At 36.5% G+C, this 55,891-nt stretch overlaps 3 protein-coding genes and 1 pseudogene across 3 annotated transcripts; 2 read left to right on the top strand and 2 right to left on the bottom strand.

Annotated features, from left to right (window-relative positions):
• The first annotated feature begins 9,220 nt into the window (after positions 1-9,220).
• On the top strand, positions 9,221-10,900 carry LOC115984578. Its single transcript, XM_031107599.1, has 4 exons — positions 9,221-10,155; positions 10,244-10,414; positions 10,487-10,823; positions 10,876-10,900. The coding sequence occupies exons 1-4, from the start codon at positions 9,363-9,365 to the stop codon at positions 10,898-10,900; spliced, it is 1,326 nt and encodes a 441-aa protein (XP_030963459.1). The 5' UTR covers positions 9,221-9,362.
• A 1-nt stretch (position 10,901) lies between these two features.
• LOC115984577 lies at positions 10,902-11,553 on the top strand. The gene is made up of 2 exons (XM_031107598.1): positions 10,902-10,960; positions 11,041-11,553. Exons 1-2 carry the CDS (start codon positions 10,913-10,915, stop codon positions 11,551-11,553), a joined length of 561 nt encoding a protein of 186 aa, XP_030963458.1. The 5' UTR covers positions 10,902-10,912.
• Positions 11,554-21,792: 10,239 nt separating this feature from the next.
• LOC115986881 (protein At-4/1-like) lies at positions 21,793-29,130 on the bottom strand. The gene is made up of 9 exons (XM_031110241.1): positions 29,018-29,130; positions 28,782-28,933; positions 28,602-28,617; positions 28,345-28,422; positions 28,169-28,242; positions 27,959-28,092; positions 27,770-27,865; positions 22,248-27,349; positions 21,793-22,154 (listed from the first exon to the last, which is right to left on the bottom strand). The coding sequence occupies exons 1-8, from the start codon at positions 29,084-29,086 to the stop codon at positions 27,189-27,191; spliced, it is 780 nt and encodes a 259-aa protein (XP_030966101.1). The 5' UTR covers positions 29,087-29,130; the 3' UTR covers positions 21,793-22,154; positions 22,248-27,188.
• Positions 29,131-39,478: 10,348 nt separating this feature from the next.
• On the bottom strand, positions 39,479-47,814 carry LOC115984576 (annotated as a pseudogene).
• Positions 47,815-55,891: the final 8,077 nt, after the last annotated feature.

Below are 55,891 nucleotides of genomic sequence, written 5' to 3'. Positions count from 1 at the left end.
AGATGAGAGGTTTTTGTAAGGAAAGACGTGAAGTTAGCACAGAAAAACCAAGAAAACCTCATTTGTACAACCAACCCATGAACAAACGACACGTGGCCACGATCAGACATGTGACATGAAATACATTCAATTCGATGTGAATGGCATCAAAAAATCCTCGTCATGTGAAGTGCAAACTATCATTATTCCTATCATCGTCCAAAGATACGACGAAGGAATAAAGGGGCAACTAACAAGTACCAAAATTATGGGTTCGTCATATAACTGACAAACCTTCAATCCACAGACTCATCCATATAGATGATGAGCATAAGGTCCACAAGGTCGTCATATGAGAAGACAACCATACAGCATTAATGGCGCAACCATCAATAGTCTTATAATTGACGAGCTCCAATGGTTAGAAAGGCCAATCATGAGCTAATCAAACCTCCATTTAAACTCAGGCAAATGTTACTCAAAACAGCCAAAAGAGCCATTAAGAGGTTAACAACAGTTACACTATACTATATACTGGTAAAATAAGTGTAGGAATTAGTCGTATTCAAGGCAACAACCCTCCAAGAACGTATTAAGAAGAGAGGAATTTTTGGAATTATAATCTCATGCCTCTTATTATTCACTTCCTCCTTAAATACATAATCTATGAAATTCAAACTATAAGGATAACTCCAACTCTAACTGACTAATCCTATCCCAAGATAACAGGGAGAGTCCTATCATCAAGTGGTTTTCTATTGATAACAACAATCCTATAATTCAAATAGCAACAATCCTAACATAATTCAAATAACAGCAATCCTAATTGAGGCATTATCTTCTCAGCAACTATCTTCTTCTAGTCATTATTTGCAACTGCAACACTCAATCCAATGTGTCCCTGGAACATAGCATTCCCTTCCCTTTGAAGACAAATCTTTTCCTTAAGATTCGAGGAAATTGTTGTTGTAGATCAGGTAAGAGTTCCCAAGTGGCATCTTCCTCTGCTGTACCAACCCAATGTACCAATGCTTCTTGTAAGATCTTCTCGCTAGACAAGCCAACAAAAGTCCAAAATTGCTTTAGGCTCCAATAACACCTTGCCATCATCTTTCACTTGGGGCAACTCCAGTGCTATGCAATCAAAATTACCCAGTTTCTTTTTTAACTACGACACATGGAAGACAAGATGAATCTGAGAGCTTGAGGGTAATGCTAATCGGTAGGCCACCTTGCCGAGACGTTCCATGACTTCATAGGGCCCATAAAATTGTGGAGATAACTTCATATTTCCTCTGATGCTGATAGACATTTGTTGAAACGGCTGTAACTTGAGGTAAACAAAATCACCCATTGCAAAGTCCAGCTCTCATCAATGCCAATCTTCGTTCAATTTCATTCGATGTTGGGTTGTCAGCAAATTTTCCTTCAAGAGTTTCAGCAACTTGCCCCTCTTCTTCAAAGAATGCTCATCCTGTGCAATTGTTGTTGTCCCATGCTCATAATTGTGAACTATTGTAGGCGCTCAGCCACAAACCGCCTCAAATGGAGTCATGTGTGTGGCAGTGTGAAAGGACGTATTATACTAGTACTTGGCCCAAGGAAGCCACTGCAGCCATTGTTTTTGCTTAGCACTTCCGAAGCAGTGTAAAATGTCTCCAAGCAGCGGTTGAGAACCTCCGTCTATTTGTCAGTCTACGGGTGGTAGGTGGAACTCATACGCAACATAGAGCCTTGTAGTTGGAAGTACTCTACCCAAAATTGGCTAGTGAATATTGGATCCATGTCGCTCACGATGGATCGTAGCATGTCGTGGAGCCATACCACCTCTTTCACGAATGCTTCAGCTACTGTTTTTGTCAAATAGGGATGCTTTAATGCAATGAAATGGCCATATTTGGACAAGAGATCTACCACCATTAAAAGAATAGAGAAGCCATTGGACGTTGGAAGTAACTCGATGAAATCCATTAACAACCTCGCTGGAGTAAGAGTGTCGCTTTTACTCCGTTGGCAAACATCACACCGCTGTACATAATTTTGAATATCTAGCTCCATGACAACCCAATAAAAATTAGAAGCAATTCTTTTGTAAGTTCGAAACATACTAGAATGTCCCCCCAATTGGTGTATAGTGAAATTCATCGATGACAGCCTCTTTGTGCAGTGAGTGTGGAGATAGTACAAAGTGGCCTTTATACCATAGATGTTCCTCTTTTTCTTCGTACCCTTTAGTGCAGATGGTTCCATTCTTTAGAGCATCTCGCATGGCCGATAATGTTGGATCATTGTGGGCTTTTAGGTGGATGGCTTCCAACCATAAGGGATGCGGGTACGTGATGGTGGAGAGCTTGCCATAAAGCCTAGAGAGAGCATCTGCTGCTGTATTATCCCGCCCCAGTCAGTACTCAATTTCATAATCATACCCCATCATCTTAACTAACCACTTTTGCTAATCCATTGTTGAGATTTGTTGCTTTAGCAAGTATTTCAGACTTTTGTGGTCAATCTGAATGCAAAATCTTCGTCTTAATAAATAGTTGCACCACCGAAGAACAGAATGAACAATGGCCATAAGTTCTTTTTCATATGTGGATCAGCCCAAGGCTTTTCTTGAAATTGCCTTGTTGTAATATGCCACAGGCCTTCCCTTCAGCATAAGAATCGCCCCTAGACCAGTCCCTGATGCATCAGTTTCAACTACAAACAGTTTAGAGAAATCTAGTAGGATGAGTACGGGTGCTTGCATCATAGCTTGTTTGAGGTTGTGGAATACTTTCTCTGTCTCTAGTGTCCAGTGAAATCCATCTTTCTTCAGTAGCTATGTTACTGGTGCAACAATGGCTCCATATCTTTGGATAAATTTTTGATAATAATCGGTTAATCCAAGGAAACCACGAAGGGCAGTGGTGTTTGATGGAATTGGCCAAGTTTCCATGCTATGTATCTTTTTGGGATCTGCAGAAAGTCTTGTTGCACTAATAATATGGCCTAAATTTTCCACTTCTAGTTGTCCAATTAAGCATTTAGATTGATTCATAAATAATTGGTTCTTCATTAAAGTGCCCAAAACAGTGATGAGATAAATGAGCATCCCAATTTTTACTGTAAACTAGCATGTCATCGAAGAAGACCAATACATACCTTTGCAGTAAATGCCGAAAAATATCATTCATCAAGGATTGGAATGTGGCTAGTGCATTGGTGAGCCCAAATGGCATAACCAGAAATTCATAATGGCCATCATGGGTTCTAAATGTTGTCTTTGGAACATCCTCAGGCTGTGCCCAAATCTGATGATATCCAAATTTGAGATCCAACTTCATAAAGTACTTCGCACCATGTAGTTCATCTAGTAGCTTGTCTATGGCAGGAATGGGGTACCGGTCTTTCACTATGACGTGGTTTAAGGCTCGGTAGTCAACACAAAAACGCCATAAGCCATCCTTCTTCTTCACTAACAGTACTGGAGAAGAGAATGGGCTAGAACTTGGATGTATAATTCCAATGGAAAGCTTGTCTTTGACAACCCTTTCTATTTCATTTTTCTAGATATGTGGATATTGAAACGGTCGGACGTTGACAGGCCCACTACCTGATTCCAGGGTAATACGATGGTCATGGGACCGTGAAGGTGGCAAAGTAGTGGGTGTTTGGAGCATGAACTAATACTACCTTAGTAACTCCTCTAACGTCATAGCTTGCTCCTGTGTAGGCTTATGTGGAGTGATATTAGTGGACTCACTATCAACCTGCATAACATAGAATTTCAAGCCATTAGTTGCAAGCCTTGAAATGGATTGAAGGGATTCATGCAACACCTTCCTAGTATGCTCTCCTTGGAGAACAAATTTATGATCTTTGTTCCAAAATTCCATGGTAAGATTTAGCCAATCATCTAAAACTTTTCCCAAGCTTTGCAACCATTGCATCCTTAAAACAACATCTGATCCTTGTAGATCTAAGGGGTGCATATTGGTTTAGGATTGGCAGCCTTAGATCTCCACTAGTATTGCCAAATAAATTTCGTCACACTATAATCTTTCTCTATTTGCCACCATCACTTGAAAGGCTGGTGCTAGGGTCTTGCAACACTCCATTTGCTTGGCAAACTTCAAACAAACAAAGTTATGGGTACTCCCACTATCAATGAGGATGTGTAATTGCCTTCCTTGAATTACGTTAGTAACTTGCATGGTTCTGGGAGTGGCCACATCAAATAAAGCATGGAGAGATATTTTTGGTACAGTTAATTGCTCTTCAAATTCCTCAGGTGCATCTTTAATTTTCTCTTCTGGTTTGTCCATTGTCTTCAACACAAATACCTACTGTGTTTTACATTGGTGTCTTGGACCGAATTTCTCATTGCAGTTATAGCACGACCCCTTGTCTCTTGTGCTTGCATCTCAATCCATGAGAGCTTTTTGAACATTGGATTGCCTTGAGGGCGTGGTCTTGGAATGGGAAATGGACTGGTCTTGATTTGTGGTGGTGTTGGCAAAAAAGGAGGTTTGTGGGATGAAAATAATGGAGGCTTGTTGGGTATAGTTATGTGGTGAAGTTTCTGTAATTTATCTTCTTGTAATCGAGCCAAACTTGCAGCATGTAATAATGTTGTGGGTCTGAAAACTTTGACTTTCGAGCTGATTTCCTCCTTCAACCCTCCAATTTGCTTCCAACTAGTGCTCGTTGTGGTCAATCTTGGACTCGAGCGGCTAAACATTCAAATTGCATTTGGTATTCTCTCACTGTTCTCATCGTTCACACTTTAGCTAAAGCTTCATCAAAATCTTCACAATCTGATCGCCCAAAGCAAATACACAAGGCTTGCGTAAGCTTTTCCCAGTACACATTGGTTTGTGTCTTCCTATACCATTGGTACCACTGCAGGGCATCATCATATAGATGGAAAGAGGCCAACAACACCTTCTGGGCCTCTATCTTTTGGATCCACCCTGTCGAATCTTCTCCAATGAAACTAGGAAAGTTCAAGCGCGAAAATCTAGTTTGTAGGCTACCATTTTGCATGCTACCATTAGGTTCTCCACTGCCTCCAATTGGTCCACGGTTCCGGTTGACAGATTCATCTTCACGATTATTATTCTAGTTGGTCTCACCGGTTCGAGCATCTCTAGCTTCGATCTTTCGTCCCATTTGAGCAATGGCATCAGTAAGAGCATCCTTTCCATTACGGAGACTAGCAAATTCTTCTTTTCGAGCTTCAACATGTCTACTTAAGGAGTGGTTGCTGACTTCCAAGGCTAACATATAGTCGTCATTGGTCGTGGATCGTGTGGGTGATAGGTTGTTTGTCATTTGGCTCTGATACCAAATGTTATATACTGGTAAAATAAGTGTAGGAATTAGTTGTATTCGACGTGACGACCCTCCAAGAACGTATTAAGAACAGAAGAATTTCTAGAATTATAATCTCATGCCTCTTATTATTCACTTCCTCCTTAAATACATAATCCATGAAATTCAAACTACAAGGATAACTCCAACTCTAACTGACTAATCCTATCCCAAGATAACAAGGAGAGCCCTATCATCAAGTAACCATTCAAATAGCAACAATCCTAATTGAGGCATTATCTTCTCAGTAACCATCTTCTTCTAGTCATTATCTGCAACTACAACACTCAATCCAACGTGTCCTTAGAACATAGGATACTCATAATAAGGCTCCCAACGGCTATATCAAGGCTATAAATAAGCCAAGGAACACAATCCTAAACATACAGAATTACATTCTTATTCTCTGAGAGATATTGAGAACTCTACTAACTTAATCATCGAAGAACCATGGGCTAACGCCACTACGATGCCTTTCTCTTTCATCTTTGCAGGGAACAAAACCTCGTCATAAGCTCCAATGAGGCTATCAATTGACGAACATTTTTTGCTTCATCAGATTGTTTTTAATTATTGTTTCTTAAAAGTTGTATATTTGATAAGTTCATGACTACTATCGTGCAATGCACAGGCTTTTAACTAGTTATTAAATGGAGAATAAACTTTGGCTATAAATATGTTTTGAGCTATTTTTTAAACTCATTATATCGAGATTTATAAAACTACCAATGTGTACTTTTAAAACAAGTCACATGACTCATTCACAAAGTCATATATATGACTAAAATTATGGATAAATATTCAATTACCACATAATAGATTGCAAAAACATAGTTCCTAACACATTTGGAGCTAAACATTTTCCTGAAATGAAATAGAGAATTAGTTTGAAGGAACCTCCTCTAACTCATTACATGCAAGTCATTTAATCATCTATATGTACTATTTAAATAAGTCACATGATTGATGACGCAATTAATAGGTCATGTGTCACATGGATGGTTTTAGCAACCTTCACAAGAGCTAGAGGAGTTTTCCTCCAAACGGGTTTAGAGGTTAACTTTTTTTTTTTTAAATAGTTAGCTAATTTTATTTTTAAAGATTCTTATCATCGAATAGATAGTAGAAATTTTTTGGCTAAATCCTTAGGGTACATTTGGTACACTAAATGATGATTACGATTGAAATGGAAATCTTTATTACTGGAAATAAAATGTGTTGTAATAGAATAACTAAACTTATTCATAAGTTTGGTTATGAGTTGTAACATTAGAATAAAATTTAAGATTTATTTTAAGAAATATCTAACTCAAACAATTATATTTCTAAGAAAATAATATATATATATATATATATATATATATTAATTTGAGAGAGATAATTTATTTTTTGATGATTTTTTATTTACATAATGCGTATGAAAAGTTTGTTTATTTGAAAACATATTAATTTTAGAAATTATTTCACCTACTAAAGAATAGCTATTACAAGTTTACAACCTTTTTAAGACATGTTTGCTAGATTGTAATAGGCACTCTAATGTAATAGTTATTCCTATGGTTTAGCTATTCAATAGTTTGGTTATAATTTTATTGCAGGGAATAGTCATTCCTTATGAATAGCTATTTTTTGAAATGAGGAATAACTATTAATCTCTAAAAGGGTTGTAATATCTATTTCTTAGTAGGTATAATAATTTCTAACATTAATATATTTCCAAATAAACAAACTTTCCATATCCACGTATCAATTATAGAAATAAAAAATCATCAAAAAATATATTATTTTCTAGGAAATATAAATGTATGAGTGAGATATTTCTTAAAATAGATATTAAGTTTTATTCTTTTTTCTTTTTTGTTGAGAAAGTCTTATTCTAATATTACAACTTACAACCAAACTAATGAATAAGTTTAATTATTTCATTACAACACATTTTATTCCCAGTAATAAAGATTACCATTCCTATTATAATTTACATTCAGTGCACCAAACATGTCCTTAGAGAGAAATAGTTATTATTCATTTTAAGGATTTTTTTTTTTTTTTTGGAAAAACAAAGAATAGATATTCATAAGGAATGAATATTCTCTATAATAAAAATATAACCAAACTATTGAATAGCTAAATCTTAGGAATAACTATTATATTACAGTGTCTATTATAGTCTATCAAACATGCCTTAAATAAATGCAAATACTCTCAAATGTTTTAATAAATTAATATTGCAAAGTACGTTCCTTTTAAAGCTATTTTCCAACTATCACTGATCATCAATAGACTAATAGACATGAATACTAAGTACGAACATTATTGAGTTAATAAATTTCAGACACTTTTTCATTTCTAGTTTTGTTTTCTCCTAATCTAATATATTCAAGTTTTCCTCTCTATCTCTCAATTCCCCTGTTCTTTGTTTATATAATAGTCTTCATTCATCAAATAAAAAAGTTAGATCCAATATTTATATAATGACACTTTCCCAAACTCTATCTTGTGCTTTCTTCAAAAGTCTTTGCATTGTTGAAGAAGACCTAGACTGAGATTTGGCATCCAAGGCGTCTTCCCACCCACTACCATGGAGATCTTTTTATATTTTACGAATAGTATAAAATAAAAAAGGTAGAAGAAGATCATTCATTTTGTTTAATGAATAAAAGAACTTTGAATTAATTAACTCTTATAATTTTCCTTCTTTCTCAAACTTTTGCAATTAGGTCCTACTTAAGAAGACCGAAAGTTAAGGGTCGATGGTGCTTTTCAAATTGCGTACCATCTGTTACTAATTTCTTGGAACATGCTATGATTAATTTCTAGCCCATACTAATGGTATTATGAGCTTTGCATCATTTAACAAAACCTGTAAACTCAAAAAGACTCGGCCAATATCTTTGGCGTAAATGGCGCTTTTTGTGCTTTCTCAACTTGTAAGTGCTTGATAGTGAACAATGAACACTAATCGATATCATTGCCATTATGAACTTTGCATTATTCAAGAACACCTAGACCATGACAGTCAAAACTTCACATCCATGTGTCTTTCCACTCACCACCATCAAAAATTTTTTAATACTAATTGATGATTCTCCCTTTATCAGTGGGTTGATAGGACTCGAACGTTGATCTTTAGGCTATTTCCTGTAATACAAAGGACACAGAATCAGAGGGGACCGGTGGGGGACCGGCCAAAAATCCTCCGATGATTAAGTTAGTTACTTTGAACTCTCTGTAACGAAGAAATGTTCTCTCAAAAGTAAAAGTGTCTGACCCCCCTTACCTTTCATCGAAGAAGCCTTATATAGTGTGTGTGTGGAACGGTTTATCTGTTTAGGAACCGTTCCCAATGTCGAGGAGTCCGGCGAATTAGGAGTAACTTCCATAACCGCTGTGGAAGTTACTTAGGTCGGACGCTGATGAACTCGTCCATCCATAGTCAGGATGGACGACACCTCAAGGATGATCTCGTCCATCTTCAGTGGAAGATAACGAGATCATCTTGGAAGGCTTGACGTTCATAACTGATAAATAGATCTCACGAGGTATTGCTCGTCCATGTATGGACGAGGTTCGCCAGTACGCTTGTAATTTTCATCGCCTATTGTAGCTTCTTTTGTTGGACGAGACATATGGACGAGTTATGGACTTGGGGATTTATTTATGACACCATCAGTTGCCCCCTCGTCCATGTGAGTCGTCCAAATGGTTGAACGTCTTTGGACTGGTAATTGGTTATTAATTATTCGCACCACGTGTCATTTTTTTATTGGTGGCTAATTTCGTCGATTTATATTTCCGAGGTAGATGCCACGTGTCGCTTTCGCATTGGCTGGGTCGTTTCGATTACCTAGGTCAGCATCCTATAAATAGTGGAATGCCTCCCTTAACCCTTTTCATTCCAGAGATTTTCTTTCTTGACATCCGTCGTCTAGAGCCTCGTCTAGGAGTTTCTCTGCGTCTAGAGTCTTCTTCCGTCTAGAGCCAGGTACTCTTCTTCTCCTCGTCTTTAGGTTTTAAGTTTCTTGTTAGAGATGTCCGCTGCCTCCTCGTCTACTGATAGCCTTAATAAGGCCATAGACGAGTACTGTGAGGATACTAGTGAGAGGTCTAACTCTAGTAGTGCTAGTGATGAGAGTGGAGGAAGCACGGACGAGAACTACTCTTCTGGGGCCCCTGGGCTCCCTATTGAGGTCGTCCAAGAACAGCTTAGGAGAGCTTCTGGCTCTCAAGCTGGTTCTCCGTCCAATCCTACGGACGAGGTAGAAACCGTCTTCAGCTGCGCTGTAGGCGTCCATTCTAAGACGGACGAACAGAAGTTAAATAGCCTTAAATCCTGGTATCAAATCCCAGACGAGTTTAACCCTAGGCTGCCCGTCCGTGGAGAGTGGTGTTGTGAGCCCCGTTTTGGTATAGGCGTCTATGAATCTTACTTTTTAGGTGGCCTTAGGTTTCCTTTAAATGCCTTCGATAGAGAGTTATTAGTTAAGTTAGGTTTAGGTGTTTGTCAATTCAATCCTAACGCATGGAGACTAATTATCTCCATGCAAATTTTGTGGAGGGAAGTTTTTGGTGGGGACCGTCCTCTTACAGTGGACGAGTTCCTTTATTGTTATAAACCTTCTGCCATAAGTCAATCTGAAGGTTTTTATCAGTTTACTGCTAGAGGGAATGATTGTAGGTTGATCAAGTCCCTAGCTTCGTCTGATAGGAAATGGAAGACGGAGTTCATTTTCGTTTCAGGCTTCTGGGCAGGGAACCCTGTGGACGTTGGCAGGGATCCCTTTCCCCCTTACACTGGGGAACTAGGGAACCTTCGTCCAGAAGGTACGTCCCTTCCCCTTGTTTATTTTTATTCTTACTTCTATTTGATATATTTACAATTTCTAACCTTTGTTTGTTCATTGTGTTGTAGCTGCCAAACGTCCGTCCCTGAGTAAATTCCATCGTGACCGCGTCCATAGAGCTCGTCTACATACAGACAGGAGCTTTCGTTCTCTTGTCACGCTAAGACGCTTAGCCAAGTGGGGTTTAGGTCCTGAGCCTTCAGACGAAGCTATCGCCCACGAAGTTACTGTGCGAAAAAGTAAGTTCTTAGCTAAACCTCCTTTTCTTTTTCTTTTTTGTGTACCTTCCTAACTCGTTCATCTCGTCTTAGGAATGTCAACAATGAAAGAGAATAGAGGGAAGGAGATTGCAGGAGAGGGGAAACGTCCTGAGGGTCAAGCCCAAGATCGTCCTGAGGGTCAGACTCGTCCAACGGCTGGGGACAAAAGGAAGTTCTTGCCAAAAAATATTGACTTGGAAGGGCTCCCCAGTCGTAGGGACAAAAGGGTCAAGTCAGGCTCGTCCAAGGTGGTCAAGTCCAAACCTCCCCAGTCCCAGCCTGCCGTCCAGATAGTTGATGTGGACTCGTCCACTCCAGTGGAGTCCACGCCGTCCAAGACTCCACCCAGAACTCCTTTGGCCAAGTCTACCACGCCTGGCTCGTCCCAGCATTCCACGAACATTATTGAGAACGAAGACCTGGCTTGGAAACGTTTCCAGATGGCTGTCAAGGACGAAGATATAAACGTGCTACAACATGGGTTTAAAGGAATTTGAACATTCAGGCGTCCATGACCTCTTCAAGGTATGTCAGTATCTCTCATCCTTATTTGGGTAGCCACTTTTCCTCATTTAATCACTCTATGTTGCTTTGTCTATTCATAGGCCATGTCCAAGTTTATAGCAGCGTCTAGACAGGCAACAGAGCTGGACAAGACGAGAGTCTTGTTGGAGACGAGGATTCAGCAGGTGAATGCTGAGTGTAAAAAATGGGCTGGGGTTGCTGAAAAAGCTAAGGACGAGGTCAAGGAACGTAACAAGCTGATTGAGGAGCTAAGGACGGATGCAGTGGAGAAGGATACGCGCATTGATCATTTGCAGAAGATGAATGATGAATTGAATGCTCGTCTCTCCAAGGCAAAAGAGGACGCTGTGGCTGAGTTCAAGTCGTCCAAAGAATATACAGACACTTTGGATCGCAATTATGCAGCTGGTTTTGAAGATTTCAGAATGGACGCTATTGAGAACTTCCCTGAAGTTGATTTTAATGCAATCAAGCTTAACCTTGCTGCTGCCACAAGCTCTCTTCTCCAGACTGGCTCTGATGACGTCAACGTGGAAGACGATGCTAGTACCCAGCCTCAGGACGCACCAGTTGTGAATGCTCCCCCTTCTTAGGACGAGACTTTTAACCTTAGTGGTTTTTCTCTTTTTTTTTATTTGGTCCTTTGTTTTTGGACCTTCCTTTATGTAACAAGAATACATTATACTCGTCCATGGTTTTAGGACGGGTTTTTAAGTAGTTTCTGCTTTCCAAACTAATCAGGGTTTTTTGGACGTAGGAAGTCTACCCTTTGAATGAATTTTTATTATCTTTGCATGGACGAGTGATTTCATTTTCATGGACGAATGTTGCCAAGCTATTTTAACTCCAACTTTAGCTCGTCCATATCGAGATTACATATTTTTCATGTAGTCTAACTCGTCTTAGTAGGTAGTATTTTTAATTAGCTTGATTCGTCTTAGGACTTGCAAACTAATTTTACTTACCATCTTACTTATTTTGCCAACTTTTTCTCTCGTCCAGATTTTGGATTGTTTCAGTTGGCTCTGTCTCGTCCATGAGTTGGACGAGTGTGGATGTGGTTTTTTCCTTAGAAAATTTAGACGTTACATCTCTGCGTCCAGAGATTTTGTTCGTCTTGGATCTTTCAACCCTCTTGAGGATTGACTTGGACGATAATATCATGGAGAAATTTCACACAACATTTAGCACATAACATAAATATTGTTTACAGACAAGGCATATGCACACTGATGCCTTTTTATTTAATAAATACATACTTCATGACTTCGTCCATAACCATAACACAACTATAATAAGTAATAAGATCATAGTTTCAAACTCCACACATAAGCAACACCAAATATAATAGTATCAAACACAAACAGCATCATACGTAGTAGTAGGGTAATTAGACTTATAAGACCCAGTCTCGTCCATAGGTTCACTCTTACTGGTAGTACCTCCTCAGGTGCTCCACATTCCAAGGATGTTCCAGCTTTCTCCCGTCCAGGGCCTCCAGGTAGTAGGATCCTTGCCTTTTACAGTTGATAACTTTATAGGGTCCTTCCCAGTTTGGGCCCAATTTCCCATGTGCCGGGTTCTTGGTCGACAAAGAGACCTTTCTCAGGACGAGATCTCCAATGTTGAAACGCCTAGGCTTCACCACCGCGTCGTACTGCATAGCCATGAGATTCTTATACTTTGCTGCCCGGTGTTCTGCATTTGTCCTTACCTCGTCTATTAAATCGAGGTTCAGACGAAGCTGATCTTCATTATCCTTGTCTTGATACATCATCACCCTATGATTAGCCATATGTACTTCTGCAGGTATGACTGCATCACTTCCATAGGCTAGTTTGAAAGGAGTCTCTCCTGTAGGTGTCCTCACTGTGGTCCTATACGCCCATAAAACTCCTGGTAATTCATCTGGCCACACTCCCTTTGTCCCCTCAAGCCGAGTCTTGATGATTTTCAACAAGGATCGGTTTGCAACTTCAGCCTGGCCGTTGGCTTGGGGGTGTGCAGGCGAGGAGTAATGGTTCTGAATTCCAAAATGTGAGCAGAAGTCCTTGAAGAGTGCATTGTCGAATTGTCGTCCGTTATCAGACACCAATACCTTCGGCACTCCAAATCTGCATACGATGTTCTTCCACACGAAGTTTTTCACATTCTGTTGCGTGATATTTGCCAACGGTTCTGCCTCCACCCATTTGGTGAAGTAATCGATGCCCACCACTAGAAACTTCATCTGCCTTACTCCCAAAGGGAAGGGACCCAAAATGTCCAGTCCCCATTGTGCGAAGGGCCACGGTGCCACCATTGGGGTGAGGTATTCCGATGGTTGCCTGGGGACGTTGCTGAATCGCTGGCACTGGTCGCAGACCTTAACGTATGCTTTAGCATCAGCTTGCATGTTCGGCCAGTAGTACCCTGCACGGACGACCTTGTGGACAAGTGATCTTGCTCCCGAATGATTGCCACATGCCCCTTCATGAACTTCTCTCAGCACGTAGTTTGCTTCGTCCGGAGCTAAACATCTAAGGTAAGGTTGAGAGAAACCTCTCTTGTATAGAACTCCATTCATAAGGACGTATCTAGCTGACCTCACCCTCACCTTTCTGGCCTCGTCCTTTTCTTCTGGTAGTTGTCCGTCTTTCAAATAGGATATAATGGGAGTCATCCAATTTTCTTTGTTATCAACCTGCTGTACTTCCTGGGCATCTATACTTGGCACATATTGAACTTCGTCTGACTTCTCTAATGATTCGTCTGCTGAGGCCTCCTTAGCTATAGTATCAGCTTCCACGTTCTCCTCCCTTGGGATTTGAACGAAGTCAGCTTTTTCAAACCTTTTCACAAGGCGCATCACCCTACCAAGATACTTCTTCATTCGTTCTTCCTTCGCCTCATACATCCCATTCACTTGCCCCATGATCAGTTGGGAATCCCCCATGACACATATGGACTTTGCTTCCACGGACTTTGCCAATTCTAGCCCTTTGAGGAGGGCTTCATATTCGACTTCATTGTTTGTCGCTTGGTACTGTAGACGGACTTTATGTTTCAGTTTATCTCCCTCTGGGGACTGCAGGACCACACCAATTCCTCCTGCATGCCGTGTGGACGAACCATCCACATGAACGATCCATCTCTTACTGTCCTCTGTTTCGTTATGACTTGGGGTAAACTCCGCAATAAAATCTGCTAGGGCTTGAGCTTTAATGGCATGCCTTGGTAGATACCTGATATCGAACTCACTTAGCTCCACAGCCCACTGGATTAATCGTCCTGCAGCTTCCGGCCTATTCATTGCCTTTTTAAGAGGATGATCTGTCATAACATTAATGACATGTGCTTGGAAATAATGCCTCAGCTTCCGTGATGCTGTGATTAGTGCGAAGGCCAACTTCTCCATTTGCGGATACCGTCCTTCCGCTCCTTTCAATGCCTTGCTTGTATAGTACACAGGTCTTTGCACTTTATCCTCCTCTCTTATCAATGCCGAGCTCACGGCGTGCGGGGTTACTGCTAGGTACAAATATAGTTCCTCTCCTTCCACTGATGGACTCAGCAGCGGTGCCATGGTAAGGTATACTTTCAAATCTTCAAAAGCTCTCTGACACTCGTCGGTCCATTCGAATGCTTTTTTGAGAACCTTAAAAAATGGCAAACATTTATCAGTAGCTTTAGAGACAAACCTGTTAAGCGCAGCGACTCGTCCAGTGAGGGATTGGATTTCCTTGGTATTTTGCGGTGGCTTCATGTCCAATATTGCTTGAATTTTATCTGGATTCGCTTCAATTCCCCTGTGGGATACCATAAAGCCAAGGAATTTCCCTGATGATACTCCAAAGACACATTTGCTAGGATTTAGCTTCATGTGATACTGCCTTAATGTCTCGAATGTCTCCTGCAGGTCGTCTAGATGTCTTCCTTCGTCTTGACTTTTCACCAGCATGTCATCTACGTAGACTTCTACATTCCGCCCAATCTGTGGACGAAACATGTGGTTGACCAACCTCTGATATGTTGCCCCTGCATTCTTCAAGCCAAACGGCATCACCTTATAGCAGAATAAGCCTTGACTGGTTACAAAAGATGTCTTCTCTTGGTCAGCCTCGTCCATTCTTATCTGATTGTATCCTGAAAAGGCATCCATGAAGTTAAGCAATTTGTGTCCTGCAGTTGAGTCTACTAACTGGTCAATGCGCGGTAGCGGGTAGCTATCCTTGGGGCAAGCCTTGTTCAGATCAGTGAAGTCCACGCACATTCTCCACTTGCCATTCGCTTTTTTGACCATTACTACATTGGCCAACCAATCCGGGTAATACACTTCCCGAATGAACTTTGCTACCATCAGCTTCTGGACCTCGTCCTTGATTGCACTATCTCTCTCAGGGGCAAACACCCTCTTCTTTTGCCGCACAGGCTTAGAGGAAGGACATACATTCAAACGGTGGGTAATGACACTAGGGTCTATACCCGGCATATCCTCGTGACTCCACGCGAACACATCAATGTTTTTCTTCAAAAATTGGACGAGGTCCTTTTTAATCTTCTCTTCTAAATCTGCTCCAACCCTGGTACACCTCTCAGGGTTAACTTCATCCAAGGAAATATCTTCCAATGCTTCAGTAGGCTCTGCTACAACCTTCTTTTCTTCAATATTCATTGCTTGAACTTGTTCATCCATGGCCAGCATGGCCAAGTAACATTCTCTTGCTGCCAGTTGGTCACCTTGTACCTGTCCTACCCCATATTCCATTGGAAACTTGACTGATAAATGGTAAGTGGAGGTAACAGCTTTCCAGCTATTCAAAGTTGGTCTTCCAATGATGGCATTGTAGGAGGATGGACAATCTACCACAAGGAAGTTGACGTCCTTGGTAAGTTGTTGTGGATATGCCCCCACTACCACGGATAAGGAAATGGTACCCACTGGTTGCACCTTCATCCCACCAAAACCTACTAGGGGGGAGTTCACTGGACGGAGCTGGTCTCGTCCTAATCTCATTTGCTGAAAAGCTGGATAGTATAAAATGTCTGCTGAGCTTCCATTGTCCACAAGCACTCTTCTGGTTGTGTAGTTTGCAATTAGTAGGGAGATGACGAGGGCATCATCATGAGGGTGATGAATTCTGTCAGCATCCTCGTCCGTGAAAGTGATTGCCTGCTCGTCCATAGACATTGCTCTCGGTGATCGTCCGGTAAGCTGGACGTTCTGTACTACCTTCAAGTATGCTTTCTTGGACTTGGACGACCGGCCAGTTGAACTTCCCCCAATGATGACTCTTATCTCCCCGAGTGGTGGTCGCGATGAATCTTCCATCTTTCCCTTCTGTTTCTCGTCCATCTGGTCTCGTCCAAGGAAACCCCTCAACTTCCCTTGCCTTATGAGATTTTCAATTTGTTGCTTCAAGTCAAAACACTCGTCCGTGTTATGACCATGATCCCTATGAAAGCGACAGTACTTGTTCCTGTTGCGCTTGTTGGGATCACCCTTCAATTTCTCCGGCCACTTCAGTGAGGGATCATCCTTGATTTGCATAAGGACTTGCTCAAGTGGGGCGTTTAAAGGGGTATACTGCTGGTTCCGTACTGGAGGGCCTGGCTTCTTACTTTCTCGATCTCTCCTTTCCTCCGTCCGTCCCTTCTTTGGACGAGTTCCTTGCTCGTGATGACGACTGGGATTTGCATCCATTCTCTCGGACCTCTTCCTCTTCTTAGCGATGATTGCATCTTCTGCATTCATAAAATTCTGAGCCGAATGGACGAGTTCGGCCATGGACTGGGGCTCTTTTTCATAGAGCTTGTGTATAAACAGATCCGAATTCACCCCGTTGTGGAAGGCTGCCAGTAGAAGCTTATCATCTGCTTCGTCCACACTGAGAGCTTCTCTGTTAAAACGGGTGATAAACGACCGAAGGCTCTCGTTCTCTCCCTGCTCTATCGTCAACAAACTGGACGAGGAACGCTTGTGCCTTTGTCCTCCAATGAAATTGTTAACAAATAACTTACTCAACTCTTCAAAAGAACTCACCGAATTTGGAGGTATTTTGCTAAACCAAACTCGTGCTGAACCCTTAAGGGTGGTAGGGAAGGCTCTACACATTATCTCATCAGGCACCCCTTGAAGATGCATGGTGGTCTTGAAAGTGGCTATGTGATCAAACGGGTCACGTGTTCCATCATATGAATCCAGAGAAGGCAACTTGAACTTTGATGGGAGGGGGTGACCGTTGATGGAAGCCGTGAAGGGAGAGTCAGTCCTGTGAACCAAATCTTCTATCGGATTCGCCCTTTTCATATTTTCCTTCATTTCCTCCATAACTCTCTTCATTTGATCCATTTCTTCCTTCAGGTGTGGTACCGTTCGCGAAGTGGTGCCTCTAAACTGACTTCCAACTTCGGTATTCTCTCTTCCGCCATGACTTTGTGTTTGTCCACCTTCACGCTCTTCATGCGTTTGCCTCCTCATATTGATCTCCATTCGTAATTCTTGGTTTTGGCGAGTCAACTCCGCCATAGCGTCTGCCATAGATTGTGCATGTTGGGCAGATGACTGCATGACCGGGGCAGACTGGCGATCACGATGCGGGTTGCTGCTTCCCTGATGGCCTGGGCTAGTAGCCCTTGATCTAGTCCGAACCATCGACCCTTTGTCACGGAGAAGTAAACTGTGAAACAATTTCTTCCCACAGACGGCGCCAACTGATGATTCTCCCTTTATCAGTGGGTTGATAGGACTCGAACGTTGATCTTTAGGCTATTTCCTGTAATACAAAGGACACAGAATCAGAGGGGACCGGTGGGGGACCGGCCAAAAATCCTCCGATGATCAAGTTAGTTACTTTGAACTCTCTGTAACGAAGAAATGTTCTCTCAAAAGTAAAAGTGTCTGACCCCCCTTACCTTTCATCGAAGAAGCCTTATATAGTGTGTGTGTGGAACGGTTTATCTGTTTAGGAACCGTTCCCAATGTCGAGGAGTCCGGCGAATTAGGAGTAACTTCCATAACCGCTGTGGAAGTTACCTAGGTCGGACGCTGATGAACTCGTCCATCCATAGTCAGGATGGACGACACCTCAAGGATGATCTCGTCCATCTTCAGTGGAAGATAACGAGATCATCTTGGAAGGCTTGACGTTCATAACTGATAAATAGATCTCACGAGGTATTGCTCGTCCATGTATGGACGAGGTTCGCCAGTACGCTTGTAATTTTCATCGCCTATTGTAGCTTCTTTTGTTGGACGAGACATATGGACGAGTTATGGACTTGGGGATTTATTTATGACACCATCACTAATATATATATATATATATATATTTTAAAGTTTGAAGAAGATAATTCCTTTTGTTTCAATCAATAAAGAATTTCATTAAGGAATGAAAAAAGATTCAAAGGCCTAGCCTATATGCTTTCACCAAAGTGATAAAAGTGCTATGAATATATGAGATAGGGGTAGACCTCCGAGATGAAATCATATTGGCCTGACAGGATCATAAGAAAATTTCAGGTCTCTTTCCGAAATGGATTGTGTAAAAATGATGTGGGATCTGTATATTTTAAAACCATTGGCCCATAATTTATCCCTCATAATCAAAATGCATCAAACAATATATATAAAAGGTCAGAACAAAATCCAACAATATAAAGGCTAATAAATTGCAATATATTGTCATATTGACCAATAAACATAAATTTCAAAATAATTAATTTCACTCTAATTGTATGTTTGAATCTGATTGAAAATTTTAATATATCACACTTGTAAAACTGTAACTAAATTTTACCAAATCTAATAAAGAAATCAATTGCCAACCATGGGAGCCCACAACAACTTAACCAAGGCCATACAAAAGTCTAGTGCATTAAAAACTATAATAAAAATGACAAAATGAAAAACTATAATAAAAATGAAAAACTATCACTACTATTTGGAGAACATTTCCCTAAATTTGAAGTGGCGTTAATTTAATTTAATCTAATTTTTCCTACCTTGATTATATTGAAGACATCATTGCCGAAGGGTCAACTGGAGCTTAGTGAATTGCCAAAACTAGTAATAAAGACATCAAACTCGTGGTGGCTTCCCTGCATGCTAGTTTTTATCTTTAGGTTGTTTGATTTGTAGAATATTCTCTTCTCCTCTGAGTCTAAACACTCAAAAGAATAGTTCAAGAAAAAAAATAAAATAAAAAACCTCAGAAACATGTATTTCAAGTTCATGCTTTGTCGGTAAGATTTATAAGTTGCCTCTTGTGTGGGATTCTATTGTCATTCAAAGTTACTAGGAACCTTTGGGGAAAAAACATATGATTATGTAATTCATGAACTATGGGTTCGACTAAGTTAGCATTAGAATTCTTCCTCCAGTCCATTTAGGTTTTTTTTTTTTTTTTTTTTTCATAATCTGTGAGACGTTTTACCTTTTAGAAAGTTTGTTATTGGACTCCTCATTTTGTGCATTATTGCAAATAAATACAATGAACATATGGATAAATATTTATGGTGTGGTCTCCACATTTGACACCAATATATATATATATATATATATATTAATAGGTAAAGCTGAGAGAAAATCAATTAGGTTCTAAATTGGATTCCAATTATTGTCTGATTTTGCGCCACGTATCCTATTTAAGTTATTTTTATTTTTATTCTAGGTGAGTTAATGAGGTAAAAAAGATGAAGAGTCTAATATAAATAAATCATCAAGAACTCGATAGATAAAAAATAAAATAAAATAAAAAAGAATAAACTCATGTGTATATCTAAAAGAAATTAAAATAAATAAAAAATAAAAGAGAGAATAATTTGAATCCATATATGTGTGTAATTGTAATTTTTGGCGTAAATGGTGTTTTTGTGGGCTCCCTATCATGCACCTTCTTAGAAGATGTTTCATAATGATGACTAGTGTAATTGTAATTTTTGGTGTAAATGGCGTTTTCGTGGGCTCCCTATCTTGCACCTTCTTAGAAGATGTTCCATAATGATGACTAGCTCACATATTCTAATAATATTATGAGCTTTGCATAATTTAAGAACAATAAACACTAATCTATATCACTGCCATTATGAGCTTTGCATTATTTAAGAACACCTGGACCATGACAGTCAAAACTTCACATCCATGTGTCTTTCCACTCACCACCCTCAGAACTTTTTTAATACTAATATTTTTTTTTTTAAAGTTTGAAGAAGATAATTCCTTTTGTTTCAATCAATAAAGAATTTCATTAAGCAATGTAAAAAGTTTCAAAGGCCTGGCCTATATGCTTTCACCAAAGTGATAAAAGTGCTTTGAATATATGAGATAGGGACAAGCCTACAAGATGAAACCATTTTGGCCCAACAAGATCATGAGAAAATTTCAGGTCTCTTTCTGAAGTGGATTGTGTAAAAATGATGTGAGATCTGTATATTTTAAAACCATTGGCCCATAATTTATCCCTCATACTCAAAATGCATCAAACAATATATATAAAAGGTTTGAACAAAATCCAACAATATAAAAACTAATAAATTGCAATATATTGTCATATTGACCAATAAACATAAATTTCAAAATAATTAATTTCAATCTAATTATATGTTTGAATTTGATTGAAAATTTTAATATATCACACTTGTAAAACTGTAACTAAACTTTACCAAATCTAATAAAGAAATCAATTGCCAACCACGGGAGCCCACAACAACTTAACCAAGGCCATATAGAAGTCTAGTGCATTCAAAACTTTAATAAAAATGACAAAGTTTGGTTACAAACTTGGTTCCAATTACCTCCCCTTAAAATAAAATAATTAAAAATAATTAAAAAAAACTTGGTTACAATTAATGGCTAGAACTCTCACTATAAAAATTAATATGACTATAATTTTGAAAATCTGACCTTAAAATTGCATTTTCTGTTTTTAACATGCATATTAAATTTATTGCTAATTACACATTATTTAATATTTGATCCATAAAATTATTTTTTATGCATAATTTTAGACTACAAAAATTTAAAATTTAAATATGTGACTGATAACACAACTATTAACCTTTAATCTTCTGGAATTTTGCAAAAATGAAGAGTGTAAGGAAAAATATATAATCCAATGGTGAATTTCTCAACATTCACACCTAATTGAAAAATATTAATTGAAATTGTAGTTTCAACAAAAGATATAATTTTTTTATTTTTATGTAATTTACAAATCATTTAAGATGGAAATTTTAAGGTGGTGAGGACGTGTAGACTACGAAGAGTATTTTTCCCTTTGACATCTTGTTGTCGATTTGAGATAAAATTAAAACTAAGAATACAATTGTCACAAACTATACGTTAGAAATAAAGTCTAATGTTTATTTCTTTGATTCTTTCACTATTGTAAGAAAGAAGCATATCGGTTTTGCAGCTTAGTAACAAAGGTAAACATAAAAGAAAGAAAAAAGATTTCTATTAAATCACTTCAATTAAATCTATATTTAATAAAAATATTGTAATCTTTATAAAAATATTCCCACATATATAAATACCCATGTCCTAGGTAGAGGCAAATTAATACACACTGAATATAGAGATTTTCATGTTTAAGAACTTTTTTTATTCCATCTCTATTTCCAATATCAAATTATGTTAGAAAACTACTTCCATAGCTCACAATAGTACAATTTTAGAGACATGACATGCTAGCTCAATATAACAGGAAAGAATGTACCCGGCTGCCACCATTTTGGTCACAGCCAATCTCTGCCTTCAATGTCACAAATCCAACCCATTGAAGTCTACCACATGAAAAATGAAGTGCTTAGCAATTAGACATTAGAGGTAGAGATAATGCAACAAAACAAACGCAAGTTAAAGCCACACAAACTGGAACCATTACCATTAAAATTAGCACTACAAGCCTCCGGCGTAATTCAAACAAAATGGATGGTGAACTACAACATACAACTTAAAAAATCCAATAGTGCAAGATGAAATTTTACCACAGATACTGTTCATTTTGCTACTTCATTGGACAGAAAACAAAACATCCAGTAAACTAAACTAAGCAAGATGAAATGTCCTATTCCACCAATAATATTAGAGATTTTCTCCATTGTTCCAATGCTTAATGCTTACAATGCTCGTAGTAGTCACCAAAAAAAGTAATTATGAAATAATCATCAGGTGGAATGTTGTAAAAGCCTCAATTTTGTGAGAGCTAGAAGCCTGCATGGTCCACAATAAGAACCAAGAAATCATCAGTAAGTTTGTGGAATATACTCAGTCAAGTATACCAAACAATAAGCAATGAGAACATACATGCAGAATTGCACGAAACTCTGCTTTAAGAAATTTGATATCTTTAGCGGACCTAACAAAGCTCTGTGCTGATCTTGGTACTTCAAAAGAACATCTAAGTGAAGCTCTTGCAGACGAGGGAAAGCAATAAATTCATCTTTAACTCTGATGGAGCACCATTCCTCCCATGCAGATATCCAACTACACTTTAATATTTCAAGAGATAGAAACCGCTGAGCTGCAAGAGAATTGTTCCCATAAAACTCAGGACCAACAGCCACTAGTTCATCAAAACCTTCAATGGAAAGGTGTTTCAGGGAAGGTAATTTCCCAAGGGGTAGCAAGATACAGAAATTTTCACAATTTTGAAAGCTTACAGATACAATATTGCAGAATGAATCATCTCCTAACCAACCTCGAAATCTTGTGCCACCATAATTATGCATCTGTAGCTTATTCAAGTTTGTATGAGGCACAAGCTTCTCAAGTACATCCTTTGTGCAGTCTGAGGGCCGTCCATTCAACAGTGCATTCCGCAATATTCCAACTGCACTTCACATAACCAGATCCTGTCTGATGTTAAGTCAAAAGCTGCAGACATTCAATAAACACAATTATTGCTAGTTGGTTTTATCCTAAAAAGAAAAATAAATGAAGTTTGTTCATTAGGCCCAACATTAACCCAGGACTTTTTGTATACAGAGCTTTCAATATCACTGCAATAAGAATCATCATTGGGGCTTCAAACTTGTACAGAAGATATGAGTCAGTTTCCTGCGAAGGGTTGACAAGAAATGTAAGCATAAAATGAGACAGGGCAAAGCTCAAGCATTTCCAGTATACAATGATCACTCATTGGCCTCTATGAACAGACAAAGCTCTAGCATTGCTGCTACCAGTTATGCAATGATCACCAAAAGACATAAGTTGAAGTTGATAATTTAGAAATTTCTTTGTACTAATTAGATGAGTAAGGTCAAGAAGAAGAATTCACCAATCCATCTACCTGACAGCAAGTATGATATGATGAGTAAAATGAGTATCTAAGCAGAACTTCAATTAGATGAAGAGATGAGGCTCCTGTGGACTATAACATCATGAGATCACTTCTTTGTCAATTTTTATGAGTGGAATATGCTCTATCTTGGGCCAATCTTCTCCTTTCTCCCTCAAACACCGCTCTTTCTGCATGGGACAATTCTTCATTGTTAGAGAAGAGAGAGAAGTTGGCAGGCCCTCTTCTGGCATGGACTGCAGAGTTGGGCAGCTGCAGTAGCCAATAGTCAATTTTCTAAGTGCAGCAAGATGTTGAAGCTCATTGCCATCAAGAGATTTCAAATGTTTCAGACCCCAAATTTCAAGGGATGTAAGAGAGGACTGAAGGAACCCTCTCTCTGGAAAGGCCTCCCAAGTTTCCTATTCATCACTGATTTAGAAGCTCCTAAGAGAGTGTAGTCCCTTCAAACCCCACCCCATGCTGCCGACAATGAGTTTGTCACAAGAACGGATATCAAGTGAGTTTAAACTGAATGGCAAACCTCCTTCTGGAAATGACTCAAGTTCTGGACAACACCATATACTCAAAGTCTGAAGAGATGGGAACAGTGTGTGCATCTGGTCAGGCAGCACCTTCAAATAATTACAGTTATAAACACAGAACCGGGTCAGGTTGGGGGCATGCAGTTCCTCTTTGGACAAGGACACAAAATTGGAACATTTTGTGATTTTTAAGCTTCTGAGAGATAATAGATGCTGAAGTGGTCCTCGATTTGAAAATGAAAAGGAATGAAGATTTTGACATCCATGGATATCAAGATGATTAAGCTTTGGAAATAATTCTAATGGAAAGGACACACGAGAATAAAACCTCTCAAGGGATGCATAACATTGGTACATCGGAAACAGTAATTTTCCACAGTTCTTGACACCAAGTGATTTTATTGTATCAGCTTTGCCATACTAGGAAGCAGCCTGAGAGATGGACAATCAGAAACATCTAACTCTTCAAGACAGTGGTTGTTACCCATAGGTAAGGACACCAAGGCATCATATCCACTAATTGTGAACTTTAGCACTTGAGGTGGTAATTCATTCAACAACACCTTATTGCAATACTGTAACTTCAATTCATTTATGGCTGGTAAATGTGGAAGTGAAGTGACAAGCAGCTGACACTTTTCAATCACAAGTGTCTTTAAAGAAAAAAGGTTGTCAGGAAGACCCTTGGTCAGGTTACAACAATTTTGTATATAAAGCTGTTGGAGACAAGAGAAAGCTACTAAACCTTCATCGTCATCTCTGAAAGGAAGCCGTCCCTACAATAGCAACATGTTCTTGAAGCGAAAAGTTTGTAGCGATGCAAAAGGCTTGCTTTTAGAATCAACAGTCCCATAAAACTCTGTACTCCATCTATCCCACAATAGAGAGGAACTTCAGAGAGGGAAGTTTACCAAATGGTGGCAAGGAGAGGCAATACTTACAATTACGAATTTGGACCAATGTGATATTGCAAATTGGAACATTTTGTGATTTTTAAGCTTCTGAGAGATAATAGATGCTGAAGTGGTCCTCGATTTGAAAATGAAAAGGAATGAAGATTTTGGCATCCATGGATATCAAGATGATTAAGCTTTGGAAATAATTCTAATGGAAAGGACACGAGAATTGAAACATCTTATGCAAAACCTCTCAAGGGATGCATAACATTGGTGCATCAGAAACAGTAATTTTCCACAGTTCTTGACACCAAGTGATTTTATTGTATCAGCTTTGCCAATACTAGGAAGCAACCTGAGAGATGGACAATCAGAGACATCTAACTCTTCAAGACAGTGGTTGTTACACACCAAGGCATCATATCCACTAATTGTGAACTTTAGCACTTGAGGTGGTAATTCATTCAACAACACCTTATTGCAATACTGTAACTTCAATTCATTTATGGCTGGTAAATGTGGAAGTGAAGTGACAAGCAGCTGACACTTTTCAATCGCAAGTGTCTTTAAAGAAAAAAGGTTGTCAAGAAGACCCTTGGTCAGGTTACAACAATTTTGTATATAAAGCTGTTGGAGACGAGAGACAGCTACTACACCTTCATTGTCATCTCTGAAAGGAAGCCATCCCTGCAATAGCAACATGTTCTTGAAGCGAAAAGTTTGTAGCGATGCAAAAGGCTTGCTTTTAGAATCAACAGTCCCATAAAACTCTGTACCAATAGTCATTACTCCATCTATCCCACAATAGAGAGGAACTTCAGAGAGGGAAGTTTACCAAATGGTGGCAAGGAGAGGCAATTCTTACAATTACGAATTTGGACCGATCCGATATTGCGGGATGCATGTCCTAACCAGTCTGAAAATATTGTGCCACCATAATTTTCAATGGTAAGCTTTCTCAGGTTTGCATGAGGTTGCAATTGGTCTAGTACATCTCTATCTTTTTTGGAGTCATTTGTATCCCCACCCCACTTTAATACCGATTCATTAAGTTGCAACTTATCCCTCAAATTGGCCTCTAAAGCATTTCTAGCATCAACTACATTTTCCAACTTCAAAACAGAAAGGTTCCCCTTAAGTTGCCGAAACTCCCTCAACTCTTTGATGTCAGAACCACCCTTTTTTCCCAAAATAAAAGAAGTTAATGTTCAGAGACTTTTCAATCTACCCATTAGCAATGGCATTTCTATCAAGTTTGTTCTAATAATATCAAAATGATGCAAGTTAATTAGCCATCCCATGTTGGCGGGCAACTCAGTGAGAGAATGACAACTTGCCAACAGTAATGTTTGCAAATTGTATGAAGTACATACTGAATCAGGTAATACTTTGATTGCAGTGTGAGAAATGTTCAAATATCTTAACTATTTTAAATTGCCAACTTTTATTGGCAAAACTGTCAATTCCAGTAGTGAGATATAGTTTGTACCCTTAAGCTTCTCATTTCTGGTAATAAGTGGAGTACAACTTTAGTACTTAATCATCCAGACCACAATGACACATTTGACGGTAGAGAGCTTTGCAAACCCTTGGCTCCATGAAAGGCTTCAAAATTGTGAACGAAAATGACTTCAAACCCGACCAAAATGATAGCACAATCTAAGTAAATCAAAGCTACGAAAGGATTTTGTTGACTTTAATGGAATGTAATGGATCATTTGTTTCTGCAACAGGGAAGCTTCTAACAAGGGGACATAAAGACTAAACACACTTTTGGAACAGTGATTCAAAGGACTAAACTTTAGGTATTTCATTCGAAATTGAATAGTTACCCATAAAGTATGTGAATTGTATAATTTCCTGTCATAAGAAAATGAAATGGACCACTCCACCTATTTTTGGACCAAACATATGTAGCACCATAGAATGGAACCATCCCTCTCTTAATTTTGGCTGCCAAACAAGGGAGTAGTGGGTAATATCTTGTCCTATAAAATTATTCATTACACCCGGTGTAAAAGTGGGATCCCACCTATAGATCCTATATATGAACCTACATTTATGCAAGAAAGATGCAGTACACCGAGTATACCAAATAACTTGTCGCGCTCATTTCTTTCCTCTCTATACCAAATAATTTGTCGCTCTCATTCCTTAATTTCCTCTCTGCACAGTACTCACAAACAGGTTTTCCCTCTTGCCACGCCTTCCACCTATAGAAAGTTTGTGACGATGATAAAATTTTACGGAAAGTGCTTGTTCCACACAAAAGAAAAGCTAAACATGTACTATGATTTCTTTTCAAGAAAAGTTTGGAAAGGAATATATACATTTGATATGAAAACAACTGCAATTTTACAAGAATGAGGTTCTTCATTTTATTAGCTCATGATTTTGAAGAAATAGTATAAGGTCTACATCATCTGATTGGAAATATAGATTTTACCTTACAGTCATATACTAGTCTAGATTGTAAAATTTCCACATCAACTTACTTGTCAAAGCTTCCTGACAGAGTAATACAAATTCAGATACCATCTCTCAAGCCATCTTCTGAGCAAGGAAGCTGCCTTCTGAGGATCTCGTTCTCCTTCCGTAGTTTCATAATCTTCAGTTTAAGTGTTTCAACAAGCCGACTTGAAACCGTATCTCTTTGCTGTTCAACCAACTTTGTTCTGCTAATCAGCACTGCATTGTTACCGAGATTATATGCATTAGTAGATAAAAGTGTTATTGTAGCGTTATTTACTGCACTATGTGGTAGAGCATATCTGTTTTATGCATTTGCTTAGGACTCCTCAATCCTTAAACCAGATTTAAGCTTAGGCAAAACCTAACATGTAATAAGAAAATATAAAGCATTTAACCAGAGAGGACATGAGATTTCTAGAATAATATGGAACGAGCAGGTTAGGATTTCATGTATTAAGTAAAATATCAGCTGTAGTTTCTGGTCACATCCGGTCTTAGACTGTTTCAAACATATTTTTGGGGTGAGCACTATTTAGCCAATCTAAAGCAGGAAAAAAATTGGAATGCACAAGAAGCACAGTTCAAAGACGGGTGAAACTATTTGAACGTAGAGAATGAAAGCAATCACACACTCACATTCCTTCTCCAGTTCTTGAATTTTCCTACTCAACTCATTTTTCTCTTCCTGTTCAATCATAAGACAGTCCTTCAGATCCTGAATCTCAAGATCATCTGTCAACAACAAAAATCAGTGACATTATTCATAAATACCTTATAATTCAACAAAATCTGGAAATGGAACTCCTAAAATTCACATAACCTCACATTTAGATTCCACATCAAAATGAACACGGTCCAACCTCTTTGCAAGAGTCTGAACATGAGTTTTATGAGCTGTCAAATCCTGACGGAGGAGATTAATGGTTGCTTCATTTGTTGCCTTTTCAAGCAGAAGGCCCCTACTTGGCGTATGACAACATCATCAGTCAACTGAAGAAGAAACAAAACACATTTGAGCAAAAATATTCAACTCACTGGATTTGAGCCTCTAAGTCGCCAACCTTTGTCATGTAATCTCGGTTAAGCAAATCCATAGCCTTCCTGTGTTCCTGCTCACACATATATTTACAAGGATGCAACTGTAATGACTGATTATCTAATCAGATAGATTTTCGAGTGCACACCCAATACAAATTACAATCAGAGCTTACATATTCTTGATGGAGACGTTCATCACTCACTCTCTTAAGTTCTTCTTTCAAGCTCTGGCATTTTGTGCGCCGTTCAAGCTGTATTTCAAATAATAATTAACGTAGGCGAAAAAAGGAAAAAGATATTTATTATGAATTAAAGGGTCCATTCAATTAGGCATTTTTGAGAGTTTAAAAAGAGCGTTTAAAAACTCCAAAACTCTGTTTTGCAACCACAACTCCTTGTAGCTTCTTTTTTTTTTTACAAAAAGACGGACCTGGTCATAATAATTAATGTAGGCGAAAAGGGAAAAAGATATTTATTATGAATTAAGGGGTCCGTTGGGTTAGGCGTTTTGGGAATTTAAAATTAGCGTTTGAAAAACCCCAAAACTCTGTTTTGCAACTACAACTCCTCGTAACTTTTTTTTAACAAAAAGATGGACAATTACCAATATGACAAACAGAAAGCAGTAAAAAGAATGGAAATCCTATTTATGTGACCTTGGCGGAGAGAATGAGAAGTGAATTGGAGGGCTTCTCGGATTTTGAGCTCGGCGTTACTGTTGGATTTGAGCAACTCTATCTCCGCAATCGCATTCTTGAAATCCTGAATTGAAGATTATTAACAATTACTAACAATTACCAATTCTCTCTCTATATATAATACAATAGATTACGCGATACGGGTTACCTGGTAGATGAGATCGAAATTGGGGAGCAGCACCGACTCCATTTCTTCCTCATTGCTGCTTCCCGCCATTTTTTTCCTTTCTATTTTTCTGTCTCAGTTGGGAAAGAGAGACGAATGAGAGGATATATCTGATGGATCGTGAGTAAATTTAAGCAAGTGGTGTGGGTGTGTTAAAAAAATGTGTGTTTTTATTTTCTTTTTTTAAAGAAGTATAATGTCACAACATTTATAAGGGTTTATATCCTATGCGTAATTTTAAATTACAAAAACTTACAATTTAAAAAAATTATTGATGATATAGTTATTGATCTTCAATTTTCTAAAAATTTTGCTTGTATAAAGAATATATGAAGAAAATGTCATCTATTGGCGAATTTGTTGAAATTCTCCTCCAATAAAAAAATATTGGGTAAGGTTGTAGTCTAAGGCTACAACTAATTATGTAGCTAAACCTTGTCCCACCAATAATAACAAGTAACAAATAAATTCATGTAAATAAATTAAAGGTAATATTAGTATAGCACTCATTTTATTTTTTGGATGTGAAAACTTTACATCAAAATTATTTAAAAAGTTTTTGAAAATAATTATTTAAAAAGTTTACTAATCATGGTTAAGCATTCGGTCCACTTTGATCCAATTTAGTTTATTCAGTCCACTTTAGTCTAATATGGTCCCTTTCGGTCCATTTCAATTCAATTCAACCCATTCAATACATTTCAGTCCAATTTGATCCAATGCGATTCATTCGGTCCAATTCAGTCCAATTTGGTTCCTTCAGTCCATTTCGTCCAATTTGGTCCATTTGTTCAACTTCACTGTACATACTTAAGAATAGGAAAAGACAAGTTTTGGTTAAGAGGACTATTAATTATTTGAATAATATCAATTATGATTACATGATAAATTTTGGTTATCATGATAAACTCCTTAAACGAAATTTGAATAATAAATTTGAAACTTAAAAATTTTAGTTGTATCAAAAAAAAATTAAGAAAATATAATGCATTAATAACAATAGCTAGAAGAACATGGCCCACTTCAAAAAGAATAATATCAATCAAAAACATAAAAAAAAAAAAATTATATACTTGTAAAAATAGAGAAATGGAAAGTACTTCTGGAAATTGTTTAATTTATACAGAGAGCAAATTATCTATTATAGAGTTCAGAGAATAAATTATACATTATACCACATCTCAAAATAATTATATATTCTCACACATGACATGGGTCTACAAATAGTATGTGTAAAAGTAAAGACCCGATGCACTTTTTGAAATTTTCTTTATTTAATTCATTGAATTAGCTAACGAAGTAATTGCATATATTAAATATCTATAGTTGTGCATTAATTATTTATATTAAATAAATTTATCTGATTATTTTTATAAAATTTATATATAAAAAAACTACTTTTATTTGGAATAATAATAATTGATTTAGAATATGATATTCTACCTCATATTTAGTTGCTTTGAAAATAATTGACACAAAAATATTTTTTTTTTAAATTAAATATTTATGAATTCACTAAATTAATCATAACGATTTAGATTTCCAAACTTCTTATAGTGACATGTAATATATATGAACTAACATTGCAATATTTACTTTATGTAATTAAACTAGTAGGATAAATGCAGATTTTGTTGTATTATTATTTAAGTGATGCATTAATTATTTAAGTATAATGAAATTTAGATATTATTTTTCTAAGAATTATATGAGAAACAATTAATTTGGAGTATGATATTTTTGCTCAAATTTAGTTGCTTTTGAAACAAAGTCGAAAAAATGATTGAAGAATATTTGCATTTTTATTTTATCAAAATGATATTTGCATTCTTGAGTGGCCGTGAAGCATGGCTATATATAAATAACTATATCATACAATTTTAAAAATTTTAAAAACACATAGTATGTTCAAATCACACTCTTGTTGTCTTAAAATAAAATACTATAGATTACAAATTTTTGCCAAAAAAATTATTGAAATATTGGAGGGAACTAATAACAAATGCACTGCATATTGTGCTTGAAACCTGAGAAAAAATTTGAGACATGAGAAAGATGTTGAATTAGAATGTAAGGCTACAAGTTTGAAAGAGAAACAAGATCTTGAAGGCTTGGTGTTAGAGTGGATAGAAGGGGATGTCAGTGAAGTGAATGTTGGGTAAGATGAGATATTAGTCAAAGCTTTTGCAACCAACTCAAAATTTTAAAAGTTTGGAATCAAATGGTTACAGGATAGTGAGATATCTGATTTCGTCACTCAAAATCTTGTACAACTTGCATTATATACAATGAAGAAACACCAACATGTGCTACCATTACATCAATTGCCTTATTTCAAAACTCTCATGTTGTATAACTTTCCTTTTCTTGGATACATATCATTGATATCAAAGTGTTAACCTTCCACCATCGAGAAGGACGAAGATGAAAATGATAATTATGTTAGAATGTCGATGATAACAATCTTAATGGCAAATAATTCTTTGCCTTCATTTCCTATCTATGATTAGGGATTGCTTTTTGTATTCCTTGCCTTTATTTCCCTATCTTGAAGAACTACATATGGAGAAGTTTAATTTGAGGCTATTGGAGCAAAAAATATCAATGAAATGATAAATATGACATCTCAGGAAAACCCAACAACAACATTAGCAGAGTTAACATCTTCTGCTTGTTGTTCTTCTTCTTCAACACTTGCCACATCATTGGCCCTCTTTCCAAATTAAAATCTTTGATTATTAGTCCGATAGAAGACAATGATGTTCATCTCCTATAAAATATACAACATCTCATTGCACTTGAGGAACTTAGGATATTTAATTGTAATGAGATGGGATGGAATTGGAATGACGCAAAGGCTTTAGGATCTAACTTTACATAATTATTCAAAATTGACCTCTCTTCCAGTGGGGCTTCAACATGTCATCTCTTTGCAAAACCTTAAGATTGGAAATTGTCGGAGATTGAAAACTATACTGGAGTGTATCTGTAACATCATATCTCTTCAATCACTTGTGATTTGGATTTGTCACAATTTAACATCATTGCCTAAATGAATGTCTGGCCTTACATTTTTGAAGAAATTGTACATTCAAAGTTATCCCATGTTAGTGGAAAGTTGCAAGAGTGAGGGTTGACTTGCTCACACCCAAAACTTGAAAGGAGATCTAGCTCCGTCAAAAGAAGATGTATTGAATTTCATTATGCAAAATGAAGTTTTTTTTCTTCGTCCTCTTTAATTGTATAGCTAATTTTTTCCGTTATTGAATTTAATTATGCAGAACAAACTAAAAAGAAGAAGGAATATGAACTTAAAACTTTGCGCTTAACCAAAAATTTTGGAGCTTTATCTTTATGTCTACGAATAGAATTTTCATTCCTCACATATGTTAGAATTATATGGTTAAATGATTAAATTTATTATATCACAATAGTTTAAACTTTTGGAACAATCAATAATTTAACATGGTGTCAGAGTAGGAGGTCTTAAGGCATGAGTGAACATGCTTTATTATGAGAAAGAATACGGCAATTACTTCATTTGTTTCTTCATTCAAATAAATTACATATTGGGATTATATTTGTAGGGTGATGTTTTTTGGGTGTTTTACTTCCATATTCTCAGAGTGAAAATCAGCACTTAGTGATATGGGGATAATAGTTGTGGGAGAAGTAATATTTGTCAACAGTATTGTAGAATTAGTTTGTGCATGTATTTCTACAAAAGAATATATATATATATATATATAGTTTTTTTTCTTTTTGCTTGTGCAGGTTTGAGTCGTTTTATACTCTAAATTGCTAATGTTTTTGTCCTATTGGCTTGCTTAGCTTACGTTGAAAACAGAATGTAGAACATTTTTCATCTTTATTTTTCAATTCTTATCTAGTAGATTGTCTTGGATTTAAACCATAAGTTGATGTTCATGTTAGCAAGACCTGGATAAAGGAAATTGTCATTTCCCAAGTGGTTGCTTATTGGCCTTCTTCTTGAATTCATATGTTACAGACGTAACAAGTACTAGCCTTTTTATTTACTATCACATCATCATTGGTCATTTGAAGGGGAAAAAAATAAAGACATTTTCGCTTGGCAGATTCTTCATAGGGTGAAAGTAGAGATCCAATATTTGTTTATTACTTCTCATCCTGATAGACACAAGTATTGACAACAGAACTTGATGAGTCATTTTTATTTGTAAGCTTTAGGCTCAGTTCATCTTCAATTACAACTGCAATTTCTCTAACAATCTATGGCTTAACATATTGATGACTTGGTCTTCCAAAATATCATCCATTACCAATGACATTGCACTTCACAGAGAGAGGGAAATTCTTAATTTAGTTTTAAATCCAAGAGCATGTGAAGAGCATTATTTGAATTATAAGCTGATATCAATAGCTAAATTGTTCTCTTACTAGGAGTCATCTACAAAAGTTGCCTATCCCAATTGTTGTTCTATCATAGGATTGAATTTCAGTTTTTTATTGGTTCCTTTTTCCTTTTTTTTTTCTTTTTTTTTTTTTCCATTTTCTGTGAGCATTTATAGGGTGTTTATTTCTTTTCTTAAAATGGTTTTATAATTCACTTTTATCTTGGAATCTTAATTAATCTATTCTTTAGTGCTTACCTGTTATTATTGTTTTGTTAAATGTGTGGAGAGGATGGTACCATTTTTTTATTCCTCTATTGAAGCTTTGATTCAAAGTTGGTCTACTTCACCAAAGGTCTTGTAGCTGAATTGACACCTCTACATGCACAAAGTGCTTGGGGGTCTAGGGAGAAAAGAGTTCGAGCTGCGGGATTTGCAACATGTTGTAATTATTTCTCAACCAAAAAAAAAAAAAAAAGTTGGTCTACTTCCAACTTCTGACTACCAAAATCAACTGTTGTTTCTTTTTCTTTTTGGTATGATCCATTATTGGCTACATATGCCAAAAATTGGTTCTAGAGTTCAAATCATTCAGAGTGGAAATACACTCAAACACACACACACACAATGACTAGGTTTCAAGTAAAAAATTTTCCAACCTATCCATTATCCAATCCGTAATTTAAGCAAAAAAAAAAAGAAAATTTGAGTAATACTAATGTTGATTATGACTGGTTACTTTGACCTTGTTTTTTTTATTGTTGGTGACAACGGTTTTCACTCATTGGAGTATATAATGAGATAGTCTAGAAAGCACAAGCGAGCTTGTAGTCTATACTATAGGGTTGGACTCCGTGTAGGAAGCAATAGAGAGACAAATTAGAAATCCAAATCTTTTATTCAACAAGAAAGTTTAACAGTTGAACTAATCGAACCTACAAGAATAATTAGGTTTCTGGGGGTAGTTGCATATGTGAATTGTGATGGGTGTGTCTATCATACAAAAAATTTTATCTTGTTTCAGATGTATATACACTGTCTCTCTCACAACAGATGGGTGTATATGCATCTATATATATATATATATATATATATATATATATATCTATATATCTAAAAGTTAAAGCGTAACATTTATTGTTGCTACACTCCTATTGAGTCATATCAACAGCCACATCATCCACTTATTTTCTATATTTTCTTTTCTCTATTTAAACTTTTCTTCCCCCTATTCTGAAAATAAAATAAAAACTCTTCTTCTTCCTATTAATTCACACTTACTGTTACATTTTTCCAATCTTTTCCCTTATTTTTTGTCTCTTTATCTCCCTACTACTCTCAACTTTACTGTTACATTTTTTTCTTTTTTCTTATATTTTGACTCTTCTTCTCCCCATTTCATTTTGTATAAATTTGATATCATTTTCCTCATTCAGTCCATATTTTTTCCTCCACAAAACTGTGAGTACTCTCTCTCTCTCTCTAGATTTTTGTTCTTTCTTATACCTCTAATTAAGGTTGATGATTCTTTTTTCTTTCTTTTTTTAATGTGTGTGTGTGTGTGTGTGTGTGTGTGTGTTTTTTTTTTTTTTTTCAATAGAAATTCTTCTCTTTCCCTTTTATAATTTTGGTTTGGGATAATACTTAGTTTTTTTTTGGAAATAGGAATTTGAATATGTCTACCAATTGTTTGAGTAATAAATAATTATAAAGTCTATTTTTTATTCCTTCAGTTTCATTTTAATTTTGGCTAAGATAACATTGTAATTTTGTGATGAGTTTTGATTATTATGATAATTTCCTTATTCCTTAAGAGATGAGAAATTTGAATAATAAATTTGAAACTTATAATGTTTAGTTGTTTATTAGGCAAATATAATACACTACAATAGAATTTAGAAGAATATGATTCACCTTTAAAAAATATTAATCAAATACACAAAAAATAATAAAATGATATATTTGTAGAGATAAAAGATAAATAAATAAAAAATAAAAAACTTGTAAATTTTTTTTTTTAAATAGACAATACTTAAAGTAATTGTTACTTTTTATATATTACACCTTATTACATAATATTTATATTTCCACACATCGTGTGGGTCTGCGACTAGTAATAACTAATAAGCCTCTATATAAGTTTCCCCAACTTTCATTCTTTCAAGTTTCAACTCAACTTCTATATTTTTTTCTTAGAAAAGTTTCAACTCAACTTTTGAGGTGATGGACCATAATGCCCTCACATTCTTCTTATAATATAATCAGACATACATACATACATACATACATACACACACACACACACACACACACATATATATATATATATGGAAATCTCCAATTGGTTTAGCTTTTTGAGCTTTGTGTTATTGTATCTTTAAAAAAAATTAATTACACAATTTTGTATACCATTTACATGAATATTTAATTTTGTACACCAATGTAAAAAAAATTTCAAATAATGTACATAATTTTCAAATTCTATACATTTAATGTACATAGATTTTCAAAGGACGTATATATTTAATATACCTAATTTTTTAAAGAATATACACAATCTGTACATTCAACATACACAATTTTTTTTTTTGGGTTATAAAAAGAAAAACGTACACAATTTTTCAAAGAATTTACACGATTTTGTATATTCAACGTACACAAATTTTCAATGAATTTATACAATTATTATGTATATTCAATGAACACAAATTTTCAATTCTATACATTTAATTAATATACACAATTTTTCAAAGAATCTACAAAATTTTGTATATTTAATGTACACAATATTTAAATTTTGTACAATCAATGTAAACAATTTTTCAAACAAAGTACACAATTTTTTATTTCAAAGTACACAATTTTTCAAAGAATATATACAATTATGTATATTTAATATACATAATTTTTTATACAATTATGGCTTACTAATTTTATATGGAAAGTATTGCTGCCAGAGACATTCCTTATTTATGAAGTCAAATCCCTAATCCTGAGTCTAACTTTCACTTGGATGGAAAGTATTGTTATCATTATGATACATGGGGATTATTTGGTATTGTTTTTCCCAAAAAAAAAAAAAAAAAAAAAAATCTTTATTAACAAGCTTGGTTTAGGTAATACTCATATCTAACCTGCCCCACTTCCCCAATCTCCAAACAGAGTTGATAAAACTCGTCCCATTTAGGTCAGGTTGGGCTGGGTACCCTCATACCTATTTTGGCCATCCCTACACGATTATAATTTAACACGTGAAGTCCACACTTTTTAAGCATGTACACATTTAACACATGAGATAGGTGATTTGTACAAACAATGTACAATAACAAGGGTGCAATAATCAGTGGAAAAATATTCTTTCATACTCTTTAAAATAGATTCTCAAAAAAAAATACTCTTTGAAATAAAATATTTAACACAATGTCTACTCTTTCGCAGCCAATGTCCACATTTTATACATGACATGATAGAATGTGGATATGATGTGAAAGAGTGTGGACACAATTGGAGATGAAACAATCAATGCCCTCGTTAGAATTTGGTGTTGGTGAATTCCTTGTGACAAATTATTATCCAAAAAAGGATTGTAACAAGTATGTTTAGGGGTTGTAACGAGATCACAGAAGATGGGCTTCAACTTCTATTTGAAGACTGATTTTTTCTTGATTTTAACCTAATAAATACACCTTGATGCACGATTTTCATCCCAAGAAGGCTGCCATATCAGTTGAAACCACAGAATTTGTTACCCTGTTAGTGTGTGCAATGACTTCCCAGAATTCCAGCTTGGTGTGGACATGTCATTCATGGTGGGGATCATATAGTAGAAGTCCAGAGGTTCTGGAACTGCTGTGGTGGAAGTAAATCAGTCATTTTCTTGATTACATAGAGTCTAGTTTCAAAGTTTGTAAGTTGGTCTTGTATCAACTTCTTTATAGTGGATTTCCTTGTAAGGAAAGTTACCGCGGAGTAGTTTTTATTTTGGAGTTCTTAAAAAAATTTCACTTGTCACCAAATCTTCATGTTCTATATGATTCAATTATACGGCTTTGTGGATTGTGGCGATGCATGTGTATTTGATTTACTATTGTAAATTCAAGACTGTTATGATTGATCTTACATCTAAGTGATTATCAAATCTGATAATTGGATTAGTTAGTGGACAAAACTGAATTTTCAGTATTTTAATTTTTACGAAGCAGTAGAGAATGTAGCCAATAAATGCATCTAATGAAGCCAACAAATAAGTTTGTAAAGAACTTTGTTCTCCACCATTCCAAATATTTGATATAAAACCTAAATACAAAAGTTATTCCAGATAGAAGGAATGCTTATTTGTAGTATCTTAACTGAAAAAGGGAGATACTGTGAAGTTTTACAACACAGTTCCGGCTAATGGAACTCGACCCAATTGCACTAGAATTTCCAGAGGTAATAGGTTTATAGAGTATTCAGGACATCTAGTAACATAAGAGGATGGGCGCAAATTTTTTGGAGTGTTTCTTCCAGAGGTAAAACATTATTAAGGTCCCTGACCTCCCTTCACTGAGAAGAGTAGCAGAGGAACTTCTGCAGCAGAAAGGAGCAGCTCAAAAGCCCCCAAGTGTTTAATTCTATTGTCAAGCATAGACTCTAAGCAGGAAACATTTCTATTTCTTGGACATGGATCGCTTTCATCCTCCATTTACATCATCACAGTCCTCCAGATCTCCAGTTACACAAGTCATGAGACACTTTTCAAACTTCAGCTCCATAAACCTAAAACACAAAAGATAAAACATGATATGACTGCACATGGCCAAATTTGATCCAGTTTTATCTATGTTTAAGAGTTCATACCTGAATTAACTGACCCTGAAGAGGCAAAGTACGGTTGAACAAGATAGTTATGCTCAGATATCTCCCACCAATGGAAATCTGCCAATTTAAAGCTGTGTATAATGAGGATTTGACATCTTAATCTTGAAAAGTGCGTGCAGCAATCAGCTAACTGAACTAGGCAATCATGGCTTAATTTCTTAGTAATCCAGAAATAAGAGGCAGAGGAGAAAAAATTCCTGATGCCCAATGTTTGCCCCTGTAGCTGACTTTCTAGTCCTCAAGAATACAAATTGAGAAAAGCTTACCAAAAGTCCAGGTACTTCTCTGTTCTCTAATTTTCCCTGAACACAGGTGCCAGCATGGTGGTCATAGCCAAGCTTCACCCTCAATGTCACAAACTTGAAAGCTGCCACATGAGAATAAGTGTGTAGCGTTAGAGGTAGATATAATGCAAAATAGCAAATAAAAGTTAAAGCCTCAAAGACTGGAAATATTACCATTAAAACAAGTGGTACCACGAGGTTGTGTGGTTATTCAAGCAAAGTAGAAGGTAAAAGTCCACATAAACCTTAGAAAATTCAAAAGTGAAGGCTATTAGTATCATAGCAGCTGCCTAAACTGTGGAAAATGAAGTGTTAACTTACAACTTACAAGTACACCAGATGAAATTTCACTTACCAACAGCCAATATAAGCATGGATACAATCATTTTACTGCTTATAAAGAGAACCAAACATACACAACAATATAAACAGAGAAAACTGAGAAGCCCTATTCCAACAACAATACCAGATTTTTTTCCTGAAGTGTTCCAATGCATACAATTTTTGGAGCAGATAAGGAAAAAGTAATGAGATAATGATCAGTGGACTGCAAAAGAGCCTCAAATTTGAGAACTAACGGAAGCCCTCCATGATCCACAATAAGGACCAACAAATCATCAGTAAGTTTGCAGCAGATAGTCATGTGTAATAATCAAAAAGCAAAGAGAACAAAAAATTTGTTGTGCTGGTCTCCATTAAAAAGCAACTCTCCATTAAAAATTTGATCAGCTTTAGGTGACCAAAAAATTTGTTGTGCTGGTCTTCATTCTTCAAAAGAACATAATAGAAGAAGATATCTAAATAAAAAGGACTACGAAGGGCCAGCTTACTAATCAAATTGAAAGTTGCTGCTGAGAGCAAATATTAGCATGCAGTACCTGAGTGAAAGTTGGGTGTGTAAAGATGGTGACTCTTCTAGAGATAGCTTAAGCAGTACAGTTATCATCCATCTGTATGCAGGAGATGTGAGCAATCTTGGGCCAATCTTCCCCCTTCTCCCTCTGGCACCGTTCTCTCAGCAAAGGACATCTTCGAATAATGAGATCAACAAGAGACAGAGGTAGCCCTTCTTCTGGCATTGCTTGGAGCTCAGTGCACCCACTGACGACTAATGTTGTGAGAGAGGTGAGGTGTTGAAGCCCCCTGCCATCCAAGATTTTGAGGCATGAAAGTCCAAACATGGACAGGTAAGTAAGAGTAGAGGGCAGCAGTTCCTCCTCTGGAAAGGACTTCAAGTTTTCACTTTCATCGAAGATTCCAAAGCTTGTAAGCAAAGGGAGACTTTGCAAATGCCACTCCCGCCGGCGAGCAATGAGTTTGTTGCAACCTCCAATGTAAAGTGAAGACAAACAAGAGGGCAAACCCCCCTCAGGAAAAGACTCAACTTTTGGACAACCAGAAATCCTCAATTCTCTTAAGGATGGGAGAATGATACGCATTCCTTCTGGTAGTGATGTCAAGTTCTCACACTCCTCAACCCAAAGATCAGTCAGGTTGGGTGCAGATAGTCCTCTGGGAAAAGAGATGAACTCTGGGCAACCCCGGATTTTCAAGTAATTGATAGATGCAAGAACCTTGCATGGTCCCTCTGGCAGTGTAAAGAATCTGAAGCTTTTATTCCTCACGATGGTGAGACTGTTGAGATTAGGGAAGAAATCTAATGGAAAATACCCGAGTGAATCACAGCTATCTACTGTCAACAAATGTTTAAGTGATGTGTGATAATGCTGCACCGGAAATTCTAACTTCTCACAATTGTTTATACTTAGGAAGCTCAATGTAGTTGGTAGACAACCTCCAGGAAATGATGTCAAAGAAGAACAATCAGAAATATCCAAACGTCGAGGACAGGCTTGGACTTTCACAATCTCCAAAAACGACTGAACAACAACCTGACATCCTTTGATTTTAAGCGAGTGCAGTGTGCGTGGCAGCTCATGCAACACTACCATATCACATTTGATCAGCTCTAATTCACGGATGGCCGGAGCTTTTGGGAGTGGAGAAACAAGCTGCTCGCAGTATTCTATCACAAGTTTCCTCAAAGAAGGAAGCTTCTTGGGCAAACTCCCAACTAGTCTTTGACAAGACTCTAAGTGAAGCTCTTGCAGACGAGGGAAAGCTCTGCATTCATCTTCAACTCCAATAGAACACCATTCTTCCCAAGCAGACATCCAACTAAACTTTAATATTTCAAGAGATTGAAAGGGTCGAGTCACAAGAGAACTGTTCCCATAAAACTCAGGACCAACAGCCACTACTTCATCAAAACCTTCAATCGAAAGGTGTTTCAACAAAGGTAATTGCCCAAGGGGTGGCAAGACACAGCAATTTTCACAGTTGTGAAGGCTTACAGATACAATATTGCAGAATGATTCATCACCTAACCAATCTGGGAATCTTGTGCCTCCATAATTATGGATTTGAAACTTTTTCAAGTTTGTATGAGGCACGAGCTTCTCAAGTACATTTCTTTCACACTTTGTATCATCAGTTTTTCCATGACCCCATTCCAAGTCTAACTCCACAAGGTACTTCTTATCCTTTAACTTGGCCTCATAGGCATCCTTAGCATTCATAACATTCTCTAACTTTTTAATGGACAGTGCACCTCGAAGATTTGAAAGTTTCCCCAACTCTCCAATCTTGATCCCATTCTCTTTTCCCACAATGAAAGTACTCAAAGACTGGAGGCTTTTTAATTTACTCATCTGTGTTGGCATCTCTTCTACACATGTTCCAGTTATATCCAGATGACGCAGGTTTATGAGATTGTGCATACCCATAGGCAACTTCCTAAGGCGATAACAATAGGCCAGCTTCAGTGTTTGTAAATTGTACAAAGTACACACAGATTCTGACAACCTTTTGATCAAAGTGCGAGAGAGGTCCAAATATCGTAGATGTCTCAGTTTTCCAATTGAATCAGGCAACTCGCTGATGCTATGATAGTTGGACATAGATAACACCCTCAAGCACCTTAGCTTAATCAAGAGATCATGTTGTACCTTGTTAGACAAGCAGTAAAATTCATCAGGTAAATATAGTGGTAGAAAGGTGCGTAGACTTTTTGCTTTATAGAAAATCTCAAATCTTTTAAAGAGATCTTCTAAAGCCATAACATATGACAAATGACGAGTCTTTTCTGAAATTTCCTGTGAGTTTTCATCCTCCAACCTGAAACAAAGTTCTCCGGATACAAATTTAGCCAAATCATTAATAAGGTCGTGCATAACAAAGCATGAGTTTTCACCACCTGATCTCTGAAAAAATGATCTTGATACTAATTCATGAAAGTACTCATCACCTACTTCTTCCATTCTCTTATTTCTTCTGGGGTGCTGCAAGAGATCTTCTGCCATCCATAACTGTATTAACTGCTCCTTTTTGAATTCATAATCTTTTGGAAATATTGAACAATAGGCAAAGCATCGTTTCAGATGAGAAGGGAGGTAATAGTAGCTCAATCTCAAGGCTGGAAGAATGTTGCTCTGGTCATCTGACAATTCCCATATATCACTTTGCAGTATCTTTTCCCATTCCTCAGCATCTAGTTTAAAGCGCAAGAGACACCCAAGTGTCTTAACAGCTAATGGTAAGCCTTTACATTTCTTCACAATATCTCTACCAATTCTTTCTAGGATTGGATATGCATCAGATTTTCCACTCTCAAGAGCATGCTTTGCAAATAATTGCCAGCAATCTTCATCAGTTAACTGCTTCAGATGATGGATTGGAACAGTGCGCATGACTGATGCAACACTTTCATTGCGTGTTGTCACAATGATCTTACTTCCCTGTAGCCCTGAGTTAAAAGGTCTTTTCAAGGCCTCCCAACTATCATAGCTTTCATTCCAAACATCATCCAGAACAAGCAGAAATTTCTTCCCAGTCAACTTCTCTTTAAGTTTAAGTTGAAGCAAATTTATATCCTTGATATCACAAGGAATTGAAGTGGCTGCCTCAAGAACTGTTTTTGTTATCCTACAAATGTCAAATTCTTCAGAAACACATACCCATGCTGCAAACTCAAAATGCTCCATCACTTTATCATCATTGTATAGAACTTGAGCAAGGGTAGTCTTGCCCATCCCAGCCATGCCCACTATTGGAATCACACTCATATCATTGCCGTTGACAAAATCTGACAGCAACAAGTTAATTATGGCTTCTCTATCATCCTCCCTACCATACACATCAGATTTTTCTACCATAGATGTTGTTGGTATCTTCCATGACTGTGTCTCTCCAACACCATGTTTCAGGCCAAGGGCATCTTTCTGTTTTGCAATAAATTCCAATCTGTCAAGGATCTCCTCTATCTTGGGTTTAATCTGTGGAAGTATAAACCAAGTGAAATTAGGATTACCGATATTTTTGTAATTTTATATTTTAGTTGGTTTTGGTTCATGAGTCCAAGTGATTAGGAAATATGCCATATTAGATATGATGTGCATGTGTGGTATTGCTCTTATATATGTAAATTATAACATGTGTCCTTTGGATATATCAAGCAAGACTTGATATGGGAATTTCACTTGAGTGAGTTACAGTCGAATCAAAAGCAAACATTTTATTTGATTCTTTTGTAAGTGTATTGAAAATTCACTCAACCAAAAGTAAGTCCGCTCCAACAAGATGTTTTGCTCGAGTGAGTTTCATTTAAACCAAAAGTGAAATTTCTGTCTAGTTCTTTCATAAGTGTATAGAAAATTCGCTCGAGCAAAAATAAGTTCACTTAAGTGGGAGGTAGTTTGCTCAAGAGAAACATATCTTGCTCTAGCAAAACACGGCAAATGATAGATTTCTACAAAAGTTTGTAAAAAAATGAGTCAAAATAAATGTTTTTTTTTTCCTACGACTATTGTATGTTTGTAAATATACATGTAACTATGTAAGTTAAAACATGTGAGTGATATTACTTTGGAAGTAAAATATTGAAGAAAGAATAAATTGAGAAAAATATTTTTTTGTGGCTCGCTCGAGTGAGGTCAAAGGGTATTCAAAGTGTCGTTCGGGAATGAAGTTCCCAAAACCTCAAAATCAGGGTGATAGACGAAACTTAAGTGAAGCCTGCTTGAGTAACGCTCACTTGAGCAAGGTTTGAGTCCACTCAAGCAAGAAAATTGTAGCAACAAGTTTTCTGCAGAATTTTGCAGAAAATTAAGGGGAAATGAGCATTTTAGGTTCCAAACGGCTTGTAACAGCCAAAGCAATGTTTTAGAAGGCGTTAGTTTAGAGGGTTTGTATTACCAAAAGCGGCATTTTCAAGTGTAACTTTTCAAAGGCAACTCTTCATTATATACGTAAATGGTGTTTCATATTCATTTATTAAGGAAAATGAAAGTTATATGTCTTTTAGAACATAAACAATGTTTAATACCATAGGAGAAAAAAATCACAAGATTCTTTCAAGATTGCTAGTTGTAGAATCTAGGATTAGTTGTATCCTGAAGGTGATTTTCCTAGAACCCTATAGCAAGCTCATTCAAGTGGGGGCAAATATCATCTTAAAGCTAACAAATTTATTTGTCCCTCTAACACCTTTAACTCGGTTCAGTGGTTTCGAAACTGAATGCGCCTACATCCATGGGTAATACCAACTAAAAAAATCTACTATTATTAGTAAGAGTTACAACCATAACTCTCACAAACATAAAACCAAATCAAATCCCCAATACACCCACAGGTGCTCTCATGCTAACACGATGGACAACCATAGTCTTTATCTCTCTTACTAGACAAAGCTTAGTCTCTACCACTCTTTTTGTAGGGACTATTGCACCTCCTTACTTCTTTGTTTTCTTATAAATGTGGACTAACAATTAATGCACCTCCATATTATTCTTTTAGCCTATTTGGGACTCCAAAGCAAATAGAAAACCTCTAAACTATATCAACAGGGCTGGACTTAACGCTAAGAATCATTAAAGTCTAAGATTTGGTCACAGAGAAACTAGTTGTTAGAACGTCTTGCAATTTCTACAATTAATGAGGTTCTTATTGGGCTTTTTGTCATGGACATAAGATATTGGATAGTTTGTTTGAAGGTGAGATGATGTTGGTTCAAAAAGAATATTGTAAATATCGTCAAGTTTGTTGACAATGAGACCAAAAGATGACATAATAGAGAGCAGACAAAGAAATGTTGACCACATAAGAGGTAAGAAATCACTAATAACAATTTTATTTGTTAAGATATGATTGCAGACTAAGTCCATTTATTTTACTGTTCTAATTCTAATTGTCCCAATAATCCTAGTCCTAACTGTCATGAATCTAAGAAAGTGCTAGTCACATTTGTGTTATTTTCAAAAAGATTAATTTCGTCCCAATTGAACCTCCTCTTAATGGTTTATAGAGTCCAATCAACTCAGCATATGTCTAATATAGAACTTAGCATACACTAGCACAACACAAACTAATCTAATTCAATTCAATAACCAATGAATCAAAAGCATCACAAATTTCCACACTTAATCGATCTACCATGAGACAGTAATTTTTGTTATGGAAGAAGATTGAATATTATTTACTTAAAAGCAATTAGAGACTGTTCAAGATTGAATTTGAACCCTACAGTTGAAATTAATGTTGCATGGCAATAAATCTAGCAAAAAAAAAAAATTCACAATTCTTTTTTTATAGTTGGGTGGCAAATTGTTATTAGCATGTAAACAAGTGATGCTAGTGGTAGTAGTAAACTTAGATGAGATAAGAACCAGTAAAAATTTGTAGGTTGATCATCCATTGGGAAAAATTGTGTGGAAATTATTGTGGGTTACTCTTTGCACGGATATAAATTTGATAGTGTCATCATATGAGAGTAAAAACTCACTAGTTCAACTGTCATGAAAAATGTTGCGAAAATATTACTCTTTGCATGGATATAAGTTTGATAGTCAAATTTCATGGATTTAAATTATATAATTATTTTAAATAATTATTTAGTGTTCATGCAGTCAAAAAACTTGTTGAATTTTAAAAAAGGTATTATTATCATTGAAGATATTGGATTTGATTTTGTTTAAGAATTTGGGCAAGTTGAAGAATCGGTTCAGCATTGTTGAAGGTCAAAAAAAAAAAGAACATAAATTTAGTTGATAGCTTTGAAGAAAATGATTCCGTTGAAAGAGTTGAATAATTCTTTTATTCAATCATGTGGTAAAATACAAATTCAAAGTTTGTGTTGGACAGTTGGATTGTGAGCAAGATGAGATACTGTTTAGGTAGAATTGAACGAGCAATAATGGTTGAAAAATGGTTTTGCATGAACAGTTTACAAGTTACAACTAAAGGACAGTGTTTATTACATATAAAATATACACATTTTCGTTCAAAAAATAATTTCTGTGTACGGTGTATGCAATAAGATGCGTACAAAATACGTTTATCAACCATTTATGTCGTACAAGTTTGGCTAAAGTGAGGCAATATTGGACTTATACAAACCAAGCTAAATTAGTGTTTCTCAATGGTTTTTTTTTATACATTTTATATTTAAGTTGGTTTTGAATTATGAGTCAGCGTGTCTAGGAAAGACATACCATGTTTTGGATATGAAAATGTCATACTATATATGTTGCACCAAACGCGTGGTTAAAGGCAAAAATTCTTTCTTTAAAGAAATATAATGCTTGAAAGTACATCCTATTACTTTCTAGAAAGCTTAGAGTAACCCCTACAAAATAGACCCACACCAATACGAAAGAGGAGAGACTAGCACACCTGCTATTTTAGACATCTATGTTTATTTTAGCTAGAGTATATACGACATGACATATGTAATTTAGGGTGTGCAAATAACTAGGGTTTCTATATGAATTTCCCAAATTAAACCAACCTCTCTAGAAAACGAAAAAATAGAATAAAAATAATCTAAACGGTTTGTTAACAAAGCGAGTGGAGATGACTAAGTAATAAATTTATAGAGAAATTAAGAGAGAGTTTTCAAGAGAGATAATTTCTAGAGGGAAAAATGGGTTGTGATTGATTTTTTTTAACGTACTATTTTGTGTGTGTATAATTAGGACTTTACCTTTGAATTTTTTAATTTCTTGGACAAATATTGGACGGACCAAGTTAAAAGATGTATAATAATGTTCCATAAAATAATCAAGAACAAGAATAACTAAAGAAACTACCAACAACATCACTTTTATCAAATTCCATACAAATCTAGAAGAACTTAGATATAGTTATATATGTATTCAGCAAAAAATCTTTTCTTCCTTATATTATCAAATTAATTATCAAATTATTCAAAAACAATATATATATATATATATATATATATATATATATATATATATATATATTTTGCTTACCTAAGGCTTGAGTTCCCTTGTCGACAAACATGGGAAAAGTCATGCCAACTCAAAGAACTTACTATAATTTATAATAAAATAATAATAATAATAATAAATTATATGGGAGCAGTACACTTTAGTGTGTCTATATGCATGTGCATGTATATATATAATGACGCCATTGTTTGCATAGAAAATCTCTGTTTTGACACCATAAAAAATTCACAAAAAATTGGTAGGGTTCAAGGAATGATGTTGGTGAGAAGAGTTTAAGAGAGTATGGAGGTGATTAAGACACCATTACTGTTTTTTTTTTTTTTTTAATTATGTATGTAGAATTCAATCTCAGCTTTATTTAACTACAAAAAATTTTACTAATTAAACTAATCGAAACTCATAAAGCTTTATTATCAGTCTCATATTCCTTTTGATTATTTCAACTTTATCTCTCCCTGATATGGACTAAGAAAAGTGAAAACCGAGTCTCCCTTTAAAAATAATTTATTTAATTTTTTCGAATAATTTTTTTTAATAAAAATGTGATAAAATATATATTAACTTTGAGAGAAAATGAAGTTTTAAAAAGTTATATATAAAAGCTTAAAAAACAAAAAACTAGCTTAGTATACCTGGCTGACGGTGCTTCCAGATTCAGCTTCCAGCTTGCATCGCAAAGCTTCAGTAGCAATCTCATCCCAAAGGTCCTCTGCATCATACACAGCATCTTTAAGTTCAAGTAGCCATTCTTTCACCAATGAGCACCTGAATTGCTTCTCCTCTGCGTCGTTGATCACTGCATTCACAGATAAAAGCGTGACCTTCAGCTTCTTCAGCAGGCTATCGTTGAGTTTCTTTCCACGAATGTGATCCACAACCTCACGTGAAGCTACCCTATCGAACAACACTTGAAGGAATGCAGAGAGAACAGCTCCACCCACCAACTCTGCAGCCATGTTTCTCTTTTGTATTAAGTTGCAAAGCAAATGAATATATTGAAAGGGGAAGAGAGAAGAGGAAGAAGACACAGCAAAAGGTAGACCCACAGAGAGAATTGGGTTATGCTTTTGTGAAAACCTATGTTGTTGGCTCTTGCAAGATTTATAATTAAGTGTGGACACAACTTCTTGAACTTGGGGGCAGAAGATGCGAGTCCTATTGTGTTGTGGACCATGTAAACGTCCACAGAAAGGGTCTGTTTAAATATCATTTATTACTAAAAACTGAAAATACTGTAAGAAAATAATTTTAAATATGTAAATAGTACTGTGGGATCCAATTTTAAAGTTGATTTTGTTGAATTCTATACTTGCAGATCATGTGAGCAGTGCACGAAACCCACAGAAATGAAACGCAAACACTAACACCAGGGCTGTTTATGCTATCCAAACTCACACCAAAACTATCGTGTTAGAATTAACTCAACAAGTTAGTGATGCTAAAAATATTACAAATCAGCAAAATCTTGTTGCATGAATTCACAATTTCAGTTGTTTTTTTTCCCTATATGTATTTTTGTATGTCTTAACGTGTGTAATAAACAATATTCTTACAAATTGATATATTAACAATTATAAAAATAAAAATGATTTATTATGTTATTAAAATAGTATTAATCATAGGTTTCAATTAGTTCAATCAGTAAAAAATTTTGTCATCAAACAAAAGATATGAAGTTCAACCTTATCTACACCAAAAATTAATTAGTATTTTGGACTGATACATAATAAAAAATAATTATCATAAAACATACGCAATAAGTTAAAAATTATATCATATTAGTGGTATCAATCGCATTCTTTATTACTTGACCTATGTCAGATTATAAGCTTAAGCTTTTTATAATAATATTTATAGTAACTTTTAGCATCTTTTGGATATAAACCACACATTTTAAACGTATTGAAAACCCTACTGACTTTCAAATGGGTTAGCCAATGGGAGAACCGTGTCCATTTATTTATTTATAATAATATTTGTAGAAAACTTTTAGCATCTTTCAAATGTAAACCTTACCACCTGTTATGATGTATAGATTACTCTACAAAACTTTCAAAGGGTGATTGAATGAGAGAGTGAAAAAGGTGACAGTAGTAAAAGTGGTTGAAACTTAAAAGCTTCTAACCAAAAAAAAAAAAAAAAAGGAAATACTAAAGGCAATAGTTAACAATTTATTTAAAGAAAATTTTTATGAAAAAGGAAAAAAAATTAAAATTTTAACAGTTTTTTTTTTCTCTATAAAAGTAATGTCAAAATTTTCTTAAAATAAATTGTTAATCATTACCCTAAGAACACTCGTTAATATAACCCAAAAAAAAATCTAGTTGAAACTTGAAAGACAAATGGGAGACATGTGTCAATTAATTACTAGAGTACCCAATACTTTTTTTTTTTTTTTTTGAGAAAATAGTACCCAATACATTTTGAAGTTTAGTTATTATGGTCCGGGCTATGTTTACAAAAAAATTATAAGTTTATTTATGGTTTAAAATTATCTCAATTAAGTCAAGAGCCTTGTAACTCATGTTGGCGCCTCTTAATATTTTTAAGACATCGACAATTTAAATCTCTCATCTTTTATTGTAACTATCTAATTATCAACAAAATAATAAATAAATAAAATAACCTCAATTAAGGAGCTTAAGATACAATAATTTAACAAAGTAACAAGTAGGGAAATTCACACTATAATTTAAAACTTACTTGTACCAGCTCAGTTCGAGCAATACAAATCTCAGTGCGAAATCTTGATCAATCTTTTGATACAACAGTTGATCTAAAATTGCTATGTAACTCCTAATGCTAAGACTTAACTATGCTGTTCAATCTTCTTTTCTAGGATCTCCTTCTTCTTCTTTTTTCTTTTTTTTTCTTTTTATTTATGCCAAAAGCTTTTTAGTTTAATTGGCACCTCTCTATTTACAAAGTGCTTGAGAGTTTAAAAGAAAAGTTTTTGAGCTACAAAGTTAGCAACACATTATAACCATCTCAAAAAAATCTCTTTTTCGTCAATCATTCTATATATATATATATATATATAGTTGAGTTCAAGTTACATCTGGTGTAACTTTAAACAATGTCACACCACTCAATATATTTTAATTAGATACAAATTTTGACAAATCCGCCGTTAGATTATATTATCTTCATATATTCTCCATGCTTACAAAATTTTAAGGTGATCAAAAATTAATAGTCATGTCATCAATCAATTGTTTAAATTCAAATTTTTATAGTTTAAAATAATGCATAAAAGATGAGTTTATAGATTAAATGGTAAATAACATCCAATTGACATGAAAATTGGCATGAATGTTAAGAACATATAGAACATGTAATTCAACGGTGAGATTTTCAAAATATGAATTATATAACAAATTATTAGATGGTGTAACATTACTTAAAGTTACACTAAGTATAACTTGAACCCAACTCATATATATATATATATATATATATATATTGTAATGACCATATTTGAGTCCCTAGCCCAAAGAGTGGATGGACTTAGGCCCAAAAAACCCAATACAATGAATTTGTAGAAGGTGGGTTGGAAAACTGGGCTTAATAAATCAGACAGCAAATAAAGTGGATTCAGATGACAAAATTTTGAAGATAGACTGGTTCAATTTAAAGAAAAATCGTCCTCGGCACAATCCAAGGAGATCAGTTTTTATATATTCCTCTTAAGTTTGGTTACAAGTTCAATTTATGATTGCTATAGTGTTTTTCTCTTAATTTCTTGATCCCTCTCTCTCAGGATCTCCCTTCTATTTTATACTGTCTTCCCTTTTCATCTCCACCTTCCACGTGTAGATCAGATTGTGGGTGTTGATCATTGTCCCATCAGCACATTCCTAAAGTCTTTGGGTACTAACTGTAAGGTTGAAAGTTACTATTCAAATATTACTTCCTCATTAATGTAGCCAAAGATTTAGCTACAGAGCCTTTAATGCGATGGTAGCAGCTTTCCCTTCAGATATTTCATAGCTTCCCTATATCCTATTCCTTCTTGACACTTATCATCATCAGTGGAATTGTCCGAAACATTGCTTTTGATATCGGACCATACCTTCCGACCTCGGCTCTACTTAGCCGAGAAGGCATTCATCCTCGGACCACTTCCCTAAAACATAACACCTTAATCCCTTCCTTTATTTATCAGTGCTGACTTCTATCCCATGTCTTTCCATCCTCGGGCTTATGAAGTGTCCTCGGACTAGGCCCCTGGCCCAATACATTCTACTGGACCTAATATCCCTACAATAGCTTTTCGAAATTCCCCTCTTTTGCTTCTCAAGTAAAAAGGAGGATTTCGATATCGCCACATCCATTCTGCTCATCATACATCACTCCTGATTGCGCAAATGCCTTTTTAACTACCCAAGGCCTGCTCATGGCGCTTCAACATACGAGACATGCCTTCATTAAAATTTTACGGCTCCATGTTTCCCACGTTCTACGGTGCGATGCGGATCCAATGGCTGAGGATTTTGCTGGAACCTGGGCAAGAATTTTCCCACTCGTAACTCTTTTGATATAAATACTGCTCAAATCAATCACTTATCTCACTTTAGCATTCATTTCACTTTAGAACTTATACACTAAACCTGCAAACTTACCCAAACTACTCGTGCCCTCACATATACCAAGAGCTAGTCCAAGGAGATCAGTTCCCTTCTTTAAGTAAATCTTTACAAACCTTTTCACTTTATTTTTCCATATACTTTCTTTTATTTGAGTCTTTTTCTCCTCGGCTCCTTTTACTTCTCTCAATCTTCTTAGTACCTCCAAACCTTTCTTAGGAATGGGTAGATTCGCCTACTTAGTAGACTCTGAGGAGGGTTTAGAGAGCTTTAGAGCTCTGTATAGGATCCCGCCAGGGGTATTTATTAGGTATTGTAAGGAGGGAGAGTGGCATGAAAAAAGGCAAGAGGGAGAAGTGGTAATCCCAATGATTGCCTTTATAGAGGGTGGGATGAGGATTCCCATGGGCTCCATTACCAGGGATTACCATACGGCTCATAAGTTAGCTCCCACTCAATGTGCCCGAAACATGTTTAGAATATTAGGAAGTGTAGATGCCCTTAATGAGAAAATGGGCTTAGGGCTGACCCACCACGATGTCAACTGGATTTACAACCTCCACCACCTAAAGGGGCAGGGGTATTACCTAAAATCTAGGTACCCTAAGGTTAGGCTCATCCAGTGCCTTCTCGACTCCAACAAATGCCTAAATAAGGACTTCCTGATCATATCAAGGGAATGGCACGATGGCCTTCCCGACCCGACGAGAGAGGGGACACCAAATGGGGTCTTAGGTCTAGGTTGAATATTTATATATGAGTTTTCCTTTGATTCATTCTTTTTTTGCTAACGATGTTTTTCTCCATGGTTTTGCAAATAAGAACGCTGTTGTGCTTAACTTCAACCTTGTCAATCAACCAAGCCTAGATAAAATTCTAAAGGCCGAGGTGTTTGTTCATAGTGACGACTAGCTCAAAGTAGCACACCTCATCCTCGACTACACCCCTATCTCTAAGAATTACCAAGCGCTGAAATGCATCATCAAAGCGAAGGACCCTTATCTACACTAGATATGTGTTACCGCTCCGGGTTTTCTCACTACCAGTCTGATCCCAGAAGGCACGTCACCACTGATCCTATCCCTGAAGGCATACCTAAGGTAGCACTGCCCTTGCAATGCACTGCCCAGGAGGAGGCAACCCCATCCCAGCCCACGATCGAGGAAGGGGAAGAGGTTGTTGAAGTTTCTGACTTAGAAGATGATTTCGAAGTCTTCAATCAGCCTTTGTCCCCAAAAGTCTCAACTGGTGACCTCGGCCATCATTCCCCAGCCCAATCCAGCCATCACCGAGGATCTACTTCTATACCAGATGATATAGGGATCCAACGTAAACCAAGGTCCACCCTGCAAGAATTGCTGGAGTCCCAACCAGGGAGAGACACGCCTAGGAAGGTAATTCAAACTAAATTTCCCACTCCTCCACCAACCTAACCCCTCCGAGCTGATCCCGTTGACCACAAGAAGAAGAGGGAGGAAATGGGTAAGGAAGTAATAGAAAAAGGGAGAACCCACCCTTCCAAAGAAATTAAGCCTCAGAGAAGGGCCAAGCAACCCAAAGGGATGCAGATGAGGTTAGCCAATGAAGGAGAAAGGAGGGGCGACCACCAAGCTACAGCCCCAGCCTGGGCCCCATGCATGGAACTGGATAAAGCTCCTCTCCCTAGTGACATCTCCATCCGAGACTTCCAGCAGGGCACAACTAGGTATGTAGCTAACGCTGTGGAGCAATCTCTGTTGTTGCCCTCAGGTCCATGAGGCAACATGAGGTCTTCCTCGGCCTGAAGAAGGACCTGGCCATGGTAAGTCTTTTTTCTTCTCTCTTTTCTTTTCTTTTTTTAATTGTACTTCTCTTCCCTTCTTAGCCATCCAAGCTACGTTTAGGGCTGAAGAGATAATGAATAGTTCCCATCGAAAGATGAAGGAGGAGGAGGGAAAGCGAATCGCGGCTGTAGACGCCTTCCATATGGCTGAAAAGAGCAATCAAGAGCTGAAGAGCAAGTTAACTAAGGTGGAGAAGGGCAAGAGAAGCGCATAAGCTGCCTTGGATAGCGCTGAGAGGCAGGCTGAAAGGCAGTTAGTGCTCCTTCGTGAGGCAGAGGACCAACTAACTACCTTTAAAGAGCATATTATTACCTTGAAGAAAAAATTGGATGAGGTCGAAAAGGCAAGGGATCAAGCAGAGAAGGCCAAGAAGGATGCCGAACAAGAAGGGAATGATGTAGAAGTGGCGAAGACAGAGGAAGCCCTCAAGGCTGAGGTCTCAAGGGTATGTAGGAACTACTACCTCCAAGTATGGAATGAAACTCTCAACCAAGCTAGGTTTAAGGCTTCTTCTGTACTTAGGAAAGCAGAGAATGTATACTACCCTCCAGCCATCCGAGCATCTGGCTCGACCTGCTCGAGAACATATCCCACTCCCGAGGTGGCAAAAGTAGGCAAGGACAATCCAGCCAAGGTCCTAACCTCCTCTGACAACCTCTCCGAGGTGGCCGAGGATCCTGGTGTTATTGAAAAGGAAAAGAACGCAAACAAAGGAATGGCCCCTGATGCTACGAAGCCCCCAACTGTCACCCAGGACCACCCTACTGAGAAAGAAGTTCCTAACAAAATGGAGATAGTCCTGGCCACTCCTCCCCTGCCCGCCAAGGTTGATCTTACAAGCAAGGGCCTTGAGGCCTCTGAAGCAGAATCCATTCAGCCCATCAAAGCCCCTTAAAAAAAAAATTGTAATAAAAAAGAAATAACTTTTAGTGTAGTTCTCTTGTTTCTTTTCTTCTTTTTTCTTTTTTCTTTTTTCTTTTTTAACTACTGTTTTTATTTTCAAAGTTTGTAATTAAGTTACCCCTTTGTATCTGATCTGCCTCTTTTCAAGGCTTCAATTAGTGAAAGTTATGAACATTTTCTTTCTTCCTATGATTCTCATACAAGTGTTGATATAGTTTCTATCTTATTTAACACTTAACTAACTTAGAAATGAGATAAAGCTCCATTTAGTTTTCTGCATAAGTGGCAGCATAATTATCCCACCTTATATGATCAGCAACAAGATAAGTTAAATCTACTAAGCTCCCTGTCTTGGCAAAGTACAATTTTGACCCTAAAAACATACACATTGATGTAGTATACATACAGGTTTAACTTTACTCAATCCTCCACTCACTAGTAAGTTTAAAGGACTAAGGGAGCAATTAACTCTCAAACAGATATAGGTATTCCTGCAAATGCATTCAGTGATACTCACGAGCATATCTTTTTCTTTTAAACATGTTACCACAATGAAGAACTTTGCCATGTAAAGTGGCTGACCTCATTTTACATTCAAATATTTAATAAGTAGTACTAACTTTACCTCAAGCATGTGGTCCGAGGAGCAAGGTATGGTTAGGGCTTTGTTTTGATACCCAGCAGAATGATAGAAAATATTAATTTACCCAAAGTAGATGGTCCAAGGAACCAGACATAACTAAGATTCTATTTAACACTTAGAAAATGATTAAAAGATATCAATTTACACAAAGTATGTGGTCCGAGGATCCAAACATGACCAAGTTTCTGTTTGATACTTAGGAAAATATCATAAAGTATTAATTTACCCAAAGTAGATGGTCCGAGAAATCAAACATAATTGAGGTTCTGTTTAATACTTAGATAGATGTCAGAAAGTATTAATTTACCCAAAGCATGTGATCCGAGAAGCCAGACATAACTAAGGTTCTGTTTAACACACTTAGATAGATGTCAGGAAGTATTAATTTACTCAAAACATGTGGTCCGAGGAGCTAGGCATGACTAAGATTCTGTTTAACACTTGGAAAGATGTCATTAAGTATTAATTTACCCAAAGCATGTGGTCCGAGGAGCCAGGCATAGCTAAGGTTCTGTTTAACACTTAGAAAAATAGTGTAAAGTATCAATTCATTCAAGGCATGTGGTCCGAGGAGCCAACCATAGCTAAGGTTCTGTTTAACACTTAGAAAAATAGTTTAAAGTATCTCATTCAAGGCATATGGTCCAAGAAGTTAGGCATGAATAAGATTCTGTTTGATATTTAGGAAATTGATTTAGAATATCAATTTACCCAAGGCATTTGGTTCGAGGAGCTAAGCATGTCTAAGGTTTTGTTTGATATTCAAACAAATAGTAAAACGCATGACACACAATATAATAATCCCAAATGTCTAAAGAAAGCTTTCATTAATAATAATACATTCTCAGGTTGTTTACATTCTAGGGGCGTGGTAAAACCTTTTCCTCTAGATCTTCAAGATAAAATGCACATATTCCAGCCATTGATGTGATACGATATGGCCCTTCCCAGTCGGGCCCTAACTTTTCCTATGCTGGGTTCTTTGCAGTACCCAAAACCTTTCTTAACACCAAGTCTCCAGGTGCTAGTGGCCTTCGTTTCACGTTGGTATCATACCCTTGCTTGAGCTTGTGTTGAT

Source organism: Quercus lobata, chromosome 4 (assembly GCF_001633185.2).
Source record: "Quercus lobata isolate SW786 chromosome 4, ValleyOak3.0 Primary Assembly, whole genome shotgun sequence".
In the NCBI taxonomy this organism is placed as follows: domain Eukaryota; kingdom Viridiplantae; phylum Streptophyta; class Magnoliopsida; order Fagales; family Fagaceae; genus Quercus; species Quercus lobata.
Note: the sequence above shows the minus strand (reverse complement) of the source record. Positions and strands in the feature narration are given on the sequence as shown.

Coding starts and splice junctions, on each gene's coding strand:
- LOC115984577 (XM_031107598.1), top strand. CDS start 10,913: ATGGGTTTAAAGGAATTTGAACATTCAGGCGTCCATGACCTCTTCAAG. Junction 10,961..11,040: donor GCGTCCATGACCTCTTCAAG/GTATGTCAGTAT, acceptor GTCTATTCATAG/GCCATGTCCAAGTTTATAGC.
- LOC115986881 (XM_031110241.1), bottom strand. CDS start 29,086: ATGGCGGGAAGCAGCAATGAGGAAGAAATGGAGTCGGTGCTGCTCCCC. Junction 28,243..28,344: donor AACGTCTCCATCAAGAATAT/GTAAGCTCTGAT, acceptor ATGTGTGAGCAG/GAACACAGGAAGGCTATGGA. Junction 27,866..27,958: donor TTTTGATGTGGAATCTAAAT/GTGAGGTTATGT, acceptor TGTTGTTGACAG/ATGATCTTGAGATTCAGGAT.
- LOC115984578 (XM_031107599.1), top strand. CDS start 9,363: ATGTCCGCTGCCTCCTCGTCTACTGATAGCCTTAATAAGGCCATAGAC. Junction 10,156..10,243: donor AGGGAACCTTCGTCCAGAAG/GTACGTCCCTTC, acceptor ATTGTGTTGTAG/CTGCCAAACGTCCGTCCCTG. Junction 10,415..10,486: donor CGAAGTTACTGTGCGAAAAA/GTAAGTTCTTAG, acceptor ATCTCGTCTTAG/GAATGTCAACAATGAAAGAG.